At 35.3% G+C, this 72089-nt stretch overlaps 5 protein-coding genes and 1 pseudogene across 6 annotated transcripts; 3 read left to right on the top strand and 3 right to left on the bottom strand.

Annotated features, from left to right (window-relative positions):
• Positions 1–22318: 22318 nt before the first annotated feature.
• On the bottom strand, positions 22319–23015 carry LOC143621081 (germin-like protein 9-3). Its single transcript, XM_077092607.1, has one exon. The coding sequence runs from the start codon at positions 23008–23010 to the stop codon at positions 22384–22386; it is 627 nt and encodes a 208-aa protein (XP_076948722.1). The 5' UTR covers positions 23011–23015; the 3' UTR covers positions 22319–22383.
• A 4679-nt stretch (positions 23016–27694) lies between these two features.
• Positions 27695–28984, top strand: LOC143621080 (protein HEADING DATE 3B-like). The gene has a single exon (XM_077092606.1). The coding sequence runs from the start codon at positions 28268–28270 to the stop codon at positions 28967–28969; it is 702 nt and encodes a 233-aa protein (XP_076948721.1). The 5' UTR covers positions 27695–28267; the 3' UTR covers positions 28970–28984.
• A 368-nt stretch (positions 28985–29352) lies between these two features.
• LOC143621079 (putative 2-oxoglutarate-dependent dioxygenase AOP1) lies at positions 29353–31442 on the bottom strand. The gene is made up of 3 exons (XM_077092605.1): positions 31025–31442; positions 30225–30546; positions 29353–29746 (listed from the first exon to the last, which is right to left on the bottom strand). Exons 1-3 carry the CDS (start codon positions 31375–31377, stop codon positions 29501–29503), a joined length of 921 nt encoding a protein of 306 aa, XP_076948720.1. The 5' UTR covers positions 31378–31442; the 3' UTR covers positions 29353–29500.
• A 7450-nt stretch (positions 31443–38892) lies between these two features.
• Positions 38893–44689, top strand: LOC143621167 (elongation factor G-1, mitochondrial-like; annotated as a pseudogene). The gene is made up of 16 exons (XR_013151466.1): positions 38893–39283; positions 41210–41431; positions 41522–41643; positions 41728–41878; positions 41980–42051; positions 42240–42335; positions 42428–42516; positions 42608–42674; positions 42749–42802; positions 42873–43043; positions 43139–43530; positions 43610–43730; positions 43903–44003; positions 44099–44159; positions 44287–44340; positions 44409–44689. The product of XR_013151466.1 is annotated as an elongation factor G-1, mitochondrial-like (transcript).
• Positions 44690–51450: 6761 nt separating this feature from the next.
• On the top strand, positions 51451–54522 carry LOC143621078 (uncharacterized). The gene is made up of 7 exons (XM_077092604.1): positions 51451–51549; positions 52675–52723; positions 52811–53054; positions 53612–53764; positions 53863–53968; positions 54034–54148; positions 54315–54522. Exons 2-7 carry the CDS (start codon positions 52676–52678, stop codon positions 54351–54353), a joined length of 705 nt encoding a protein of 234 aa, XP_076948719.1. The 5' UTR covers positions 51451–51549; position 52675; the 3' UTR covers positions 54354–54522.
• Positions 54523–55774: 1252 nt separating this feature from the next.
• LOC143621077 (squamosa promoter-binding protein 1-like) lies at positions 55775–56866 on the bottom strand. Its single transcript, XM_077092603.1, has 2 exons — positions 56521–56866; positions 55775–56299 (listed from the first exon to the last, which is right to left on the bottom strand). Exons 1-2 carry the CDS (start codon positions 56841–56843, stop codon positions 56107–56109), a joined length of 516 nt encoding a protein of 171 aa, XP_076948718.1. The 5' UTR covers positions 56844–56866; the 3' UTR covers positions 55775–56106.
• Positions 56867–72089: the final 15223 nt, after the last annotated feature.

Here is a 72089-nt window from a genome sequence, read left to right as displayed (position 1 = left end):
GAATAATTAGGGCACGCCGCCAAGGAGACGAAAAACACATATACGGAAAAGACCGACACATTAATTAAGAGAATATTGTGTGTGTGACGGCTGTCCTAGGATTCCTCCTAAACCCTAATCGATTATCCTTTTGTATGATTAACGTTATATAAATGGAAATCTTTTGAGTGAATCCTCCGTGTGTCCTCGTATTTTGAATATTCATTGCAACCGTATGTTTGTTATTGATTCCGCCTCTAACAAACGGTCATCTTTCTAAACTTAGTAACCCGTCATTAACTCTCTTGTCGACACGATTAATATTGTGTAAGTCATGACATGATTGATTAAGATCCGATCCGAAAACGGACCAGACAAGTGGTATCAGAGCTTGTTGCTGCTATTTTTAGAAAGATTGTTGATGATTAAGTTTTGAAGAAGAATGACTTAAGCAGAGCACTGTTCGATTGATTTGTGACGTCAGAGGCTCTGTTCTTCATTTTTCTTCCAGATCTACAAGTTTTAGGTGTTTCCTTTCCCTTATTTCACTTAAAGCTTTGATTTTTATTGTTAAATCTTGTTCTATTCATATCAGACACCTCAGATCTAAGAATTTATTCTCAGATCTGATTATTTTACTCTTTTTTTGATAAAATCTTAACTTCTGTTTTAAGAAAATGTCTGGATATGAGGAACAAGAGGTGTCTACTAATAAGATACCTAGATTGTATGGTCAGGAGAACTTTACCAAGTGGAAGGTGCTTTTTGAGGCAGATGTTTGTTATAATGATGTGGATATGTGGAATTCTATCAAGAATGGTCCACAAGCTGCTGTTGAAGAAGGTGCTAATGCAAATGCTATTGCTGCTGTCAGAGAGAGAATGAGAAAGGTTGATGACAGAGCATTGGCTATGCTCAAACTTGGTCTGTCTTGGGAAATCCTCACAAAGGTTGCACATCATCAAAGTGCTAAGGCAATGTATGATGCAATCCTTGAGTTGTATGAAGGGAATACTGAATTGAAGAACATTAATAAGCAAAGACTGAAGCAACAGTTAGAAAGATTCAAGTATAGAGATGGTGAAAGGTTGAAGTCAATACTAGAACGTTTTCTGAGTATTGTGAATGAGTTGAGAACAACTGACTATGTAATGACTGACTTTGATTTAAATACAAAGTTGCTCAACTCAATGCCAAAAGAATGTTATACTGCTTGCAAATTCATCCTTTAAAAGCAAAATTTCAATGAATTGAAATTGGATGATGCAGTATGTTTTCTTCAAGCTGCTGAACTTGAAATGATTGAGAATGAAATGATCAAGGAAGATAAACCAAGTTTCAATGTGTCAAATGCTTTAATTGCTCCAATGGGGAATCTTACAACAAAGAATCAACAACAAATTCCCATCATTGAAGAACCAAGTGATCACAACAATGAGACTGCTAGGTCATTCATTGGAGGTGGTTCAAGCAGTCAAGGTGGTCAACAGAGGTTTAATGTTCAATTAATTGATGATGATTCAGCTTCTGTGGGAAATGAAAATGCTTAAAGTGCTGGTGCAGGGCATGTTCAAGGGAGTGAGGCACAAGCCCTAATGTCTATGTTCATTGAGTCCTACAATGCATTTGTGGCCAAAAACATGATTCACACAAGTGTAGTGCAGGATGATTTGGAACAAATAGATGCTGATGACCTTGAAGACATGGATCTCAAATGGCAAGCTGCAATATTGGCATTAAGAAGCAAGAGACTGTACAACAGAACTGGTAGGTCACTAGTTTCTGGTCCAAATGAGAGAATAGGATTTGATAAGTCCAAGGCTATCTGCTACAACTGTCAACAGCCTGGACACTTTGCAAGAGAGTGCAATTTGCCAAGGAACTTTCAAGTCAATCAATTCCAACAGCCTAGAAACCAACAACAATACCAGCAGAATGTGAATAGAAACAATAACCAGCGAACTTCAACAATAACCAAGGATTCAATCCCAACAACAACAACTTCCATCCAAACAACAACTTCAATTCCAATTTTAATAACCACTATCAGCCTCAGATGAACAACCAGCAGGGAATGAATCAGAATCAAGTATATCAAATGAACAACAATCAGAATCAAGCTGTTCAAATCCCTGCAACTCACAACATTCCAGCAAACCAAAATCAACCAAGAAATCAAGGCAATGTGGCAGTAACTACTCAGCATGAGGGAAGCTTTGACTGGAGTAATCATGAGGAAGATATAGCAGATGATATCAGAAGAGCTAATGTGGCATTCATGGCCATAGACTCTGCATCTTCATCTAAGGTACATTCTGATCCTAATGCTGATTTACCTAAACTTGTAAATGAATTAAAAGAAAAGATTGGTAAAATGGAAAGTGAGTGTTTTAAGAAGCAAAGCATTATCAATGCTTATGAGGCAAGTGAGATTGTTAGTGAGGAAAGAATGAAAAGTTTGGAAGAGGATTGTATGAATAGCTATAGAGCTCAGACAAGATTTACAACAGAAATTAGTGGGTTGAAGAAGATGGTGATTGATGAAAAGGTGCTGAATACAAAGCTGCAAACTGAAAATGAATTCCTAAAGAACTTAGTTTCAACTGGAAACATTTGTGGAATTCTGAATAAAGTAAAAGAAGATGAAAAGTACAAGGCTGTTCCACCACCATTCAACAACAACTTTATGCCTAAAGTTGACAAAGAAAAGAGAAGTGCTTATCTACAGCAATTCAAAGAGGTGTTTCAAGACAAAGAAGATGTTGCAGATTTGTACAAAAATGTTGAGGTAAGTGAAAATGGTGAATTTGTTATGAAGAAAGAAATGAAAGAGGAAAAATCAATTGGAGTTCAAGTCTCTAAAGATGACTTTGATTCAGATGAATTAGATCAAGATGATCTGAGTGATTTGAGTGATCAAATTACTGAAAAAGAAATTCAAGCTGCTGAAAAAGGAAGAAAATATAGAAAACCTGAATCTGTTGATCAACTTCCAAAGTATCCTCCAGTTACACATAAAATGAAAAGAATGAATGAACAAATGAAAAGAGAACATGTTTATTTTGACATTAGTGAAAAGAAGAATGTGAGTTACAATGTTGTCAGACCTCCAAGCAAAAAGTTTTTGGAGAAGTTAGAAAAGAACAAGAAAAAGAAGGTAAATAAGGAAGAAATGGATATATAATATATTGCTCCTATTTATCCTATCTTTTCAAGTGTTGAAGACTTTGATGTAGGAGAGGTAGAAACTGTTAAGGAATATGAAAGAAGGAAGTCAAGATATAGAGAGAATGAAGATGATCAACCACTGAACTTGAAAAAGGTTGTCTTTGTTAAAGGGAATGTGGAAAAAAGTGACATCAGAATGGCTGAGTTTGTACCATTCTCCATTGATTTTGACAATCTGAAAAACAAAAAGACAATTGGTGTAAGAGAGCCCAAACCAAGTGAAAGATTCAGGAAACCACAAGAACATGAGATGTTCAAAAGAAAGGTGTGGTGTAGAAAGTGTGATGAATATGGACACCATACTGATTCATGTAATGAGAGAATCAAGTTTCAGCCATTTCCTGTCCCAAATGGAACAAAGTTTGGTCAAGACTTTGTTTTGTACAAAGAGAAGTATGCAATGTACTTGGGAAAGGGAAATGTGAATAGAATATAGAAAAGAGTTGAAGTGAAGGCTGAGACAAAGAAAAAGATGCATATGACTGAAAATGTGAGAAGAAGTAAATCACCTCAGAAGCAAAAGCAGGTGATAAGTGAAATCCAGTCATTGAAATTTACCAAAAGTACTCATTCAGTTAAATCTGATGAGTCACAGGAATCATCAGGCAGTGAGAAATCAAAAAGAAAAACTGTTTATCAAAGAAAGAAACAAGCTGTACTCACTGGTGATGAAAAGTTCTTGTTAAAACATGGATATGAACCACAAGGTTTCACATGGAAACCTAGAATAGAAGCTAAATTTGAAGCTGTGACTGATGTAAGAGACTTCTCAGAATCTAAGGACTATGTGTTACAAGAGAAGAGAACTGCCTCAGTTGAGCTTGACATTTCAGCTTCACTTGTCAAGACACCAAGAGAGTGTGGTTATGAAACTGACCATTCAGATAACTTGGAGATCACTCTTGAAGATCCTGAACCTACTACACTCACTTCCCAGGCTGCCACTGAAATTGACACTGATAAGTTGCAAGTTGAAGAAGCTTGCATCTCATCACTGAACTAATCAACTTTCTCTTTGTGCAGGAACAGACCACTCCATTGAATGATATATGGTATATGGATAGTGGTTGTTCTAGGCACATGACTTGTGACAAGAGGTCACTTGTGAATTATGTAGAGAAGTATGAGGGTCCAGTTGCCTTTGGGAGTGATGAAAATGGAGGAAAGATTGTGGGTAAAGGGATATTGACAAATGGGAAGGTGTCTTTTGACAATGTCTTTCATGTTGAGGGACTACAATACAATTTGTTGAGTATATCTCAAATGTGTGATAAGGGTTACAAAGTCAGTTTTGATGATTCTCATTGTTTCATCTTAAAACCTGAGTTTGTGATCCCACCTGACAAGATTATGATGATGGCACCAAGAAATGGCAACTTGTATGAGTTGAATATGAAAGACGCTATTTCAAGAGGTGGTGCATGTTTTGTGTCCAAAGCCACTGAAAATGAATCTAAATTGTGGCATAGGAAGTTGTGTCATGTGAACTTAAAGAATATGAATAGACTGGTCAAGGGTGAACATGTGATTGGTTTACCTACAAGAGAATTTAAGTCAGATGATCATTGTGACTCATGTCAGAAGGGAAAACAACACAAGTCTACTCATAAGACAAAGCTCATCAACTCAATTGATCAACCACTTGAGTTACTTCACATGGATCTTTTTGGTCCTGTGAGTGTACCAAGTATTGGAAAGAAAAGATACTGTTTGGTGATCATTGATGACTATTCAAGATATACTTGGGTTTATTTCCTAAGTACCAAAGATGAGACTGCTGAGTTGATTAAAGGTTGTGTCACAATGATTGAAAACAAGCTGAATAAGAAAGTGAAGATGCTGAGAAGTGACAATGGTACTGAGTTCAAGAATGGAGTTATGGAAGAATTTTGTGCTATGAAAGGAATACTTCAACAATTTTCAGCTCCAAGAACTCCTGAACAAAATGGTGTTGCAGAAAGGAGAAACAGAACACTAATAGAAGCTGCAAGAACCATGTTGGCTGATGCTAACTTACCTGTCACATTCTGGGCTGAAGCAATCAACACTGCTTGTTATGTTCAGAACAGAGTGCTTGTGAACAAAAGGCATGATAAACTCCATATGAGATTTTCAACAATAGAAAGCCTTACATCAAGTTCTTCAAGCCCTTTGGCTGCAAATGTTTCTTATTGAACACTAGAGACTATTTGAACAAGTTTCAAACTAAGTCACTAGACTGTTTCTTTGTTGGATATTCTACTCACTCAAAGGCTTACAAAGTTTATGTGAAAGATCACATGAGTGTGATAGAGTCATCTGACATTATTTTTAATGAGAATCAATTCAACACAGTCAGTGGTGCAACATGGCTGTTTGATCATGAAAAGTTAATCAAGTCATTCAAGATTTATTCTGAAGACTTTGATGAAACATTCTACAAGACCAGTGTACTTGAAGAAAATAAGAAGAAAGAACTGGACTTGGAAGAATTATGGAAGAAAGTTTCTAGAACAGAAAAAGAATACACTTTTGTGAATAGCTCCTCAAAGAATGACATTGAACAAGATCAGGAAATGACAAGTCAAGATAGTACTGATGTACAAAATGATCATGTTCATAATGGGAGTGACACAGGCAACAAAACAAATGATGAAGAAGCTGCAACAACAGCAAGATTTCAAGACTTGTTTCAAAGTTTGAATCTGGGAAACAATGATGCATCCACTTCAAGACAACATAATGATGAAGCACCAGAGCTTCATAATGCAGAAGCTGATTTGATCATTGAAGAACTTGAAATCAATGAAACAAATCTTGACACAAATTTGTCTACAAATATGATAATACAAACTCCTACTGTTGAAAAGAATCATCCTGCTGAAAATATCATTGGTGACCTGCATGAAAGAGTAACAAGAAGTCATTCTGAGATAGCTAACATCTGTCTGTACTCTTGCTTTCTATCCCAATTAGAACCAAAGAATATTGCTCAAGCTTTAAAAGACAATAGTTGGGTAGAGGCAATGCAAGAGGAATTGGCCCAGTTTAGAGATTTACATGTATGGGATCTTGTAGACAAGCCACATGACAGATATGCAATTGGAACCAAATGGGTGTTCAGAAACAAAAGGGATGAAAGGGGTTTGGTGATTAAGAACAAAGCTAGACTTGTAGCACTGGATGTCTTCAAAAGGAAGGGATAGACTTTGAGGAAGTGTTTGCACCAGTTGCAAGACTGGAAGCCATAAGGATTTTTCTTGCATATGCTGCAGCAAAGAACATTAAAGTATTCCAGCTTGATGTCAAATCTGCATTCCTTAATGGAAAGATTGATGAAGAAGTGTATGTGTCTCAACCACCAGGTTTTAAGGATCCTATGTATCCAAACAGGGTGTATAAGTTAAACAAAGCCCTTTATGGTTTACATCAGGCTCCTAGAGCTTGGTATGATGAGTTATCAACTCATTTACTTGAAAATGGCTTCACAAGGGGAGCCATTGACAAGACACTCTTCTACAAAAGACAAGGGTCAGATTTGCTGCTTGTACAAGTCTATGTTGATGATATCATCTTTGGATCTACAAATGAAAATATGTGTTTGGAGTTTGAAGAGGTGATGAAGTCCAAGTACAGCATGAGTTCCATGGGTGAAATGAATTTCTTTCTGGGACTACAAGTTCAACAAAAGGATGAAGGAATCTTCATTCACCAAGCTAAGTATGTGCAGGACATTCTGAATAAGTTCAACTGTCATGATTACAAGGCTGCCTCAACTCCAATGGACACCAAAGAAAAGATGATAGCTGATGAAAAGGGGGAGTCAGTTGATGAACATGAATACAGAGCCAAGATTGGATCACTGATGTATCTAACTGCAACAAGCCCAGATATCATGTTTGCTGTGTGTGTATGTGCTAGGTTCCAGTCAAATACAAAAGTCTCCCACATGAATGCTGTGAAAAGAATATTCAGATATTTGAAGGGAAGACCAGACTTAGGGATTTGGTATCCAAAGAACAAATCCTTTGATCTGATTGCTTATACAGACAGTGGTTATGATGGATGTAATATGAGTAGAAAGTCAACATCAGGAGGATGCCAGTTTTTGGGTGAAAGGCTAGTGTCATGGCAATGCAAGAAACAGACAACAGTGTCAATCTCCACTGCAGAAGCTGAATATGTTGCTGCATCTGCCTGCTGTGCACAAGTTCTCTGGATTCAGAATCAGATGCTGGACTATGGTTTGAACTTTCTAAACACCCCTATTCTGATTGATAATACTGCTGCATATTTTACTGTTAAGAATCTAGTGCAACATTCTAAGACTAAGCATATTGAAATCAGACATCACTTCATTAGAGATTGTAGTGAAAAAGGTTTGATTGAAATGCAAAGAGTTGATACAAGTTATAATCTGGCTGACCTATTCACCAAACCACTTGATAGAACCAGGTTCAACTTTCTTTTGAAAGCCCTGGGGATGATCAACTCTGATTAGATCTGATTAAGGATGTGTGCTTAGTTGTGTACCTCTATGTGCTACTTGAATATTTTAGAAGAGGTTACACAAGTGGAATATGTTGCTGAATATGTTGCTGAATATGTTGCTAAATATGTTACTAAGTATGTTCTATGCTATGTGACTTAACTGTTTCTATATGTATCTCTCTGTGATAACTGATTATTTTCTTAGAGATTACACATATTGAATATGTTTCAACTGTATGTTGTTTAATATGTTTTGATTATGTCACTATTTTGATGTTAACTGATAGGTGGTTAAGTAACTATTTGTGCAATTTGGTTAAATTTGATGATAATACTTAACTATCTTGTTAACTGATCTGATGTTATGATAGGTAATTTGATCTGTTTAGGTGAGATTAATTGCTTATATAATGTCATGAGTAATCACATGTTTATGATTACTTGAATATGATCTTAATCTGATCTTCTGAAGTTGTTAAGGTAGAATAGACATTGAATGAGCTTACAGTCTGTTTTTCTTAATGATGATAGAATGATTAAGATTTGAGTATGTGATGCAACTGTTTATGTCAAAATGTGTTTTATGTCAAAATTATGTGATTCAATGAAATTTATAATGAATTTTTCATAAATACTATATTTTGGTCAAAACATGAGCAAGTTGATTAATGGTGATGAGATATGATAAGATTATTCAGTTCAAGCTTTTAAGAAGCTTAAAAGAAGGATTTTTAAAGGGAAACATCTCAAACAGTTGTTTTTGCTGAAAATTATGTCATTTGCACAGTTGGAAGGACATGAACTTGTGTATGTTTGGTCCTTGAATCTCTTAGACTCAAAGGATAGCCATTGACCTGAAAACTGAATGCATTTGGGGCAATTATGACTTGTTTCTTATTCCTTCACTTAAAACTATGTCAATAACTCTGACTTTGAAAGGACATATATTCTCATGTATGTTTGGTCCTGTTGACCACTTTTGGTCAATACAGGATAGCCATTAACCTGACAATGAAGAGGTATTGGGGTGATTGAATATTAAACTGTACTTATGGGAAATGATAGTACATTGACTACTTAGCTGATCATATGGAATTAATAGGCTAAAAAGGCCTTAGTATAGTCATTAACATGTATGGTTGCTTTCCCATGATGATGTAAAATCTAAGGTGATATAAACATAATGAATATGCTAATCTTTATGTGGAGATGCATAGTTGTTTTGCATGTCTCAAGATAGATCTCTCTGAATTATATGGCAGAAAAGTGATTACCCAGTCATACACAAGCCTGTTGTTATTTGGTCAACCAAAATGAAACATTTTTTTATATATGACAAAGAACATGCTTTAAGAAAATTTGAGAAAATATCAAAAACAAGGGGAAGAATGAATAAATCAACCAAAAGTTGATAAATGTTTTAAATATTTTATCAAACAAGAGGGTTACAACAAGAACTACAAAGATGTTGGCAAAATCTGTCTCATCTTGAATGAAAGGCATGTTGCTAACTGTAAGTCCAACGTTCAACCTCTAGATGTTTGAATATCAAAAGTACAAAAAATACAATAAGTTCTGTCATACAAAAACTATTTTTGACCAAATACAGGAGGTTGGAGTCAAATTGGGGTGATCTGGGGAAAGCCAAATAAGCTTTGAGAAGAGATATGATGCATCATAGCACAGTGTTGACCATTATTGCATTATGCTCAAATTGAATCTTAATCATATCACCAAAGAGATGAAAATCATGCTAAGTTTATACCTGCTGTTAACCTATCTAAGTTGTCATAATAATGCTGAGAGTGAAGTATTGAGATAGCTACTTAGTCAATATGATCCCATTCCTGAGATCTTTTCAGTTTATCAAAGATATTGTTTTGAAGTGAAGTATAACTGAAATTTGATCTCTTAATGCACCATTTGCTCTTAAACTATGTTCTGAAATGATACATAACTTAGAAATGTCTTTGAAAAGTGGTTTAAGTCAAAAAGCGTTGCATTTTGCCTAAAATAGGCTGAATATGTAAGTTCGAGTAAGGTTTGATGATTTCTAATCCTCTCGAGCACAAACTGTTTGAATATGTATTTTCGGGTAAGGTTATTGAATTATAAAATTTCCGAGTACAAAACAGTTGATTATGTCTGAATATGTAAGTTCGAGTAAGGTTTGATGATTTCTAACCTTCTCGAGCACAAACTGTTTGAATATGTATTTTCGGGTAAGGATATTGAAATATACCATTTCCGAGTACAGAACAGTTGATTATGTGTGAATATGTTGTTTCGGGAAAGGTTTGACAACTTTCAACCTTTCCGAGTAAGCTTAGTCATTTTTGACTAACATTATGAATTTCGGGCATGCTTTGAAGTGTTTACACTGTTGCACTCACTTTCCGAGCAAGCTTGAAGTATTGAGATGATTATGTGTTGAAATAGCTAACTGTTAACAAGAAATTCTTGTTTCGAGTAAGCTATGCATATTTTATGTTAGCTTCGAATAAGCTATGCATGTAATATGCTGATTGTGTTTTCCAGCAAACTTTGTGCACTTAAGTGAGTGTACCGAGTAAGCTTTGAGTAAATATATGTTGTTAGGAAAGACTTGTTAATCTTTCCGGGCATGCTTAGATGTTACTGTTTAAGTTTGTCACTTTTCGGGTATGGTTTGATATAACAAGTTCCTTCGAACAAGGGCATACCTGATGATTGAATGTGTTTATCCTAGCAAGCTTAGTGCTAACTTAGGATTTTCGAGCAAGCTCTATGAAATTTTAGACTATAGCACACTTAAATGCTTATTTGTTTAATTTCATTCCGAGCATGCTCTGTGATATATGTGTTTATGATTTCTTTGAAATTACAAGTGTTTTCGGGCAAACTTTGATTTCCGAGCACACTTTATATTTCGGGTACACTTGTGTTCCTTTAATATACTTGGTAATTTTCAAAACCCAACTTTCCGAGTACACTGTCTGCAAGAATTTGGTTTCGAGCACACTTTGTATAATATGAAAGTTATTTGAGTATACTTGGCACAAGTTTGTTGTCCGAGCACACTTTACATTTGAAAGAGTACTCTAGCACAATCTTCATACAAGCATACTTGAATGAATGCATTGATTGAATATGTGAGTAAGTATGATGAAATTATTTAGACTCATACTTGAATGAATACGTTGTTTGAATATGTTAGTGATTATGATTTTTAGGGTTCATGCTAGATAAGTTTTAATTTGAATTTGAGAAATTTTTGGAGGATCTTAATTGATTCTTAGTAAGAATGTTTATTTGATAACTATATTTGATTATTTGTCTTGCGATTTATTTCTCAAGAAATCAAGTATTTCGGGTAAGCTTTCTTCATTATATCTTAACTTTAAATTAATTTACTTGATCGAGCAAGGTTTAAATAGAGAAGTATTCGGGCAAACTTTATATTCAAAATGAAAATCTTTTCGAGTAAAGTTTGACCGAGTAAGGTTGTTAGTGGAAGAAGATCGAGTAGACTTTGGTTAAAGTAAATTTTCGAGTAAGGTCTTATGATTTTAAATGGGATTAAATGTTTTTAATATACCAAGTGGATAACGTTACTGGTTGACAGCTAGTAATTCACAAGAAGACAAAAAGCATTTAAAACCCACTTTCAAAATGTATAAAAAAGGGACTTAGGCAAATTTCTTTTACATTATTTCCCTCTATCTCTCTCATTCCACTGCAACTCTCTCTTACTAAGAAAAATAACCGACTTATCGAATTCAAGATTAATCAAAACCCTAATTTTTATCAGCCACTAATTTCCAACTCGGTAAGCATAAAATTTTATGTTTTCCGATCACGATTAGATTGGTATTGTGACTTAATTATGTATTCGAGTACTAACACTCTGTTTATGTGTTTAGGTTATTAATTTGTCGAAGAACAGGTTCTTGAAGATTTCTATCTTTCTTTTTCATTTTTATAACTTGAAATTGTCTAAAGTTTTAAACTTTATGTCTAATTTCACTTTGAATATGTTTGTTTATGTTTTACAGATATGGCAGATAATGAGCCAAAGTATGTGTTTGAGCCAAAACACAACATGTGTGCACTACTACAAGTAACACCAGAGAATGAACTGATGGCTCGGATGATCGTATGGATGGCACGGTCAAACATTAGCTTTGCACTCACTGAATGCCCGATTATCTACAGAAATCACTCTTTGGATTTCTGGAGATCAGCAGAGCTTATTGAAGACGGTAATGAAAGACGAATCGAGGCGACCGTGGCCAGACAGAAAATACAGATCACTGAAAGATTGATCAGAAGATGTTTAAGACTAAATGACGATGATCACAATCACATCAGCTTCGATACAAAGCATCTGTTGAAGATTTCAGAGAAACTATGGGGTATCAAGGAAATGTCCACGAGGGACAGTTTCAGAAGGGAATGAGACTTTGGTCAACGAAATCGTCTGAAGTCGCGAAACAGAAAGGCTTAGGTGCACGAGGGGTTCTTTTCCTCATCTTTAGTATGAATCGAAAGGAGAACTTCAAGAAATTAAGAAGATGAAAGAAGAGAACTAACCTGGTTATGAATCGCCGGAAGAGGATTATGGTATAGAAGAAGGAAAATGCTTTAATTATAACCTAGAGGGGCGGTTGTAGAGTCTCCTCAATTCCCGCGCACGTCATTTCACATATCAGAGATATCATTATTTTTGAAATTTAAAATTTTTACAGCTGTCATGCAGTAAAAATTGGGGGCAATTGTTGGGTGTGGATTTTTATCCTCGGAATTGAGCTTAACTTAAGGATATTGACTCAAGCGGTTATTCAGAGGAAGGTACGTTGACTAATTCAATTGTCCTATATTATCTAACTTTTTTGCATATAAGAGCACGTGTTAAATATGTTTATGAGAACGTGGATTGCAACGGAATATAACTTGAACTTCGTCAACCGACAAACGTGGAAGCTAACGGCTTGTTGAAGAAATAGTCTAGGGTTTCCGGATTTTTCGGGATAACAGTTGTAATCTCTTATTATATATTGAGCTGATAGTATCATAGGTCACACACACTCTTTCACTACTTAGCTACTAGCAATCACTGTAACACTTAGCTTTCGAAATTCAATCAGCTCCAACCCTTATAACCACTTGTTTTCGATATTAATAAACTTGACGGTGATAGTTTTCACCGTTCGGGGGTTTTTTGTGCCGGCGGTTATAATAATCAAGCGTTAATTCGACCAAAAGTTACGTTCATAATCCTTAACCGAAGCAAATTCGACTAAGGATTAAGTTATAAACTCTTGACCAAAACGAAGACTATTATAATCAAGGGTTTTTTCCCTCGTGATCATATCTTTGTGTCCGATCTTTTTACCATTTAGCACCTAGCCTCACGCACTAATTTGATCAAAAATTAGTTGTTAATTTTTTGACCGAAACACCTACGTACGTGTATACAGTTAAATAAATGCTAGATTTTGGGGTAGGTCAAACCGGAGTAAAAGAAAAGATGGAGACATAGGACTAATGAGATCTTTAACAATAGAAGGTTCGCTGAAGTGAAGACACGGTGGAAATGATTATAGATGACTACGGTTTTTGGATTAAACATAGATCGAAATAGTATTCTATGTGTATAGTTGTGCCTTTTGTTTTTATTTGTTTTTCCTTGTAAGTTTGTTGTAATTCTAGGCGTGTTCCTCTGGCCATAGGCTTGGTCGTGGGTTGTTTGGTAACATCTGCATCAGCAAGTGCTGAGCCAATAGGAGGTTTTAATGGTTAAGAGACTCTAAGCTAATAAGTACTGAGTCAGTGCTGATGCAGTATTGATTGGTGGTGAAGGAGGTGGTGTGTGGGTGGCAGACTGAGGGTGTAAACTCATGTGAAGGTGCAAAGAAGTAAAATTTTCATCCAGTATCATTTGAAGCAAGTTTGTTGATCGACTTAACGGTGTTCTTTTGCTTAACCAAACACTTAAAAACCTTGGCTGATTCAGAGCTAGTCTATAAGGCCCCGTTACCGGTGCCCTACTTTGGACGTTGGATTTACTCATAAACACAGTTCATAATATCAGAGTTAATAAAAACATTCGCGGAACATTAAAACATTGAAACCATCATATTACAAAACCATACTTTGTTTTCTTAACGTGCATTCAAATTATTTAAAACATAAAACATTGTCTTTTAATCATCATAACATAACACTTCATTGAGATGTCAGTGCCTTCAATTCCATGCCATGTGCTTCCCCTCAAGAAAGTTGCCTCATTCTTCTCACCTGCGTGCATACTAAAAGTCAGCTACGCTGAGTGAGTTCTAGTTAATCATACAACATACAATCGGACCTCCAGGAGTAATATTCTTCACAGCAGTGGCTACAGCTTGAACAATAGCTGCTTGGATTGCGGGATCCAGTTGAACCCCTTCATTGTTGATCGGACCTCCTCCAGCTGCGCTTCCCTCATCTCTGGTGTTGGAAGCTATCTCAACCGAAGGTCATTGGATACGACGAGGCCTGCCACGACGTCCAGCGCGACCTCCAGCTCCCACATTTCCTTCTGTTCCAGCCATCGTATTCTAAAAGGAAAACACAAACGTCATCACTAAAGGAACTATTTAGTACAAGGATAGTAAGGCTAACAGGTAATAACAGTGGCCAGCTGCGATTAGCTGATCACGTTACTTTCCGTGTCCTATACTCTTCCTCTTATGAGTTTATTTGTGTTGGTTCTACTCTAAACAGTTAACCTATCGAACAATCAATTAATCCTATCCCTAACATTCACATATTCTTTCTTTTGCAATTAGGCTAACATTTACATACATATTTAGTCATACACTTTACCGTTACTGAGCTTGCTTGAGTGACACATGGCATTCTCGAACTGGCATCTTCTTTCTTTTCTTATTTAAATCTCATTCTCTGTTCGAGTCTAAGCATGTAGGATGCTTAAATCTCTCGAACTTTGCTCTGATACCAACTTGTAAGGCCCCGTTACCGGTGCCCTACTTTGGACGTTGGATTTACTCATAAACACAGTTCATAATATCAGAGTTAATGAAAACATTCGCGGAACATTAAAACATTGAAACCATCATATTACAAAACCATACTTTGTTGTCTTAACGTGCATTCAAATTATTTAAAACATAAAACATTGTCTTTTAATCATCATAACATAACACTTCATTGAGATGTCAGTGCCTTCAATTCCATGCCATGTGCTTCCCCTTAAGAAATTTGCCTCATTCTACTCACCTGCGTGCATACTAAAAGTCAGCTACGCTGAATGAGTTTTAGTTAATCATACAACATACAATCTGTTCACATACTTGCACACGTGCCCGAAGGGGTGTACATTATTCATACTTACTTTTCATATATAACTATCCATCCTATTTAAAGAGCCTTCCGCCCTATAACCTCACAGATATTATAAGGGTCTGGTCCCTAACATCACAGATATTATAAGGGTCTGGTCCCTAACATCACAGATATTATAAGGGTCTGGTCCCTAACATCACAGATATTATTAGGGTCTGGTCCCTACCATCACAGATATTATTAGGGTCTGGTCCCTTTGTTTCATGCTACTGTACCATACCTGCTCTTACGTAATTTCCTTGACAATACGTACAATCTCCGAAGAGCGTTCACGAATCATCAACATAACATACATACATTATGCATACATCATATATACATACATACATCATACCTTACATCATACGTTGCAATCATATCTTTAACTACCACCTAACGGTACATGCAATATCCGAAGATCGTTCACGCACCGTCAAGCAATCATCATACATAAATCATACAAGCATACACTTACCACTTAAGGTAAGTGTATTAACTATCACATCGAGTATGCACACAGCCCCGAAAACATAACAAGAAAGTGGGGCTAGAAACTCACCTCAAGGCGGTTGCGTTCACCGTTTACGGTTATCCCCTTCTTTAGCTGTGCGCGACTAACTGTATAATAATTATACGTATCAATAACTATAACTACACATATCGTCTTTCTAGTTTAATTATTACCCTCAACGAACGGGGTCCGGGGGCAGCGCCCCTGGCAGCGGGGTTCTAGGGGCGGCAGCCCCTAGCGGGGTCCAAGGGGCAGAGCCCCTGGCTGGGGTTAAGCTGCCAGGTCAGCTTGGAAAAATTTTATTTCTATTAACTGTCTTATCACATTTTCCATTAGCATTTTGAATCATTAATTAATTTGCCACTTAAAAGTCCAAGGGCTTCTTTGTAATTAAATCTTTCTTTTCTAAGTCCACGGACCATTATGTCATTCAGTTAAACTTCTAATTCGTTACTGGTTCATAGCGAATTGGATTATCCTAGCGAACTGGTCATGGTAACGAACTGGACCCTCTAACGAACCAGTCCATATAGCGAACCAGTCCAGGTAACGAACTGGACCTTCTGATTCGTTATCTCCTTTAACGAATTGGGGCTAATTCGTTATCTTTTAGCTATAGCAAATCAAGGGTGATTCGCTATCTTTTCCCTTAACGAATTGAAGCTAATTCGTTACATTCCCACAGACGAATCAGCTTAGCGAATTACTTTTAATTCGCTAGCTACCCTTAACGAACTAGGGTTAGGTCAGGGAATGTCAGAATATTCCCTGACATTCCTGTTACCTCGTATTTACTTTTCCGGCGCCGTCTTTCCGCCGCCGTCGCCGGAAAGCCGCCGGAAAATCGCGGATTCGCCGGAAAACCGTGTTTTAACTCGTTTTTCACCGTTTTTCGTCCCGTTCGATCCAGATCTGAGCTAGGGTGATCCCTAAGCTCGTCTTAGGTTCGGTTTATACCCGATTCCATCCGGATCTCGTGACTTAAACGGTTTAACGGTGTCGGCTCGTAGTTTCGCGATTATGTCTAACGAGTTTAGGTAAATAAAACATCATATTAGAATTACCTCGGGTCGGAATCCTTTTCCTTCTTGGTTTCGGCTTAGAGAAAGGAAGAACTAAAGAGAGATCTTAAGTGTGTGTTTTGGTGGTGTATGGAATATGTGAGAATGAGGATTAAATGGAGATTAAGGGTTTATATATTTATGGATCATGGGCTTAAGCCCATGGTCTTTCCTTCTTTCCTTCATAACCCAAGTCCATAACCCATATCCATTTAACCAACATAAGCCCAACTCATATTCTATTTATCTAAACCGATAACGACCCACTATAAAATAGATAAAAATTATTTTATTATTATAATCAAAAGTAGGATGTTACATAGCTCATAATGAAATCACTAAGACACTACAATATAGTTCCTAACTAATTAATTTATATATAGTTTTACCTAAGGTTTAAAATTCGTCTGCATACCATATGTGTGACAAATATAGCAAATATAGTATATATAACTTAATTGAAAATTTCCTCTTTGAATCATGAAAATTATGTTAAATTTCCTCTCCTTGATTTGATCTCTTTTAGTTGATCTTTTGCTAAGCTAAATATTTTAATGTTTTACTTTACATATTATTGAAGCATTTAACAGCAAAAATGTAACATAAATTACCACCACTAATTAATATAGTGATGTATACATGATCCACGTTGTTTGATTTGATAGTGGAAATAAAGGAGACATATCAAAATCCCGTTGCTTTGGGGCAAATCTTCGACCACTTTTGTGTGTGTATATATACATAGAGAGAGAGTGCTAATTAATTAACCATGTTTAAAAACATTTTAGAAAACAAAACAAAAAACAAATCAGAGACGACGCGTGTCCGAGTGACGAGGTACACACGTCGATCATCTAAAATTCTGGGCAATGGTAACACACAGTTTTATAAGCTTACGCACCATTAAAAAAAAATCAAACGTATCGTTATACACACACATTTTAACACACTTTAAAAAAGTTATAAAAAATACGGTAATATTAGACTCGTATTTAAGTTTCACTCATGTGAAGTCAACGATGGTTATTATCACCTTTTTGCCCCTCCTAGTCATAACTTGTACTCATGTGAACTCCGCGTGCCACCCGTTGGTCCTAGCCCTTGATCACTAATGATCAATGGTTCACATTCATTTTTACACTTTTTAGATTGTTAAAGCTCTATGGCAACACCTGATTATAGCTATGGGTTATGTTAATAAACGTTAAAGGTTCGAGAAACGTCAAAACAACCAAAAATGTGTCACCTGACACATGAAATGGGGATATATGCGTCCAATAGATCTAAAGTTCTTAATACATGATCAAACTAATTTGTTCATTTGTAAAAGCTGTATTGTTTACTTTTACATGTGTAGGTTATATATAAACGTAAACGAACAATCAACCAATGTGTAAAACAATAACCATATGATTTTAGAATGTTTATAATTGATTTATCGGAAATTATTAATTCATTTTTTCAATTTTAGAAAATAAAAGGTATAATTGTGTAGTAGTGGTTATACTTAATAACTATACAATCGTTAATATGTCATTGCTATTATCCAAGAGAGTGTGGACGACGAAAAATTAGTTTGCTTTTTGATATTGTGGAGTAAGCTTTTGTGTGCCTGTGGGTCACTTTGTAGTTAGACAGTGTCATTTCTATCTACTATTACTTTTGTTGATTAAGTCTTTTATATTTATTAGAGTAAACTGTTAAAATCGTCCGTCAGGTTTGGTTACGTTTATCACTTTCATCCAAAAATGACAGTATTGCCACTGAGTTAAAGTTAAAAATAGACGAAGTTAATGATTTGAATGAAATCGACAAGACTTGTAAAACCCTAATGTTTGAAATGAAAAAAATTGTAGCCATGAACTATGTGTTAATGTCCTTCTCCAGAAAAAAAAAAATCGTTTGACGCTCAAAAACCAAGTGTAGAGTGGCTAGATGTTGACCAACGCCCGATGATGTTTTTGGGGTCCATTTGTTTTGCGTTTCGCCACCGTTCTTCATAGTATATTTCTCTGTTTTGACCTCGTATCTGGTACATTCAGATCGATCTAATCAAAAGTAGGTCGTTAATTACATGATAATGATAAAATGTAATGTAGTTAAACATACTTAGCATCATCAAAACACATACAATTCGACTCGACATGCTTGAAGAAAGAAGGATAGTAATTTTGAGCATATTTAAATTTTAAGTGTTTATATATATATTTGATTTGTTATATGAAATATGTTGGAAAATAATGGGTAAAAAGTTTTAGCATCAATGCTAGTTGGATGGAGAGCAACTACAAAGTGGCATTTGACATGTTATTATTACATATGTCAAATCAAAACGCAATTTGTAATATGCAAAAATGGTGATTCATAGTTTAAAATCCTAATATATCCTAAATAATTCAAAAGAACCTATATAAATATTCATTGCATTAATCCAAAACAAAGTCTTGATATATGATTGTATACTGGTACCAAAATATTCACATAATACTGAAATATATAGCTTAACTAGACATATGATATTGAAGTTTGATACTGAACTGAACATTATATATAAATCTAATACTAAACTTAACATACTAATGTTATGGAAAGTTACTATTTGTGACATCTGTCTTTTAAGCAACCTGCAAAATTTAAAAGGTTTATAGTTATAACGAAACAAATATTAAAGTTGAGATGATTTAAATCACTAATAAGTGAAGTAACGTGACATAAATAAAGGAGATGATCAGGTGAGTCAGTACCCCGTTAGCGATCCGGATGCTGAAATAATTAAGAAACATTTTGCTTTATATTATTAAAGTGTTCACTAGTCATTCGAAGAGGGATTTATCTGTAATCAAACAACAAATAATGTCAAAGCCAATTATGAGTGTGGACCTTATGCTTACGTACACCATGCCCACAATTAAATATCGCCAAAAATTGAAAAAATAAAAATAAGTATCAATATAGAGATATTTATTCCAGGAGAATGGACATGTTTCCAACTCATCGATCGCTTTAACAACGGTAACTTTCATTATTAAAAGATTAATAAAATAATTACATCAATCTTTCAAACGTAAAATGAGAATCTATATTTTATCCATAAGAAACCCGATGACTTTATATCCTCCATAATTACCGTGATGACTTTCTTTTCAAATATAGTTGTGTTTTTGCCTTTCAAATACAAGTAGTCATGATGATACCGTATACTCGTATAGAGTTTTTTTCTTCTTATTTTCTAACAGAGCAGTTCAGTGCATTAAGAGAAGGTTCCTAACCGAGAACACATATATAGGAGGCGTTTTACACCAAGAACTAATAAAGGTCCGTACCCAATTGGCAACTTGGCAAGATGTGAGTAGATGGTCCATTGTTTCTAATTCTTGAGACTCGTTGTATAGTACACAATCACTCGAGTGTCTATATATTGGGCATGTTGCATTAAACAATGCCCTCTTCGTCGAACTTAATGGTAGTCAGCACAATTTAACCGTTCTTAATTGTTGGCTAATTGTTGGTAATTTCTAACGGGTTCACTTTAATTGCATTCATGCTAATGAAAATTTCAAAAGTATTTAGCTTTATTACTTTCTATGTTCAATTATTCTACTTAAATTTAGGTCTTTGTGGTTCATCACATGAGGTGGCCCTAAAGGTCCACTCAAACACCTGTTTTATGCCAAAATGCCTATGAGGATATACCCATCGATTACACGAAGATCCAACCAATCCGCTTGAAACATATCTGAAAGCGAGAATGAACAAACGAGGCGTGGGTCAAGTGAAAGAGACTCATAAGTAATACTTTTTGGTATAACGTATACTCAAACGCTAAGGCTTCGCGTCAACAACATATATATGTCATGAGTAAGACCTTGTCACAACAACATATACATATAATTATAGTTACTGGTGAAGATATTTGTTTTTATTTATAGATTCAGAAATTAGTTAGTAGAATCATGGAAACAAAATCAATAAATATACAAGTTTTTTTAAAACTGAATTAGAAACCTAAAAGTTGGAAAGCAAGAAACAAAATATGGTGTTTAACGGAAAGCCAGTTCAATTAGAAGCGTGCTCAAGCAAATAAAAGTTATGGGCATTCTGAGGGTGTTTTTTGTTTTTCTTATCATGGGTGATGTAATTCGGTGGTGTGGCTAGCATCTTGCTATATTCATGTTTACACGTGATAAATAAAATTAAAAAAAAAACTTAAAAGTTGATTTCTTTTTATGAACGGCAAAAGTTAATCCTATTGATATAAACAAAATAAGTCGAGATAGCACCATTTTTAGAAAAAAAATAAAAATTCTTGGGATTATCAATATTAAATAGAAAGGTATTACCAAAATTATGATTTGGGTTAATACAAACTGTTAAGAATATTAAGTACCATAATATCAAAGTAGTCAATTTATGTGGTTAATTATCATTATCTTTTAGTGATCACTGTCATGTGATGGGTAATGCTAAAAGACATGCACAATTTGAAAAGTTGGTGTAAAATTCAACAAGGTCATATGGTAATATTGTAGCATTTGAAAGTGAAGTTACATTAAAATAAGTTGTTAATCATGTTGTGTTCATAGTGTAGTCTCTATTTACATCACGTTGCGCACGTGTAACCGTTGTAACTCAATAAACGTGTTCGTTTATTGCTTTTTGTTTGTGTTCGATTGGTTCGTGTGTGTGGTGCTAGATCCTAACACTTAAATGATATATAAGAAAGTCTAGCTCTGTGGGTGGTGCTCAATACAACAAGAGGGACCTAAATTAGTAGGTATTAGTGTATTACCATCAAGCTAAGGAATCAACTAATTCAAAGTGTTATATCTATAGAAGTCCTCCATTTGTAGGTGTTATGGTATATCAAGCATGCTTACTTAAAGTAAAGTTGGTCTAAACTTAAAATCTAAAACTAATTATACATATAATCGTGTGTATAAATATAAATGGTTGGTATATTACTAACTTTAATGCATGTTTAATGTGACGAATAATTTTATGCTGAATGAAGTACCCTATAGGACAGTGCCAATTTTGTGATCCAAAATGCCCTCCAAATGAAGCAATTTACTTCTATCGATACCCAAATAACAAATCATTGAAATCGAGTATCTGGTGATCTATATTATCCAACTTTAACCAAAAAAGGTGGCACAAATCCATCAGGCCCCGCACCAGGCCAAAAAATCAGGTTAAGGTTAGCCTGAACACAAGCTACCAATTCCTCACAATTATGTAACTCCAATTTATGTTGAGTTGTGCGAGAATTACACTTCCATCTTCAAATCCATCGGACCATCTATAAACATTATTTTCATTTCTATAACAATCCTTGACCGCTGCATCTTTTTTTGTCTATCCAGAACAATGTTTTATCTCCCATTAGGCGTGATGCACTTTTAGTTACCTTTCAAAAATAAAAAATAAAAGTGAAAAAAAAACCCCATAATAGATAGCATAAGAAAATGTGTGTGTTTATCAAACACATGGAAATTAGAAAGATGCTCACAAATTAATATCAGGAAAAACAAAAAGAAAACTCATTGGCTTGAATGTTACTCATATACTAGTTGATAAACTACTTGGGCCAATAACAACTGATGGGCTTCTGTTGGGCCGAAAACATTGGGCTGAAATTAACTCATTTTGTTATTATTAATTGGTTATCAAAATATTAACTTTGTGGTACAAACCACCAATTTTATTCTACATCATTCAAGTCACACCATCAAGACCACAAACACATACAAATGGGATATGATCAAACACCTAATGCTTGAGTCCTAGCTCGATTTTCTGAACAGTTGGAACGTCGGTTTTAAACGACATTGCTAGCACATTTTCATCAATACCGGTGATGAAAACCGACTTTGGCACCGAAAGCAAGCCTGCATTCGCACTTCCAAAAGCTGAAAGCGCAATCGCAGATTCATTGTGGTTCCTATTATACTGAAAATGAACAAGTCCTTTTGGGAACACAAACATGTCACCCTCTTGAAGTGTTTGGTTATACAATACGTTTGCGGTATCAACAAATCCAACTTCAAGTGTACCCAATATCACCAGCAATAGTTCAGCCGCACGAGGGTGAGTATGCGGTGGGTTCACACCGGCTGGTGGGAACTGGAGGACCGCATACGACACACTTTGACCGTATAGTGCTGGAAACTGGGACATGGAAGCTTTGAGGACCGTGAAATTTTTAGGGTCTTCGTTGTAGAATCCACTGAGTCCGTCATAGGTGAAAAAACTAGCATCCAAAGTCGAGTTGATCGGCCTGATGAAGTCGTACAAGACGTCAGGGTCATTAGCTTGTGTTGTTGATGAAATGGCTAGAATTAAGAGTAGTGGTAGAAGTAACATAGGAGTTGTAGAGGAACTTATAGTTATAGCCATTTTGTATTATTAATTTGTTTTAGTACTTGTTGGTGTTTGAGTAATGAGTTTATATATAGATATTATCATATTAGACAACTACAATGACTTTGTAATTTATGTTTAAGTTGTAATTAATATGATATTGTCAAAGAACAAGAAAAAGCGGATATACTAAACTTATGATTTGTTTAACCGGTGAAAACAATATATGTGACAGCATGCATACACGTTTGAGATTTCGATGATTAGTTGATTAGAACATATACCTTCCAAAAATGGTTTTAAAGAAACTAACGACATAAAAACAACCTTAGATGCCGCCCGTGGCTGAGGTGGACCATCGTAAAGGAAGGACTTCCTTGGAGGTGTTTGTTCACTAAGCCACGGAGGTGCCACTATTGCATGGGTCTGACTAACATGGATAATGTTAAACTAGTCTAACAGCAACTTAGATTGAAGACTCCTAATATAATGTTGGAAAATATTTAATATAATAATAATTAGTTTATTATTATAGATAAGGTAGTCTTATCTTTAATCCTAGCTGTATTTGGTTTCAAATTATGTATTTGAAATATGTTCAATGTGGTAGTTATTAGGGTATGTTTGGTTGGAGGTAATGGAATGAAGGGGGAATGGAATGGGAGAAGGAATGGAATGAACAAGGGAATGAAATGGATCATTACCATTCATTTGTCTTGTTTGGTTAACCTATGGGAATGAAATGAATCATTAGTTAATGTTATTTGGTATCCAAAAAAAATTATAGAAATGAAATATATATATAATAAAAACACTTTTTTCTCAGAGTAAGTTATTTTACAAAAAAAAATGGTGGTGGCGACGGTGGTGGTAGTGGCGGTCAGGCGTCAAGGGCGGTGGTTATGGTGGTGGTGGTGGTAGTGGGAGGGGTGGCGGTGGTCAAGCGATGGTAGCATTGGTAGTGATGGCGATGGTAGGGTGGTGGCGACGGTGGTTGAGGTCAGGAGGTGGTGGCGGTGGTCAAGCGATGGTAGCATTGGTAGTGATGGCGATGGTAGGGTGGTGGCGATGGTGGTTGAGGTTAGGTGGTGGTGGCGGTAATAGTCAGGCGGCGACGGTGACAATGGTTGCGGTGGTTACGGTGGAAATGGTAGTGGTGGTTACGGTGACAATGGTGGCGGTGGTAGCGCTAATGGTAAGGTGGTGGTGGCGACGACGGTGGTGGTGACGACGGTGGTGGTGGCGTCAGAGGTGGTGGTGGAGGTGGTGGTGGATACGGCGAAGGTGGCGGCAGGTGGTGGTGGCTATGGTAGTGGTGGTGGTTGATGTTGTTAAGAAAGTATGGTGAATGAGGAATGGAATGAAAAAAGAAGAAGGGGGGTGGAAAGGAATGGTTTTGATGGAATGAGATTCCATGTGTAATGGATGATTCTATTCCATTAAGCAACCAAACACTATATTTTTCATTCCCAAGCAATGAATCATTTTATTCCCTCTATGATTACTGCATACCAAACGCTATCTTATTAAGTTTTTCTCGTTAGTTATTTCCTTAATAAAAGTTTGTGTTCTTGATTCACTTGCCTAAAGATTAACAGATAGTTCATACTGACTGTTTAACCATTGACAGTTGTAACTTAATTTTTGTTGTTTGTATGTAGAGCAATCTCACTCATATGATCATTATAGATTTCCATCCAATTTCGCTAATAATGCATGTTTATATTCCTTGTTTTGGTCACATTTTCACTCATAATTATCATGTGAGCGAAACTGAGTGGAAAATTAAGTGTGAATATACGATGCCTATATATATGAGTGCAATTGTTCTTGATCAACAAATTAAAGATAACGTTCAAAGTATCATTGGTTACATTGTTCATATAGACTTATCAGATGAGTTATGTTAATTTGAATTATATCGCAAATACCATAAAAAACCAATATAATTTATTTATTTTTTTCATAAAAAAGTCTATTAACGATATTTTGTACGTAAAAACCAAAATACTTTATATTTTCTTTTTCCGTAAAAGCCCTTAACAATATTTTGCAAATATAAATCAACACATGTTTTTTTTCTATTATAAGTCACTAAACATATGCTAAATTTGAGAAAAGAATAATATCACTTAATTGTGATTGGTAGATATCATATAAACATTATTTTTTAAATTACATTCTATTAGTGACAAAGTATCATTTGCTCGTAACTTTCTAGCAATTACCATTTTATATGTTTTCTTATTATATGTTGATTACGTCATTTATGATCAAGTATTAAATTTTAATATTCTTTTTTTGAAAGATTATTTGTTATTGTCAACTTATTGGATCAAAATGAAAAGAAATACATATTATTTGTTATACTAACTTGCTAAGGTATGCCGTTGCAAATTTAACGACCGATTTGCAACTGAAATCACATCTGATCGCAAAGCGGAGCAAAGTTTGCGACGTTTAAATTTGGTAGCAAAAATTTTTTTTTTTTTGAAAAATAAGTATACTAAAACTAAATAATAAAACTCGGTCGCAAAGCAGTTGCAAAAAAAAAACTAGAAATTTAATAAATGGAATTTGAACTTTGTTGCAAGCCAGTCGCAAAATTTACAGATAAATAACATAATGATTGTTTATGCTTTAATAAAATCATGTGTCCTCTAGAGGCCTGAAAAAAGTAGTATGCTGACTTACTAATTCTTTGATAACGTAAGATAATATAAATAATCTTCTAAGTAACTCTATTAGAAATTATAAATGCAATTTAAGTTAAATATTTTAAGGTCTGATTTCATGTTAATGTGATCATCACCAACAGTAGAACTCATCTCTTAGCTGAATAATTTAATTAAAACTCTTCCCATGCCAATTATCATTTTCGCAACCGGGACCAGTCTCGTGTCATTATCATTTATCTTAATAATTCGAATACCAATATGTACAAAACAAACATCCAAATCCTCAAGATTTGTTACTAGATTACAAAACTAACAAACACTTTAAACATCCTTCAACAGGAAAACCGATTCATCACACCCCACAAAATGATTTAATGTGGCAGTATTCGAACTCGAAGCTTGAGTCGTTGTCATAGAAGTCAAGATATCCAAATTGATCAAATGATTAATATTTTCTTACATGTTCATCATAAACTAGCTCTTCTGGTACTTTTATGATCATTTTGGGATATGTCAATAATCCTATTAATATTATACATAAATTAAACGCGATATGAGTACATATTTATCGATATAAATATTAGAGAACATATTATTATGCTTTGTTTGTTACTATATTATAGCTTTGTTTGAGAAATGTTATTTGATTAGCTCTTTGTGTTCCTTGTTTTTCGATAATTGTACGAATGTATGGTACCACTTGTGCCTCTAGAGAGAGAGTAGATCGAGAAGACTTAGTCGCACTTAATCTCTATATATAACCACAAATCACCTCAAAACATGTAAATTGTTTGAATTCAATCTCTATGATCGTGATGTGATCTCTCCCCACCTATTTCTCCATTTTTAACTCTCTACGGATCATAATTATGGTTTCTTCATCAATCTATGCCGTGTTCTTTGCTATATAAGTATATATCACCGAATATTTCACTGAGGTGTCGGATTTTGGTTCTTCGATTCAACCAAGATATTAAGAATTCATATTACTAGTTTGATCGATTAATGTGAAATACTCGAGATAGTGATATTAGTGGGAAACATGAAAGATGATCAAGGGAAGAAAATGGATCCTTTGTTCCCTAGGCTTCATATTAGTGATGCGGATAAAGGAGGTCCAAGAACACCTCCAAGGAATAAAATGGCTATTTCTCAACAGTTTAATGTACCTAATTCGCAAAGGTGTATTTCTGGATCTGTATCACCGGTGTTACCGCTTACTACCAACAATGGAAGTCGTTTGGTTCCTTCAACATCTTCTTATCATGTGAGTTTAGCTTTTATTTTACATTACCAATATAAGTTGTGTTATTACTAAAAATTTAAATAAATAGTTACTATAAGAGTGGGATCAAGCATGATTGTGTTTAATCAATGTTGTATAGGATGCAAACTATAAAAGAAGTACGATCTCGACTTTTGGGCGGTCGTGTGGATCAACAAGATTGGCTACAAGGCTTGATTCGTATCACTCGAGTGGTATTAATTTGAATATCTCGTTAACAACAGTTAAACAGACAATAGAAACGACTAACTGTCAAACATTATGCAACACGGGACATCCAAAGCCTCAAGACTTCAGAACTACAAGGAACAATAATACTATAGTCAAGAAGCTAGAATTTGATGATGATTACATGGTTCCAAATTTTACATTTGAGAATGGTCAATGTAATACAAAGAGAGGGAGTTTCCCAAATTTAAGCACGAATGTTTATCAAAAACAGCTGAAACTAACCGATAAAGAAACAACGACCCATGATATAAGTACTACAACGTATAAAGAAATTACTAGAGAACCCATGACATGTCGGTTTTCAGAAGTGTTAAATGAAGACGTTTCTCCTTCGATAAAGAGAAGTGTCTTGATAGACGAACAAATGTTATGTGATCCCGGTATTAGGTTGCCACTTAAGAGAAAAAATTTTCAGGACAACATGGTTTACAAAGATGGTACAAAAAAGATATGGACCTTGTTGGGAGATAATAAGAAAATTGATAGAAATACTCATAAAGCTCTTACTCTTACTCCTAATAACAAATATGAAGAAGATCATGATTCTTTACATTTAGGAGACGCCGAGAAGATTAGTGATGGAGTAGAGACGGATTTTCTTTCAGAATTTAATATAAACCCCGGGGAAGTTTCACAAATTATCGGTCGAGAACAATATTGCATGGCAAGAAGAACAATTATTCAGTAAGTATCTATAATTTGTTATGGTGTGAGGATTTCATTAGTTAGAATGTGATTAATGGATAAACGAATATGATTTTACTACATCATATTATACAAATAATTATTTGAACCCAGAACCAGTTTTAGTAAAACTGATTCTGAGGTCATAGTGTGTAAGCAAATTTACAAAGTGTTCATGATTTGTTTCATTTGCTATGATATTTCAGGCAACAAAGAGTTTTCCAGTCACAACTCTTCGAGTTACATCGACTAATCAAGGTATGTCACGTGGCATTTACGTGAATACAATGCTATAATTGAATCGTTTCTTATAATATGAGGTTTAAACTGACAGGTACAGAAAATACTAGCAGAATCACCCGATCTTTTGATTGAAGACGGCTTTTACAAACTAAAGAAGTCGCCATCTGAAGACATGTTTCCACATCTTAATCATCCAAAAGGAAACAATGATATTGAGAAAATATACAACCCAAATTTAATAGACCTCCCACCACCACCGCCCCCACCACCACCACCAACCAATAATGGCAAACAACCACCATGGTGCTTCCTTCCACAACCTCCCCTAGGAAACCAATGGTTGGTGCCAGTAAGGTCACCGTCAGAGGGGCTTGTTTATAAGCCCCTTGCTGGACCTTCTCCACCACCTGTTGGTCTCATGCCGCCAGTATACGGCATGAGTCTGACGCCCTCTAATGCTGACTTCCTCACCTGCGGTTATAACATTCTGACATCTTACCAACAAGGAATAAGTGTATTTCCAAGCACTTCACTATTAACATCGTATGGATTTCCGGCCATAACAAAACAAATATGTTCTCCAATGCTTGACGATAGTTTAAATTATAACAAAATTAATAAAACCGCATGTAATATGGACAGTGATTTGCAGGGAAGTAGTGGAAGCACATCTAACGAAAGGAAAAAAGATGAGCTTCCTCTTTTTCCAACAACACCTATGGTTCAAAATTCGGATAATCAATGTCCAGAAGAAAAAGGATCTGATGAACGGATAAAAGTGATCAAAGTTGTACCGCATAATCCCAAATTGGCATCCGAATCAGCTGCTCGTATATTCCAGTTCATACAAGAGGAAAGGAAATATAATGAATAGGGATGTAATTATAAATTTATAAATTATTAGTGTTTTTTTTTTGTTAATAAGAGTCTCTTTGAATTAATAATGCATGAAATTAATATAAGGTAGATTTTATTTTTAATTATCATAGTAACGCTATATATGTTGTGTTTTCTTGACTAAGGTTCCAAATTCGTTGAACTATATAGTGTGATTTATGATGGTGTGTGTATAATATAATCTAAGACAATAAATTAATCTTTTTAATAACTTTCTTCAAAGAAATCATCAATTCAACATAGATATAATAAGAATTCAAGGTCTGACTCTATCTCAATGTGGTCATCACTAACACTAGAACTCAATTTCTGAGTTGAATGATTCAATTAAAGATCTTCCCATGTCAATTATCATATTCACAAAACATTGATAATGTACCGGGACCGGTCTAATGTCATTATCATTTATCTTAATAATTTAAACATCAATTTTGTACAAACAAACATCCAAATCCACAAGATTTATTACTAGATTACATAGCTACCAAGCAATAGGAAAACCGATTTATCACACCCCACAAAATGATTTAATGTGGCAGTATTCTTGCTCAAACTGTGAGTCTTTGTCATAGAAGTCAAGATATCCATAATGATCAAATGATTTATATTTTCTTAAATGTTCATCATCAACTAGCTCGTCTGGTACTGTTATGATCCCCTTGTGGTATGTAAATAACCCTATTGAATATCTATACTCGTGCCCTTCCATGACTACTCGATGATAAGGAGAGTGAATTCGGTCGTTACTCCATGCCTGTTTACATAAATTTAACGCGGTATAAGTACATTTTTATCAATATTTTTATCATAGATAATATACTATTAGATATTATTTATTACCATATAATATTTGATAAATATTAATTTATTAGGTTTTCATTTGTAATTATCCTGATATACTCGTAAGGCGTATATGTTATTGATCAAGTATATATATATAGAAGTTTAATATATGATAGTTCCAAAGAAAACATAATCAAATAATATATTCTTAGTTTTCATCGACTAAGGGGCTGTTTGGTTCATTCAGATCTGAATGAGTTATATCTGAATGAGACTCTCTGTTCCAATTAGCAACAACAATAAGTCTGAATAATTCAGACATAATTTTAACCAATCAAATGTTTTTCTGTTTGGAACTAAACAGTCTGAAATTTTAATGAATCAGATGTAAACAAACAGCCTCTAATTCTTTGATCACATAGGGCTGGACATATAGTATTAATTCTTACCTTGAATGCATCACCTGCCATGACCAAAAAAGAGTAAGGAGGGTATTCAACAGGAATCCATTTGTTGTCCTTAGTTTTAACCTCTAATCCTTTAACTTGATTTTGGCTGAGTATAGATATGAAGGACTTGTCTGTGTGAGATATGGAACCAATTTTAGTCTCCTTAACGGTTGGCGGTCGGTATTTCATTACTCTAAGAAGATATGCCACAGATTCATTGTAGGATTCATGATACTTCTGGACTCCATAGCTTTCAAACACTATCTTCCTCACTGTTTCTTCGATTTCGGAAACTAGTTTTGCATAGGATTGAATAATGTTACTGTTGAGAGAACCAAAACAAAGGATTAGTATCTACTAAAATGGAGAATTAATTTTAACTTCATTCATTAAAATCAAATTTATTGTGTTTTTTTTTTCTTTTCTTTTTTTTTTAAACATGAAAATAACTAAAACCCTAAAACAATTGAGAAAACTTTTGAGATTATTTTAATGTACTAAAAACTAATGAACTTTGACATGGAATCTATATATATTGTATATGACGGCAACATGTCGTCGCAATAGGTAACAAATGGTCCAAAAGTTCTGAAAAAAATACATAGAGAATTAGAGACAACATGCCGTCGCTACATGGATAAGCTATGTCGAAGACATGCTGTCATTGCTATATATAGGGTCAATGTATCATAAAAATTGTAAAAATAATTAAAAAATTTCTTGTAATTAGATTTTTTTAATATATTAAACATTTCAACACTAAAGTAATATATATAATAAGTGACATATAACTAAATTACCAAAAGTTGTCATTCCCAGAGGGCCACATGGCATTTGTGAAGCTATTAACTCCATGAACACTTGTAGCATTCTCAATTCCAAGGCTTTCTAAGAGTGGAAGAAAAGGGATTTGGCCTACATATCCATGGTATGCTTTAGTTGAAGTGTTTTTTACTTTTGTTTCGGTTGGAAGGTCAAACAGGTTTTTTAAGGAATCAAATATTTCCTTATTGACTTCTTCAGTTATCCCATCACAAACAACCAAAAAGCAACCATACTCTTCAAGTGCATGCCTCACTTCATTGCTTGTTGTGTTTTGCTTCATATCTACCATGTTAATCACAGGAATCTTAGGTTGTATAAATATGCCCATAATTTGTGTGTGTTAGAGAGAAAGAATCTAAGGGAAGATTTGTTTTAGGTAATGTTTGTGAATTTGTGATACAAGAAGAGAAGAGTTAAGGGTATATATATATAACAAAAAAAGACGTGGTTGACAAAGGAGGTTTTGTTATTTTTATTATTATAAGTTATAACTTTGATAATGTTTTGTTTTTTTTTTGTTTAAATTTATTTTATTATTATTAATTGTTTTCAAAATTTGTTGATTATTGAATAATACAATGTTTCTTGTTGTGTCACACTCTTGCTGATCTAATGACTATAGCTACATTTCAACCACCACTAGCTACACAATTGTAATATGTAAATTTATTGCAAACTTGTAACCCTAAAAAACTCTACTTCATATTAAAACTTTTGCATTGATGTATGAGGATGTGCAAACTATTATTTTTGTTCGTCTTTCGCGAGTTTGATCTATCATTCAAGTTGATCCGAATCTCCGGTGTTTGTCCAACCATTTGATTTCCGAGTTATTCGGTTTGAGTTTATATATAGATTTAGTGTTAACTTTTTTGAGCGGCAACTTTCATTAACGAAATGAAAAAAATACTAGTGAAGAGCTAGGGTCTACGAACAAACAAAACATTAGAAATTAAAATTACATCAATCTTGCTAAATTAATGACTTAAAAGACGGCCTATTTTTTATCCAAAGAAAGGACAAATACTTGATGTTCTTCGTTCTTTTAGTAACCACTACAACCTTATTATATATAAAAATAATAATAACCTCGTTTCTCGAATTCCAAATGCTCCGGACCCGTCATACATTGATACCTTGAAACACTTTCTTCTGTGAGTTGCAAACATAAGCCGAGTTGTGTAAAGTGAGAATATCTTGAACCAAAAAAGCGAAAATGAGGAAAATTTTGCACCGAGAGCTAATAGCATACCACACTTGATTTACATACAACACTTTCCGAATCCAAGGGAGTGTACTATCAAGTATCAACTAAGATTAATATATTGTATGGTTGGTGGAAGATAATGGTATAGATAACGTGAAGCCACAAAACATAACAAAACATAAGTTTAGATACGGGATAACTAATGTAACTTTTTTTCTAAACTTTTAGTTTGGTTTTATTATTAGTTGATAACTTTTTTCTAGACTTATAATTCAGTTTTATTATTAGTTGATAATCATCAGACGTTGATAATCAAGTCCCATCAGTATCATATAACAAAACTCTTTCTTGGTATGCAAAAAAAAAGGTTTTGGCATAACACGTACCTATAAATTTTTCTTTCTAGATCCGCCACTGACTCTGTGATAATTAATAATTTTGGTCATTTGTCTACATAATATGCTTTATTATTTATTGTCATCGATTTAAAAAAATCCAAAAGTTATTGTTGACTTCGATAAATCATTATATTTTGTGTATGCCACGTTTTTGGCTGCTGACCCTTCCCTTGTAACTAGTTAACAGTCACGGGTCATGTAGAAATTTTTGAAGCTACGAAAACGAAGTGCATTTGACTTAAGTTGTTATTTAAAATATTTATAATTTTATATGAATAATTTTGATGGATTCAAAAGTGACTTTTCGGATTTTTGATTAAACATGTAATGAAAAGGTCAAATCTTTGTGAATCACGAAATTGTACAAAAATCATAAAATTATGTTGTATTTATAAGTATATAAATACGTTCAAATTAACAACAAATATTTTTTTTTGTCTTGAATTTTTATATAAAAGATACTTTTCTATCAACTTTCGTCTAAGCACGTCAAATATGTCAAATAATATTTTTTATTGTAACCAAAAGTTTATAAAAATAAAATTTTCATGTATTTATAAGCATACAAAGTTTGTATTGTAATTTTGGGCTATTGGATTTAATTAATTAGTTTTAACTTTGACTTATTAGTGGCGATTAATTCAACTTAAAAAACATTTACAAATAGTCCTAACTATAACTGTAATATTTTTCTCCAACGATATCCCAGAATAATTAAAAGTTAGTCACTTCAGCTTTTTTTTAATGACGTTGAATGCTTATATGGCAAAAATGTGTCTCTTACTAAAAATTAAGAGGGATTTATAATAAATCTGGCCTACATTTCTAATGAACATTCAATTGAAGCTCTAAAAAATTAACGGAGTTAACTTTTAGTTAACCTGATCTATATTTCTAATGAACACCCAATTTACAATAACAACCACACGTTTTTGCCACATATGGAGTCCATGTCATAAAAAAAACTAACACAGTTAACTTTCAATTATTGTAGGATCACTGAAGAAAAATACATTCAAAGTTAGTAATAGTCGTAAACATTTCACGTGTTGAGATTAATTCCGGCTAATAGGTTAAAGCTGGATTATTAAAATTATTGATACACCGTAAAATAACTAAAATTATATTATATGACAATGGCTTTTGAAAAAAAATGAGTTGAAACTTGAAAGGCATGTGTTATTGAGGAGTCCACAAAGCCAAAAGAAAATCTATATGAGGGTTCTAGCCAATATTGGACGATACAGTATCTAATTTAGGTATATATCGTTGTCACTTTTTAAGTAAAATACAAAATTACCTTAAATGCATCACCTACAAATAACATCACCAAAAAAGATAAAGGATGGTATTTCATAGGAATCATTTGTTGCATGCCCTTTATTTCAAGTTTTAATCTCTAATCATTTCACTCGATTTTGGCCGAGTATAGTATGAATTAGGACTTGCCTGTGTGAGATACGGAACCCATATATATTACTATATTAGTCTCTTTAAGGCAGAGCCAATCCATAGAGTGTGCCAGGTGGATGTCTGGACAATACCCTACGGGCTCAGAAGAAAATAAAGAAAAAAAATTAAAACGATTTAACTGATTGGTAGTAGTTTTCGTGATAAAATTTTAAGTTAAACGTGAGTTTTTGTTAAAACACTCATGCGGTGTTTTTTTACTTTTGTTTTCATGGGAAGATCAAACATATGATTTTTAAGGAATCAAATATTTCCTTTATTGACTTCTTCGGTCCTCCCATCACAACACAAGTAACCATTTACTCTTCAAGTGCGTGCCTCACTTCATTGCTTGCTTCATGTCTACTATGTTAATATAGATGCCCACAAGCTGAGACCAAGCTTGACTAAGAGCGTGTTTTGGGATTGAATTTAAAAACAACTTATTTACTAATTGTTTTTTTTTAAATCCAATAAGTTATTTAGATCTCAAACCCAAACATGGCCTAAGCTCAAGCTTGGCTCGTTTAACTTACATAAAGCTCGAGTTCGGCTTGTTTTGAGTTTTATTTTCAAAGCTCGAGCTCGGCTATTGACTAGGTTTTCAAGCTCGAGCTTGGGCCGTTCACTGTTTATAAATTATTTTTATATATTTATAATTATACACACACACACACATTTCAGTTATAATTTTATACATAATAAAATATATATTATTTAGTTATTTTTCTCATAACTTTATATATATAATAAAAGTTATATAAGTAAGGGTTTGGATCAAATACAAATAAATTTTATTGTGAAAGTGTACAAATAACTAGAGTAATTATTATTACACTATAATTTTTGAACTAAAATTATTATTATTACATTATGTTATTTTATATTATATAATTACTCTAGTTCAAAACTTTAGTTACTCAAGTTATTTATATGTTTAGTATGCTACTTTTTTTGTACCGTACATCACCCCTATAAGTAATAAAACTCGTTTAGGCTCATGAGCCGGCTCGAGTTCAATAAGTGAAGCTCGGGATTGAAGTTGTTTAAGCTCGGCTCAATCTAGTTTTTACACAAGCCTTGAATAACTCGCGAGCGGCTTAGCTCATTTGTACCTATACGTGTTAATCACATGAATATTTGGTTGTGTAACAAAACCTATAATTTGAGAGAATCTAATGTTAATCATGGGAAGACTTGTTTTCAGGTGATGTTTGTTTATTTCCTGAAGTCGTTGCAAAATAAGATCGAGAAGGATGCATATAAAAACAAAGACGTGGTTGACGAGGGAGGTTGTATTATTCTACCTTCGATAATGTTATATATTTCAATTTATTCTATTATATAAAATAACAAAATTTCAAAGTGTTTTGATGATTGATACATTGTTTCTTGTCGTGCCACTCTCTTGCTGACCTTATGATACCTACATTTCAACCACCACTCCTAGAGGGGAAAAAATATGTGAGCTTCAATCGTAACGAAGGAACATGAACAATTTTATTTTTTTAAAGAACGAACACTTATAAGAATTTTCGTTTCGTTAGCTATTCTTGAACAACCGTTCGTTTGTTTGATAAAAACTTAATTAATTCATGAAAATGAACAAGGCGTTGTTCAGTTGGGATCGGTTTGTTTACAGCCCTATCGAAGTACCGAGCAGTGATGCCATATGTAGTTAATCGGAGATGATACGGCTACTCAAACCGACTATGGATGAAGTGTTTGCCCGAGACCTTTCTACACGTAGCTAATTTTTTATTTAATTTTTTAATAATTAATAATTTTAATTTACATCTTAGTTTTTGTTAATTACTATTATGTTTATTTAACTAAAATTTAAAATATAATAGTAAATATATAAGCAAATAAACAAAATATGAAAATAGCATTTTTAAAACTTAATAAAAATAATGGTAACTTTTTTTATTAATTGCAAAAAAATATGAAAATTAAATAACAAAAATTGTCATTAAGATTATTAGGTTATCGTTGGGTAATTTATCTGTGATTCCTGTCGGTAATCAAATTACTCATGATAATAATTTTGACGGGGTATATCCACTCACACGGATTCTTGTTAGTAAACCAGTTCATCGTCAATTGTCTTAGATGGAACTATCATGTATTCATTAGTCTTGCGCAACAACTGGCTGGAAGTAGACTCACGTTCCTCTGTATCTCCTGCAAGCAACAGTAATAGTTGAATAAGATTAAATTGAATAAGATTTTACGTCAAATGTAAATTGTAAATGTATATGTGATCTTACTTGCAAGCGAAATAGTTCTTACTAAAAAGAAATTAAATAAAACACCTTGGTAATTTAATTTTTTTACTGGTGTCTCTATACAATAACACTAGTTAATTAGTTATGAAAATTTAATAGCTAAAGAAGGTTCTTTGTTATTCGACTATCTAATACGACTTATTATTTATAGCTATTTAATAGTGTCTTTTAGGTTTGATTTATATTTTTATTTTTCTCAAAGGTTGTTGACTTCTATAATCATAATATTTTTTGTATAATAGTATTTGTATGCCACGTTTTTGCTGACTTCCATTTTAACTAACTTAACGACCATATATAATAGATTCAATAGAAGCAACAATTACGGAAGTGCATTTGACTTTGAGTTTTAGATATTTATTTCTAAACATTTATTATAATTTTCTCTCATAAATTTTGATGGATTCATAACTCATAAGTGATTTTTCATTTTTCAAATTTTTGATTAAATATATAATAAGAAGGTCAAATCTTTGTATAACTTAACTATATGAGATACCTTTGAGACGATAAATATTTTTTTAAGAAATTTATGTTAGAACTAGTTTTTATCCTCCCGTATTACGGGAGTTGTTTAATATTGTTTGTTCTAATATTTATTTATTTTTTTTAATTTATATTTTTTTATTGTATGAAAGTTAATAATATATTTATGGTTTGATGATAATTTGTTTTACAAATAAATGAGATGTTATAACCCGATTTAAAAGCTATATGGTATTGATGAGACCCAAGACCCGTTTATCTTTTTTTTATTAAGAAATTGGTTTTTTAATTATAAATAATATTTATGAAAGTTAATAATATACTTATGGTTTTATGAGACCCAAGGCCCGTTTATTTCTTTTACTGTCAAATTGGTTTTTTAATTTAAATATATATATATATATATATATATATATATATATCTTTTTTAAAATAAATAAGATACTATTTTTTATTATATCCTATTTTATAGGATTTTTACATAAATAATTTGGTGAGAATAATTTTTAATTTAATGAGATGTTATAACCCATTTAAAGAATATATGGGTTTAGTAAGACTCATACCCATGAATTCGGGTCAAATGCATGAGAAGTCACCATTTAAAAATCAAGCAAATCTGGTGACTCTAAAAAAGGGGGAATCGACCACATCGCGACACGTAGGATTTTTATGTGTTCGTTTATATATATTATAGATAGTAACCAAGTTATCATCAAATTTCTAAACCTTCGGTTGATGGACTCACCTAAAAGGCAAGACAAATCATGAAGACACAAACTTTGGTTTGGATAAAGTTCGGTTAATTCTTCAATATACTTTTATGTATTTTTTTCCTTTGTGTTGGTTAAAATTTGTACGATTCTCGTGTAAAAGATGGATATAGAGATATAAAATTTGAAAATAGTAGAGGAATAAAAGATGAAAATAGAGATATAAATATAGAAACAAATGCATAAGAGATATAAATAGTCAAATAGAGCTATAATATTTGAAAAAGCATAAACATACAAGGTTCAATTTGGTTCGGCTAAAGTCGGTTAATGAAGTCATATTAACCGTAACCAAAACCGAATGTCTAGCTAATCATATTCACTAGTTTATAACCATCGGTTTTATTCAGTTATGATTAATTTGGTTAACCGTTCGATTTTTAGTTATGGTTTTGTTTTTTATCACCGTACCAAACCACGTAGTATTGGGCTTGGGCCTAACATCCAACATGAAACAAAAGTCACAAACATAGACCATAGAGGCATAGACTAGTTACAAAAAAAAAAAACAAAAAAAAAACACATAAAAAATAAAAATTGTTAATTGATTTCATAGGATTACAGTTATGTTGATAATATTTTAGCAAGTGAGTACTGTTAACTCATTATTGATGACACCTAACTAGGGAGTAAATGAGCCGAACTCAGCCCGAGATGCATAAACCGGTTTAAATCCAAAACCAATTTGGATTAAAACTGGTTTAGTTTAGTTAAAAAAAGTCAAAACCGGTCAATGTCGATTCGCGTTGAAATCGGTTTCTTGACCATGTTACGATCTGTTTCGGCTCGAGTTTTGACCGGTTTCGGTTCAGTTAACCGGTTTTGACAAAGAAAATTACCAATCGGTTCCAAACCGGTTTCTACATAATCGGTTTCGAACCGATTTGATTTTCGGGTTTGGGATGAGCGTTCCCGGTTACCAAATCGGTACCAAGTTTTTAGTTTACGTACTGGTTTTTCTCAAATTTTGCACGAAATACCGATACTGAACCAAACATTTCGATATCGGTACCTGTCGGGATCAAGATTTTCGGAATCGATACCGGTAGCATCCTGAGCTCATCCCAATTTCGAGTCGGTTCAGTTAACCGGTTTCATTTCATAATATTTTATCATCTTAAAAAGATATTTTTATAACCCGTCATTTCATTTCATAATAATAATAATATTATTATTAAACCCAGCCGCCTTCTTCCGTCATCATCTTCTTCAATAATAATAATAAACCAGTTAGGGTTTATCAATCAATCAAAACCCTAACACCATGTCTCGATCTCGATCCTCCACAACACGTCTCCTCTACACTCTCCGTTCATCACTCAATCCATCACCGGCCACCGCACTCCTGCAGCTGCACCGCCGTTACGCCGCGGCGCCAAACGTGAGAGTGAAGGATGATAAGGATCCGTGGTGGAAGGAATCGATGGATAGAGTACGGAACATCGGGATATCGGCGCATATTGATTCCGGGAAGACGACGTTGACGGAGAGAGTGTTGTATTACACCGGAAGGATTCATGAGGTTAGAGGAAAAGATGGCGTTGGTGCGAAGATGGATTCGATGGAGCTGGAACGGGAGAAAGGGATTACGATACAGTCCGCCGCAACTTATTGCACCTGGAAGGATTATCAGGTGATTATTATTTCATTTCCACATTGTGTTAGTTTTATAGATCATTAATATTAGTTGTTTTGTAATTGGATTAGCTTAGCTCACACTTACCGGTCGATTTAGGATCTAGTTCGATATTTCGTTGGATAAATTGATTGGGCCGATAATTACATAGAAATTCATTTGATTGATTTAAGTTCATACAATTCGCTGTAGCTTCATTGATGTTACCTACCAAATGAAAGGCCTGTTCGGACCGATGATTACGTTGAAACCGATTATGTAATATCGGTTTTTGGTTTATTCGGTTAGTTTGTTTTTGGTTTGGTTAGTAATCAAAATTGAATTTGGGCTATAATTTTTTGCTTAGAAATACATGAAATGGATGCATAAATAAATGAAATGAAGGTATATAGAATTAAAATGAATTAATTGTTTTGGCCGAAACCGACTCGAATAGAATAGAATTTTTGAATTGGAATGTGAGAAAGGGATAATGATCCCGTACGCGGCTACTTATTGCACCCGGAAGGATTATCAGTGATTGTTATTTCATTTTCGCATTGTTAGTTGTTTTGAAGATTATTTTTAGTTGTTTTGTAAATGGATAATAAGCTCACCCTAACCGGTCAATTTAGGATTCCATTAATTGGGCCGACTCGTTGCATAGAAATTGATTTGATTGATTGATTGATGTTTAAGTTCATACAATTCGCTGTAGCTTCATTGATGTTACCTACCAAATGAAAGGCCTGCTCGGGCCGATGAGTACTTTGAAACCGATTATGTAGAAACTGGTTTGAAACCGTATGTTTGGAATTGGTTTGTTTCTTCACCAAAACCGGCTCCAGACCAGTTAACCTAGCCGAAACTGATTGTAACCTGGTCAAGAAACCGGTTTCAACTGGAACCGAAACCGGTCATAAACCGGTTGTGATTTTTGTTGACCAAGCCGAATCGGTTTTAAGTTTTAAACCAGTTTGTGCACCTCTATGTTGAACTATTCATGTGGCTGATAGCCTTCACAGCCCAGGCACAGCGACACAATTATAAGAGGAATCATCGCCAAAAGTTTGGGAAGTATTTAAAATAAAAGTTATTATTAATTTTGGCTGAATTTGAACCGAATATAATCAACACGAATTCAAATTTCAAACTTGAACTAATTTAAATTTTTAACGGGGGTGTAATTTGAATTCGAATCAACTCGAACTGAACCGAATCTCAATTTTGAACTCGAATTGAATCCGATTTTTAGCTTCAAACTTTCAAAGTTCGATTTTTTTTAACTCAAGTAAATCGAATTCGATTTGTTGAACACTTTACTTAAGAGGTAAAATGTTTGGTCTTTCAAAGTTTAATGGTATGCTTCATGTTTAAAAAAACTTGTCCAAACTGGCAAACCACCAAAACTGAACCATTTTGGTCAGTGCATTCGACACCAAAACCACCAAAACTGAACCACAGGTTGTAAATAGCAACAATTTTGGTCACTTCCTAACAGTTAAAAGAGTAATTTTGTATAGTCACCAACTTAAGCCCACTCTCTTTCTTATTTTCTCATCATTTGTAGAGTTACAATATAGATTTGGTAAGGTTTATAAATAATGGAAGAAAAATCAAAGAATTAGATGTTCTGGCTGTTGATATTTTCATGAAATTTAAATGTTCTGCATCTGGTACTTTATTATTAGAATAGCAGTTTTGTTGAAGTGTTTCATGGGCTGGAGTAGGTAGTTGAGATGCTGGGGATTTAGATGATGTGAGCATACGAGCAGTAAAAGTCTGATTTTGCTTTTAGAAGGCATACTTTTGTTAATTGATAAATTTTAGTTAATTTCTGATCTATGTTTTGTTTTTATGCTTTGTAGCTTCGATCACTATCATTTATTCTCTTTGCTTAACTTAACTTTGGTTTAATTTAAACAAAAACTTATATTATTACAGATTAATATAATTGACACTCCTGGTCACGTTGACTTCACAATTGAAGTCGAGAGAGCATTGCTTGTTCTAGATGGAGCAATCCTCGTTCTCTGCAGTGTTGGTGGTGTGCAAAGTCAGTCAATTACTGTTGATAGACAAATGAGACGATATGAGGTTCCTAGGGTTGCGTTTGTTAACAAACTTGATCGAATGGGAGCAGATCCATGGAGGGTTCTTAATCAGGTATAGTCTTTCATTATCATGACATCATCATAACATCATCATAACATCATCAATCAACCAATGTTAATGTTTATTTTCATGTTAATTAAGGCAAGGAAAAAGCTTAGACATCACAGTGCGGCAGTGCAAATTCCAATTGGATTGGAAGAGGATTTTCAGGGTCTTATAGATCTTGTGCAACTAAAGGCATATTTTTTTCAGGGTTCTAGCGGGTTTGTTTTCTAATCTGATAACAAACTATTAACTATATATCATCTGTAACAGAAAATTTTAATATTGTTTTCTATTTTTGACAGTGAAAAAGTTGTGACAGAAGAAATTCCATCTGATATGCAAGCAATGGTTACAGAAAAGAGGCGCGAGTTAATTGAAGCGGTTTCTGATGTTGATGATGAACTTGCTGAATTGTTTCTCAGTGATGAACCTATATCATCTGCTGATCTTGCGGTATGCTGGATTAAATATGAAGTTCACTTTTTTTTGGAACAAAAAGGTTTTACACTGATTAATATAAATGTTGTAATTATATGTGGTTTATTGTTGAACAGGCTGCTATTCGCCGGGCGACTATAGCAAGGAAATTTTTACCAGTATTTATGGGTAGTGCGTTTAAGAACAAGGTAACCATACTTTCTTTGTATATTGGCTTTTGATTATATTAATATCTTTCTACAAAAGAAAATTAATATTTTCACCATGTAAAGTAATTAAAGTAGCCTAGCATGACTGATTTAGCTAAAGTAAATTTTAAGTGTTTTTTTGACATAAGTATGAATCCGATTGTTTTCTTTTAATTTTCTTTAATTAGGGAGTACAACCGCTTCTTGATGGTGTTCTTCATTATCTCCCGTGTCCACTTGAAGTTGACAATTTTGCCCTTGACCAGTCAAAGAAAGAAGAGAAGGTATTCACTATTCAGTAATACGAAAGAATTTTTATATATTTAAATAGCCTTAATATGTGACTGACTTTTTTTCATTAATTGGAGTATTGCAGGTTAAGTTATCGGGAACGCCAGCTGGACACATGGTTGCATTAGCTTTTAAACTTGAAGAACGCCAATTTGGCCAGCTGACTTATTTGAGGTAAACATTCATTAAACACCACCTGTTAAAGTTTTATATCCGTTTATCACTCAAACCACTAATGTAGTAATGTCATTTCATTTTTATGAAGAATCTATGAAGGTGTACTCAAGAAAGGTGATTTTATAACAAACATCAACTCAGGGAAGAAAATTAAAGTTAGTATCACTGTTTTAGATCTTAAATTTAGTTTGCATGGTTGATTTATCGTTCAACGTAAAATATGTCACAGGTATCTAAACTAGGCCGGATGCACTCAGATTCCAGGAGGTATAGATTATTTAAAGTCAGTTCTTTCTCAATTATAGTTATGATTATTTTTATATATATATTTATCGTCTCTTCATTAATATCAGGACATCCAAGAAGCTCACGCGGGTCAAATTGTAGCAGTATTCGGTTTGGATTGTGCATCGGGAGATACTTTTACAGACGGGTCTGTTAAATACACCATGACTTCCATGAATGTCCCAGAACCCGTGGCTTCATTAGCAGTTTCACCTGTTTCAAAAGATTCTGGAAAACAAGTATGTATATCTGAATTCCAACTTTTTATCAAATTAACACTTGAGTGTGCTTAATTTTATATTTTTTGAAATTTGACATCCCTTATTTACATCAGTTCTTAAAAGCTTTAAAACGGTTTCAACGAGAGGATCCTACATTCCGTGTTGGATTGGACCCCGAGAGTGGTCAGACAATCATATCTGGAATGGGAGAGTTACATTTGGAAGTTTATGTGGAGCGCATTAAGCGGGAATATAAGGTTGATGCAACAGTTGGAAAACCGCGTGTCAACTTCAGAGAGACAATAACACAACGTGCAGAATTCGATTATCTACATAAGAAACAAAGTGGAGGTCAAGGTCAATACGGAAGGGTGTGCGGGTATATGGAACCACTTCCAGAAGGATCAGAGACCAAATTTGAATTCGACAATTTGATGATAGGACAGGCTATACCCTCCAATTTTATCCCGCATATTGAGAAAGGTTTCAAGGAAGCTGCTAATTCGTAAGCATCTGCTAATTCATTATACTGTTTCGTTAACTATATTGTATTCAAGACTGACTGATCATGTTTGCATGTGCAGGGGTTCTTTGATTGGATTCCCTGTTGAAAACATTCGCGTTGTTCTGACAGATGGTGCATCCCATGCTGTGGATTCTAGTGAACTTGCTTTCAGATTAGCTTCAATATATGCCTTTAGACAGGTATTTATTTTTTTTTTCCAATTTTCACGCCTATTTGTCAGTTAATATGGTTTTTTGGAAAATAATTTTTTCCCAAAATTGACCATTTTTACAAAGTGTTCTGTTTTATATGATTCTTCCAAATGTAAATTTAATCAAATGGAAAAATTAATTTTGTTAATTGATGAAACAGTGTTATGCAAAATGCAAACCTGTAATATTGGAACCTGTGATGTTGGTCGAACTGAAAGTGCCGACAGAGTTTCAGGGCACCGTTGCTGGGGACTTAAACAGGTAAAACAGCCTATACCTTTTTTATATTTTGGTATTTTTGTCATTTATGCACAAGTTTCTTCAACTAATATACAAATTTTTATATAATTTAACAGGAGAAAAGGTATTATCGTTGGAAACAACCAGGAAGGAGACGATTCTGTAATTAACGCTCTTGTAAGTAAACCATGCCTCGTTGTAACTTGCAACCTCATATTTCTTATTATACAAAACTATAGCTAATGAATTATGTTGGTTATCGTATAACATTCCGGATTTTTATTTTTTTATTTTTGACTTTTAGGTCCCACTTAACAATATATTTGGATACTCGACCGCTCTTCGATCCATGACATAGGTTAGTTATAAAAATTAATTGAAGCTTGATTTTTGAAGTTAATAATATTATTTATTATTATTTAACAGGGGAAGGGTGAATTCACAATGGAATACAAAGAACACTCACCTGTTTCTAATGATGTGCAAACACAATTGATCAATGCTCATAAACCCAAGAACGCCGAATAATTAATTAATCGTTGCAACAATTTTTTTTCTAGGAGATATTTGATTACTTATGTTGAGTGAGAATTGCTTGTTATTTGTTGAGACCGAAATGTGGTCAGTGATTTTGTATAAGCAAATAAATTCCTCATAGAACACATTCGATTCAGTGAGCTATTATACACACGGGTATTTATTATGGATTGACAGTGTAAAACTTTTATCTCGTTGTACGTTATAACTACTTGTTGTATTTACTTGAGTGACGGTAAATCTTGAATTACTGACATTGACACTTGTGCACGCTCGACACACAACGGCATTATTCGTATTTAAACTTGTCATTAACACACCGTTTTCGGCCAAGATGTTCCTTACAAGATAAAAGGACTTTGCAAACTAGCATTCATAGATCAACTAAAAAATGTGTAGCAAACATAAGTAGACGTAACTTGTGTTTGGATAAAACACATCGTTCAAAATCCCGAATAAATGTAATTCCTTTAACCGCTCGTAACTAGAATTTACCGCAATCTCCAATAAATAAAACTTTTTCTACACATGGAATGCATTAAGAAATACCTGAAAATTATTAAACTATTCAAATTTAGTTATTATATACGAAAAGCGAACATATACACACACCTCAAGAAAAGTAGATCCTGCGAAGTTCGCTATGGGCAGCCTTGCGCCTACAGACCGGACACTTGGCTTGAACATCAATTGCAGATCTTATGCAACCTTTACAAAACATGTGACCGCACTTGGTGGCCATCTGTTCAACTAGCGGCCTCATGCAAATCGGACACTCCAAGGTAGTCGGTGCCTGCAGTAAGAAAAATAAACCAATGAACATATGTATATGCGTGCCTATATTATGTTAGTAAAATGCATAACATCATAGAGTTGTGGTATAAATATTACCATGGAACTCCCAGTTTCTTCCGAATGCACATTGATGTCGACCCGTGGCTCTGGTGACTCAACTCTCCTTCTTACATTGCGCTGCAGGTGATTATCGTCGAGTTGCACTGCCGTTTTACAAATCACAAAACATAAGAAATTAAAATAAATTATTAAAACTGAAAATGTAGCAAGTCAGAACAAGTGTTTACGTGATTCCGAATCAATCCCTTGAGTTGTTCGAGAATCGCTAGCCTGACAAAAGACAGATACTTGTTATTTTGTTAATATATAATATAAATACTTGATACAGAGATATAATAAATAAAGGGTAAATCTTTACTAAACGGACCGCTGCAATATATGATATAAGAACAAGATCATCATCATCGATATAATACATCCCAGTTAAAACTAACAAGATTCTGAAAGATATCATATGTATCCCAGTAACCGTTGTCTTCGAGTTCATCAAAACTATCCAATCCCACCACTTCAGTTGGCCCATACCTTTGTGACTGCTCAACCCGAGCCATAGAATTAGTTGAAACTCTTTCTAGCTCATCGTTACTAACAACATCGTCGTTGAGATCCACATTTATTTGCCTTTGCTCGCGCTCCCCTTTAACAAGTAATCACAAGATCATAATAGTTTATGACATTGGTTCATGTACATTTTAATATTAACATGAGAACCTAAGAACCAATACCAATTTAAAAAAAAAAATGAGAACGTAAGAAACAATACTAACTACAATAACAATCTACATGAAACAATTAAATAACAAAGAAAAAAACCTAAAAATTACAACAACAGAATCTAAATCAAAAGAAAAAAAATCTAATAATAACAATAAAATATAAATCAACAAATACTTTAACGTCTCATAATCGAAAATTAGCAAACACGAACAAAAAATAACAGCAAACACCTATAAAAATAAACCTAATAATAACAACAAACTGGTTCTCACTGTTTTCATGTTAAGAATAAAATGTATTTGATCTTGTTTATATATATATATATATATATTCAAGATAAGTATACAGTATATTCATACGGGATACTTGGACCACCTTGTGCATGGTTCTGAATAACCGACGCGCCGAATGTCTGGTGGCGGTACAATATTGAGATCAAAATGCCAGCACTCTCCTTTTAACAAGTAATCAGTAAGATCATTATAGTACATTGCATATACAAAGAACGGAAAGAGAGAACAATATCGATCAAGTGTGTGTGTGTTTACCTGACTCGGTTACAACAAAGTGTGTCCAAGGTCTTCTAAAGCTGCTAGCCTGCCATAGTATAATTGATAAAAATTTAAGGCATCGTGTTTTGGTATATATCTGTATGTAGTGATAAATTGATAACATTATGATACAGAACCTCATCAGTGTGCCCCAGTGTTGTCATGCCTCTGCTTATAACCACCAAGAAACAAGTCATCAGAATTAACAAACTTAATAATAATAATAATAATAATAATAATAATAATAATAATAATAATAATAATAATAATAATAATAATAATAATAATCAAGTTACAACATATGTATAGATTATTGGCAAATAGGATTTTAATAATCTTAACTAAATATCATTGGCTGATAATAATCTCAACTGAGTTTATTCCCACTAGTGGTCCGATTTTTAATAATCCCAACGGCGTTAAGTTTTTTTTCCGAATTTCAAAAGGATGTTTTAGGGCTTTTGATCGGATGGATACGAGTCAACTGATGTAATCTCGAAACGGTGATCCAAACGGAAATTCAGCCGTTTGGATCACCGTTTCGATATGGTTTTTACATAAGTTGACTCGTATCCTTCCGATCAAAAGCCCTAAAACATCATTTTGAAATTTGGAAAAAACTTAACGTCACAAGGGACCAAAATCAGAATAAACTCTGTTGGAATTATTATTTAGTTGGGACTATCGGAATTCACTATGCCTAGATTATTATTGTGCTATAAATATTTAGGAATCTTAGAACTTGATTTATATCTAGCACAAATATCAACAAACAACTTCAAAAGTCAAAACCATGACATGCACAAACACATACAAACCACAACACAAATACGTTACAACGTCAAAAGTCAAAACCTTATTTTTTTTAATATGAACCGACCTTTTAGTTATTTGATGATGATGATCGACAGAAGTTTGGGTAATTGTGTTTTGTGAAAAAAATAAAAATTAAAAAATGGGAGTGGAGAAAAATATATCAGAGGATATACATATATATTATTAGAAGATTTGTATTTGATTTATCTTTATCTTGTTTACCTTGGAACAGGTTTGCGATCCAAAAGGGGATAGCGGCGCAATTTGTTGCTCGCTTACCCATTATCCAGATGTAGTTTGGTTGGTGTTAAATGTTAATAAAAATAAACCTTTTTATTAAGTTTGTATAATGATTGATGGTGAAGGGTTTTAACAAAAATCACATTCAAGTTAACAACTATTTTTCAAACACAATTTTTTTTTGTTTTCTTTCTTTTTATCTATTTTTTATTTTGCAAAAATAAATGGAGATTTTGGAAATACATATATGTTTCTTTCGGGTACCGACGGATTTAGTTCGGTATTGAGTATTGGATATCAAACATTTTAGATTTCGGTATCGATAATTTTAGTACCGATACAATATTGATACCGTATATAATCACCATTCCTGAGTATATTATAATTATAACTATAGATTGTGACAATCGTCAATTTCAGGTTAACTCCGTTAACTCAACTCCGTCAATTCAAACTTAAGATCATTGAATCTATAACGCACACTTCATTACATTTAAACTAGGGTTTAAATGACGCTTAACACTTACTACAGGTGTAGTCTTTCGGGAATTGCACCGAAACGCAAACGAGTTGACGCAAACGATTGATGAATAAACGAAAAACGTCAAAACAGTAATTATGTGATAATTATGTGTTAGACTTATGTGTTATGTGATAACATGGTTATAAACGTTAACTCAAGATGTAAACAAGTTAGTTAAGCTAGATAAGTAATACTTAGAAGTGGAGGGGCTAAAGTGTAACATAGTATTCTATAAATACTATGTTATAATAAACCCTAACTCTTATTTTTTTCTCCCAAAACCGATCAGCCACCCCCTCCATCCCTCTTGGCTGCTGTCACCTTCACACACACATAACACCAAGAAATCAAGCCTTTGATTGAAGAACTAGGTGCTAGGAAGGTATAATTGATTATCCTATACATCCTTGTTACTTGATTTTGATGTTTGTTGGGTTAATAACAAACCCTAAGCTGCCGATTTCTTGTATGGTGTGTGTTAACATGATTGTTGTTGAATTAATGATGATTGATAACTAGTATTGATGTTGTTACATGTTGATTGTTGTGTCTATGATTTGAGTTCAAACAAAAACCCTAATCATGTATGTAATGGTAATTGATGTGCATGGATGGTGTTTATGGAGTCTAGAGTGTTATATGAATGCATGATAGTTCATAGATTGTTATTATGTTGAGTTTGGATGCAAACAGCTTCTGGACAGAATGTGTATTTGATGTTTAAGTGACTGTAACGAAGTGTAAACATGAAAATTGGTTGAGATTATTAATACTACAGTAAACTAGGTTGAGTCTAGTTTCTACAGAATATAAACTTGTAATTTTTGGACAAGTAGAAGTTTACTTTTATGATTTTACAAAAACGTTGTGCAAAGCTGAGCTGTTAGACCTGCTGTTAGGTTGTGTTGTAAATCCTATATCTCATGAACTACGAGACCAATTGGGTTGGTTCCACTTCTGGAAGTTGACTTATTGAGTTAGGAACCTAACCCAAGTGGTCTTGCATTTATTGGATCTTTCGTTTAACGGGAATTGCAAATAACATTCTGTTGCGCATGAATTTGACTGTTATGAGTTTGCTGTAATGATTTGATGATTTTGAGAAAACTATGTGGAATAAAAAGATAATTAAATATGTTCTGGAAACCTAAGACATATGTGCTTGTGTGATGATTTTTGGTAAATTAATTGAGATGCTATGATTGGTGAAATAGTACAATCTTTCTAGTAGGATTTCTGTCTCGGTGAAACTAGCTGCTGAGTTGTGTAAAAATGCATGAAACATGATACTGGCTAGTTAATTGTTATTTGTTGACCAAAATACCCTTGCGGGGAATAATTGCTAATTGATTGCCATGATTTGACCAAATTGCCCTCATGGGGAATAATGGCTAGTTAATTGTTATCTGTCGACCAAAATGCCCTTACGGGGAATAATTGATAGTGATGTACTTTATGAATACATGACACGTATATGATTGCTTACACATGTAATGTGTCACAAATACACGGGTTAAAGTCACACACAATTCACAAACGAAACACGAAACATGTTATGTGCTTAGGTATTATGTGCCGGGTCTAGAGACTCGATAATATTCCGACACTTAGAAAAATCTCTTTGTTGTTTTAGAACGCTAGAGAGAGTTTTTCTGTGACGCGCATCTTGGTGATTTAATTTGGGAAATTCTTCGCAAACAGTGATTTTCACTTTCCACTCTTTAAACTGTTTTCAAACGCTTTTCACTTGGGAGAGATAACATACTCCACAACGCATTTAAGATTTTGTTATAAATTATATATCACTTGTAAAGGCTAAGTGGCAACGAAACAATTGAGTCCTACACATCAAACCGGTTAATATTTGGAATAGCGAGTCACTGTTGAGTAGTACTACTGGGTTTGACAAACCCCACCCAACGCTAAACTCGACTGGAAGTCGAGCGGGTGTAATTTTGGCTAACACGTACCATGGTCTGGATGACCTGGTGACAAGGCACTTAATAAACGAGTCAGCTTCGGTGTCGAACACTTAGTAATACTTGTTGTATAGACTAGCTACCTATCGATATATAATTGACATAACACTATCTGTAACGCAAAACGCTTGTAACGCAAAACGCTGTGTGACGCTGTAACGCTGTAACTCTGTAACGCAAAACGCTGAACGCAAACGCTAAACGATTTATTTTTATATAACTTGTGAACTCACCAACCTTGTGTTGACACTTTTAGTATGTTATTCTCAGTTAGCCGAGGCGGGCGCTCGATTTAGGAACATGCGTTGCTTGATAAACTTTTAACTATGCAAACTTACTTTTAACTGTTATCATTGGTTTTAAATCGTCCTGCGTGACGTCACATTGTTCTCTATGGTTTTACGCTTCCGCACTTATTTTCATTTAAACGTTTTTATGGTTTGATTATAACTGATGATTCTGATCCTGTTAGTTCACACCCTCTGACGGTAAAACTCCGTTAGTGGATTTTGAGGGTGTGACATAGATAATAACTAAAGTATGGTGTGACAACAATTTTTTATTGTATTATTATTATTATTATTATTATTATTATTATTATTATTATTGCATTTGTTGATTATTTTAATGCTTTTTTTTCTTCAAATTCATAAACTTTTTACTTTTGTTTTTTTATATAGTTCAGGTGACGTAACGAGAATAACCGAAACCGATAGAATTCGTGTTGATTCACCGTCGCAACGCTCGTATTTTACCGACCGAATAAACATCATTTTAAAATATGTTACTTGTTTTGGCATCATAAGCTATACGAGGTCTTTTTTTTTGTGTTGTTTTAATTCCTGTAATGTAACAAACATAACGAAAACTGATCGAAACCGTGTTAACAGATGGATTTTTTCAATTTACTGTCGTTAACTCGGTATAGTAATGAACTTAACCCATATAAACCGAACCGACCCGTGTTGGTAGGTACAAAACTACTTCGGCTTAAATTCCTGCTTATTTTCTTTCTCTTCCAAGGCTTTACCGACCAAATATACATCATTTAAAAAAATGTATCATAAACTATACAAACATTTTTTTTTCTTTTTAATTTCGATACCATAACCAAAACGGACCAAATTCACATTACCAGATAAATCCATTTACTTTAATACCGGTATCATAACAAACTTAACTCATACAAACCGAACTCTAACTCTCGGATACAAAAACTCGTTTGTGTAAACTTCCCGTTTATTTATCTTCTCTCTTCTATCTCCGGCGACATTAAGCCACCGGATAATATTCCGGCAGGTGATATTATTATTATTATTATTATTATTATTAAACGAAGCTCATTGAAGGTCTTTATTCTCTCTTTACATCTCTTTAATGTTTCTTATATCTTCTTCATTTCAGTTCACATTTTTAACGGTTAATTTTAGGGTTTAGTGTTTAGTTTATCAATTAGATCTTAATTCCGTTAATTCTGTGTGTGATTTTGGTAGATTTTAATATTAATTTGATTTAATTTCATTGTTCTGAGACTTTGCCCTAATTTCATCATTTTTCACTTGTTACTTTATTTTAAATAATAATAATAATAGTACTAATACTAATAATAATTATTAGAATCTGCTTTAATAACATTTTAGATTAGCAAAACTAATTAATTATAGTTAGGGCTGTAAATGAATTGAGCTGAACCGTACAAGGCGTTGTTCGGGTTCATGATCGTTCGGTAAGCTTTTATCGGACACACGGACGGTTCACGAACATGTAAGCGAACGGAATTTCTGGTTTGTGTTCGTTCGTTACGGAAATGAACTTGTTCTTGAACGGCTGAATGAATTTTTTTGTTCGTGTTTGTTCATTAGGGAAATGAACTTGTTCGTGAACGGTTCACCGTTCACGAATAACTATCCGAATGAAATTTCTTTTTCGTATTTCTTCATTAACGGAAATGAACTTGTTCTTGAACGGTTCACGAACAAACAAACATAAATGTACTTAAACAATGCTTTATTTGATTTTGCTGATCGAGAATGATTAGTGTCAACGGTTCAGTCCAGCTATTAAGTTTGTGTAGGTGTTTTTGTAACGTTCATACTCATATACATATATCTTTTATAGTATATAAATTTGTTTAGATTTATATGATAAGACTAGAAAAGTCATTCATAATATATAAAAACCTTTGATGTTCAAAAACATAAACAAAACAAATAAACATTAACGGATATAACCGGGCGTTAACAAATACCTTATCGAAGGCTCACAAACACAATTGAACGAACCTGACCTTTTTTCATGCTCGTTCTTTTAGCTAATCGAACAAAGTTACTTGTTAATGTTTCTTCATTTATTAAACGATTGAACATAAACGAACTTCCCGCCAAACAGTTCGTCGAACATTCGGTTTGTTTACAGTCCTAAGTCCTAATTACAGTTTCTTTAAGTTTAAATATTTTAAATTTGTTTACTTTCAGGATGGAAACCACAGAACCAGGTTTTTTGCAATACGGCATTTCCGACGAGGTCACCTGTTCTTAAAACCTTTCATAATCATCACATGCTCATTAATTTCATTAATGCTGAATATATACTAAACATTTATAATTCCAGGAAGGTGACAAACTCGTTGCAGAAGTTATTCGTTATGTTCTTTTTAAAACGCACCAGAACTCCGGATGTCCAATCAAGAGAGAAGAGTTGACACAGCTAGTCACGAAAAACTATCCCAACCGATCGCTTCCGGCTATTGTTCTTAACAAAGCTACTACAAAGCTGTCAACGATATTTGGATACGATATGAAAGAGCTGCAACGGGCCCGTCCCTCCTCAAACAATCAGGCCCGTGCTTCACAAAGTGAGCAACTTTTATCAAACAAGCCTAGCCGAGCTCGACTGGGCTTGAATTCGGCTTGTTTCTAGCTCATTTTTTTAAAGCTCGAGCTTGGATCGTGAGTCATTTTATCAAGCTCGGGCTCGGTTCGTTTATTATTTATTAATGAATTTGTATACATTTTTATTTTAGAAAAAACTTATACGAGCCAAAGCTAGGCTCAATCTCGGCTGTGTAGTTTGAAATTAATACATTGAAGTCCAAAAGAGGTAAAACTTAAAAATACACAAGGCTCGCTCGACGAGCCTAAACGAGCTTTACATACAAGGCTTGAGCTCGGCCTTGATAACTAAACGAGCCTCCCGTACAAGGATCGAGCCTGGGCTCGATAACTAAACGGGCATTATTTGAGGCTCAAGCTCGAATAAGCTCGGCTCGTTTTGAGCTTTTTATCGAGATCCGATATCGAGTAGCTCGCGAGCAGCTCGGCTTGGTTGCACTCTTATTATCAATCCAAGTTATAGTTTATTTAAAACCGCATATACTCTGTTAAAGATAATTAAATAGTTTCTGTTTTTCAGGTTCTGCAGATTCGAAATCTTACATAATAACAAGTCAGTTAGATCCTGCAGTTTATAGGAAACACATTGAAGATACCAGAAAATCACATTTGACTGGACTAACATTTGCTGTTATTGGCATCATTAATCTTGCTGGTGGCAAAGTTACTGAAGGTACTATAACTGGTTTCATGTAAACCGTGATTTATGTTTCTTATGATACAAGAAAACGTTTAATTGATGTTATTTTTTGGTGGTTATGAAATATGTAGAAAGTCTTTGGCATCATTTGGGGCGGTTGGGTTTGGCTCAGGATGACGAGAGAAATGCTGACTTTGGGAGCACGAAGCAGGCCCTAGAAGCACTCGTTCAACAAAGGTATTAATAATTGTTAATTTTGTAAAGTAATGCGCTTTCTTATTTCATAAGTTTATTTGTTATAGGTATTTGCAGAAGGATAAAAGTAATGGACCTGAAGGCTTAACTTTGTATTATGAGCTTGCGGAGCGAGGTTTGCAGGCAGCAGCTAGTAATAGCTTTAAAGAATGCGTAACACAGGTATAAATATTTTCGAACATTAGTGCTTTGATTGGTTATAATCATATATTATTTTCATCAAGATCATTATATTGTTTTTTGTGTGTGTTACTGTATTAAGACCTTATTGTCTTTTAATTTCTGAATGATTTGTGATGTTTTACATAATATTATTTTGTGATGGCAGATGGTGATGAGCGAGGCAACTACAATAGAACTCGACTAGCTGCGTATTGCTCTTAATTCGGTGGATTTAGGTCTGTCTACTCTTGAAAATATATTCAACTTGTAACTCTTTGGGTAGATTCTGCCAAGGTGCTTGTTTTGTGGATTTTCGGTTTTAAGCAATGGGAAATGTAATTTAGTGATCTCCTTAATATTGTTAATGACTCGAGCAGGCAACATTATGGTGCATTCCCTACGAGTATTTTTAGTTTAAATATTACAAGTAGACGCAGGGTGTAAACAAGTCGACTCACTCGTTAAAACTTTGACTTGTTTACATGTCTATGTGACAGCAGTTAGACCACGTGTAGTGGGTTGGCGCCCCACCACATAAGAATTTTCTTGCTTGGCCACACATATCGATGCACTTTACACTCACACTCTGCCTCTTAACGCCCTTAGTGCCCCATCAAGAATGGTGTTTGGCGCCCATGTTTTGATGATGTGGTCTTGTGCGTTAGCCCTCTAGATATTGTCTTACTAATTAAACTTTATTTTTAGGTATGGACAAAGCCTGCCTAAGTGTCTGTAAGTAAAGCTCGGGCTCATTTATTAAACAGACTTATTTTAGACTTAAGATTGGGTCCGGGTTCATTTAAGGTAGTACATAATGTTCATATCTTAGTTTATAGTACTCGGCGATACATGTGTACAAAAAACCAGTTTGGGATTGTCAACCCGGTTTATAAACCGACCGCTATGCAAAAAAAAACGGTTTTGAGTTTTGAGCGTGCCTTGACCAGCCCGAACTGGTTTGGTTTGGGATATATCCGTTTCGTAGAGGTGGTGTGCACAGCCAACCCGGTTAACCGGTTCCTAACAGGTTTCAACCCGAAATCCTAACCGGTTAGTAACCGGTCGGTCCCCTACTAACCGGTTTATACTCATTTCTAACCGCCTGTTAGAAACCAGTTTATATTATTGATCTCTGAAACCGGTTAACCGAACCATTTATTTGTTTTTTTCTTTTATTATTATTTTATAAAACCAGTTTTTTTACCGGTTAACTGGTTTGGTTATTCCCAAAATCAGTTATACCAGGAAGGGGTTTCTTGTCTCAAAACCGGTTATTACCAGACCCGATTAACCAGTCTAACCAGTTGTTTGACCGTTAACCGATTTTGAAAATAATTGGTTTTCAACTGACCTGTTTGTGCACAACTAGTCCACTAGTGATGAGTGATGACTGATGTTAACTAAAGTTTTAGGCCAAGGACCAATATTAATATGCTTTTCACAAACACTCCTTTTTAATTTAACTCCATAAAGTACAATTATCTTGTCATGATTGATTATATATAGTGACATAAACATTACTCACTTTCCCATAATACATTATTATCACTTTCATCAACCATATACTTACATCAAGTACAAGTTTGATTTAAAGAGACAAACAGAAACATTATTTTATCATACAAAAACATCAAACATTCTAAACTTTTAATTTCTACACAACATTGGCTCCCCCCAATGAGGACCAACAATAATCAGTCCACTCTTCTGAATCCTCAGACTTCTCCTTCATAGACAAAGGCCCAAATTCCAAAGCCGAACCTTGCTTTACGTTCGTTTTCGTCATATGACCAAATCGGTCCCACATATGTGTGTCTGGTAATGCATTATTATTACCAGCATTATCGGACACTGGTAGACAATAATCATTTTGATTAAAAATTTGTCTGGAAGGATAAGTTGCTCGGTTTGCCGCAATTAATTCATACAGCGCCGTGCTGCATCTTGACGACAAGTCACTAGAAGAATTCGAAGGTTCGGGTTTTGGAGATGACAGAAGAGAGAGAGCACATCCTAGCTTCGAATTTGACGGTTGTAACGCCCCTAGTCGTTGCTGAGTCGAAACGGCTCCCTTTCGTCTTCTTATTATGTCCTTTTAACCGCCTTCTACAACTCCTCTTAGCTTCATCAAACTCCGTCACATCATGAAACCTATGACCATAATATTTAAACTTATGTGGACAAAATAATAACTAACAAACAAACTTTAAAATAAATAACAAATTAAATAATAATAACTATAACAAATAATAAACCCGGCTAACAAACTCCATCACTTCACAGAATAATAACTAACAAACAAATTTATAAAAATATTTAACAAAAAAGTTAAATAATAATAATAACTATAACAGATAATAAACTCGGCTAACCTGCTACACTGCTGACAAAATCTTTGTTCAATCCCCAACACCAAAACATTGGGAGCCTTAGAATGAACTTCACACACCTTATGCTTCCTATAATACTCTTTCACACTACCAAGCGCCACATGGCACCCATCGACTTGGCATCTAGCCACCTGTGAATACGAATACAACGGTTTGCCTCTTTTACCCGTAATTAATGATTCGGGGACATTGGTGTCTTCTGTATACTGTCTTTTCCCGAGCTTTAAACACATGACATCCCACGCATGATTTGTGGTGTCAACACCAGCTATATGACCGCCCCCAATTTTCCACTCGGTTTCCATGTGTGTAGGAATGTATAGTTTGAATATTAGGGTTAAGTGATATGAGTATATAAAAGGAAAGAAAGATTAGAATGGGTGGCTGGGGTGTAAGTGGTGCATAAAGGAAAAGCTGGAAGATACGCATAGATTGACAGTTTGTGTTTGTTAAAGATATAGCAATTATTGTTTGTAGATATTAATTTCTTCATTGTATTTATGTTATGTTTGAAAATAATGATACCAATGTGACAATGTCTATGCTTTGTCATGAAGTGATTACAAGTTGGCTGATTGGAAGTTAGAATTTAAGATTTGTTATATATAAGAAATTTTAAATAAGGGACGTGTGTTTTAACTGTATCAAGTTGTGTTTGTAAAAGTGTTGTTTCAACTAAGGTTGAAAGTTCAGGTCTCATGATGGACAAAAAAAAACAGATTTAAGAGTTGGATTGGATCTCAATATTCACCTTTAGCATTAAAGCGAGAAATAATAGCATGTCATTTGGAAGTCCAACATAATATGTTATCGCACAATAACTCTATGTGGATCTACGAGTATCTCAAAAGACCTCGTTCATCGTCAGAATAAGCCTAGACAATATGTGGATGATACGTCTAGTTATATATAACCTCGTCATCCAAGTAGAAAGGTGTTGGGTATACACTTCTTCGTGGAGCATCAATATGTTAAGAGCGGCCATTTTTTCCCTCTCTAATAAATGAGGTTATGTGAAAGAGCTCATGCCTAGTACGTTTCATGGATCACAAGAGTGAACCACGTCACTAGGTGCGGTGTTCCACGTTGTGGCCTAGCAGACTAGCACACGTGGATAATGTCTACACCTCATGACATAATAGAGAAGTGGCTCCGTCTACATTCAAGTTTCATTTATCGCTTTTCATAATATTTTACAACATTTTGATTACGATTAAAAAAAATCATTCCATTATTCATCATAGGGACACACAGTTAGTTATGTCTTGGACTGAGATTGACCTTAACAAAGGTTAAAGTTGTTATTATTATTATTATTATTATTATTATTATTATTATTACTCAAATTATTATTATATATAACATTTTACAACTTTGGTGTCGCAAAGTTTTCATTTGAGGGCCACTTTACGGCATTGAATTGGCGGAATTTTCCTTTTTTGTTTATTTTTTGTTTTAGTTTCAGCCTGTAATTAACGTAACGAAAACTGGCCAAATATAAATACTTTTTTTGTTCTTTTCTTATTGTTTGGTTTTAGTTACGGTACCCTAACGAACGTGAAGAAAACCAACCGAATTCGTCTAGACTCACCGTGTTTTGTATTAGTTCCAGTACCGTAACGAAAACCGACCGAATGCTGATGTGTTTTTAGTTCAGGTACCGTAACGAACATGACGAAAACCGACGAATTCACGTTGACTCACCGCCTCAATGTCCGGGATCGATAACGGTCGGGTTTTACCAATGACCGTGTTTTACCTCGAAACTGGCTGAACTCGTGTCGACTTACCGCATCAACGTCTGGGTTTTACCATCGCTCGATTTATACTGACATGCCCGGCGCAACACTAGTTGTTAATATAGATATTACTAGAGAATCATATATTTTGATTATTTAAACTTTATTTATCTTTCTAAAGTAATATGGGATATTATCCTGACTCAGTTAATTAATATACATGTAAAATCGGTGACCATCCCACGTGAAGATAATGAAACCAGTTTGAATGATAGCGACCGTTCATCAACTGAGTGCTTGGTTTGCATACTTCACATGCATCTTTTCTAATATGACGTCATTCTTTATTATTTATATAAACATTCTATACGTTATTACGTTTACAATTTTACTTTTTAAAAGATTTTGGTATATTCATGTGGAAAATAAATTTTGAATAGGTGAAAAATTAAAAAGCACAATAATATTATATGTACAATTATATTTTCAAACAAAAACATGAATGTAAATGTTGATAATCTTAACTTTTTAAATGTTAAGAAAAAGGAATGACCGGACGATGTGCATCAACAAAATATGTCGTCCCTTCTCTTTTGTTACATTTGACGTGGTTTTAAGCTAAGAAGACGTGTTTCGTGTCATGTTAGAGTGAAAATACTCTCACTTTTGCATTACTTAGGAGCAAGTAGTAGCCACATCCCACATGTTGATAGGCTTTGTATTCTTAAAATATGCATAATGGTCAAAATCAAGAATTTATAACAAAGTTAATGACTATAACTCTATAAGAACATTTTATATATATTCTTGTTAATATCTCTAGAGTAGGGCCTCCATAGGTTTTTTCAACTTGTATTGTTTTGAGTGGTAGGTCTTAGCATTTAAGAAGTTTTATCATTTCAACTTGTCTTTTTTTGGGTGGTTAGGTTTTGATTGATGAATTTTTCATAAAAACAATATAAATAAAAAAATATTCAAAAAATAATTAAAAATATAAATCAAAAACAAAAAAAAAATACAAAAACTAAAGTGTTTCTCCCGTTATTCTCGTTTTAAAAAAACCCCACCGAAAAATCAAACCGAAAAAATCGACAAAAATGAAACAAAAAGCCAAAACCAAACCAAGTCAATCGAAATCGAAAAAATCAATTAAAATGAAACTAAAAAAAATTGAAACTGAATAAAAATGAAACTTAATAAACGGACAAAAACAAAAGAAAAAACCAAAAACGAGTCCGGAATCGACCAAAAAGAAACCAAAACCCAACCCGTCCCGTGTGAAAATCGTGTTGGTTTGAAACCTAAACCGAACCCGTTCCAATCTGAAACTCGTTTCGTGCCGAAACTTGCCTAGTGCGAAAACCCATTCCAATCCGAAACCTGACATATTGTCTTAGGACACCAACCCACATTGACCTATTTCTTTGAATTTGTCGACCAATTTGACCCATTTAGTTAAAATCTCTGACCCAAGCCTGCCCATTTAATTTTAAAAACAACCTATTATGATCCATTTGAAATTGTTTGGGACAAGATTGACACCCCTTAACAAAACAATTCAACGTTTTCTAACGAAATGTTTTAACGTGACAGATTTACATAAACTTTGAGTTGAGTTATATTGTTTGGTTTCTTTTCGTCATTGATACCGAAATTAAAAAATAATAATCTATATGTACCGACAGTTTGATGGATATTGATATTGAAAACTAATGCTATTAATTTTTGTTGTATGTAACTTAATTACTAGGGTGTGCAAATTAATCACTATAACTGTTTACTAGAACTATAACTGACATGATCGAACCGATTTTAACCGATAACCGACATAACCGGCAGTTCGATTTAATGAATTTTTGAAAACGGCCAAATACGGGTTGGTTTTGGTTAAAGATATATTCAAACCCGCCATAACCGAACCGTCTCATTTACAAGATTCTCAACGTTATGGAGTATAATTAAGAGCTATTGTTGATAATTTGGAGAAAATTAAATAAGGTAATAAACTAATAATGCTCTCATTTGTTTACTATATGATTTAGTTTTACTAAAAAATTCATCCATTTATCGTTTGTTTGATTATATATTATTAATAGTATTTATATATTTTGTTGAACTAATCGTGTCATATTTTTTTTGTAATATTTTGTACCAAAGTTTTAGGCTCAATTATATTGTTTTGGTCATGGTTAACCGACTCGCTATAACTTTCAAAACCGATTAACCGAAATCACGGTAACGGATTGGTTATGGTTATGGTTATCTATTAACCGATATATTAGTTATGATCATGGATTTGACCTAAACCACCCCAAATCAACCCATACACACCCCTATTAATTACCATCCAACAGGACCACAAAGAACCCTAATAAACACATGGAGGCATGGAGCCATGTTACTAGGTACGTACTCCATTTTCTTTTGATAATAATTAGATTTGTCTTTTACTATAAAACGATTACAATAAAGTGGCAGGCAAACGGGCAACAAGCTGCGCCGCAACCCCCTTTTGAATAGCAAAGCCAATCCTGCTAAAAACGAAGCTTTGGGACCTAGAAGCTGAAGAGGTTCCGTGTACGACGCGCTGAACCCTACTCAAAAATTTCACAGCTTCTGGAGCCAGACTACCAAATGTATCAAAGGCAAATGGTAGAAAGACATGTTGATTATCTAAACAAGCTTTCTCGTGTTTAACAACTTTGCCCGATTCAGCCTTCAACGCAGCCTGACCCACAACAAACCCACGGTCCCTGAGCCCAACAAGAGGAGACACTCCTGTAAGATCCACATAGGTGTGTTTCCCCCCTGCCCACCCGAACACAAGAATATCAGCTGGTCGTAAAGTAGACCTCCCTTCAAGAGGATCCGTGAGAAAGTTAACAGGGGCCTCCTTTTTAGCAGAAATCCCTGCCCGTTTAAGAACATCACACAGAACATCCCTAACCAGATCATGTCTGTATTTAAAGCCAGGCAATTCTTTGCAATGCACCGCATGGTCACTAAAAGAATCCAAACAGACCTTGCGATAATTTGGGCAAGGTTCATTCGTCGGGAACATAGGGATCATTAACCGGTACTTAAGGATAGCCCGATACTCCAAACCCGACATACGTTGGCTTAATCCTTCAATGGGGATGGCCGTTAGAAAATCCTGAGCTCGAGGAGCCCGAAGGCATTCAAACACCGCCATTTGGCGAGGGGATAGATCAAACTTCACTTCTAAACTCTTGACGATTCCACTAAATAAGGCACTCGCCACAACATGTTGGGCTTTAGGGGGGGCGGTGTCCTTATTAGAGAACCCGCTAAGATCAAAATCTGGAAGTGAAGTACGTAAACGATCCATCGCGCACCCATAATCAGAGTCCAACCCATAAATATCACAACCCCGAAGAATATGGTCTTGCAAACACCACGACTGTGCTCTCGAAGCCACAAAAGCATATGTAGATACATCATCGGCCGAACAGAGACCCAACCCCCCAAAACGGGTCGGAAGTGATGCCAACCTCCATTGGAGATCCTCAAAGAACGGACCTCCACAAACCACGATGTCCTCAATCGCCCTTCGAAGACCATTGTCAAATATAGAAACAGCTTCCCCCACATACATAGGTTGGCACGTTCTCAAACCGAACAAAAGCTTGGCGACTCCCATACATGAGCAAAGCAAAAGAAGCTCGCATTGCGGATCCCGAAGTCTTGGGAGACAGCTCATCAGTTCCACAGCGCTAGATGCCCTTTTCATTTTCTTTTGTTCGTATTAATTACTAAAAGACATAGTTATTAGAATCAACATGTTTTTCTAGTGCATCTGAAAAATATATTCATGTCGGTCAAAACATAATTCCATAAAAAAATGTAGAGGGTTTGCTTAATTAGCAGTTATACTATATATAAAACATGAATTTCCTAATATTTACTTCACACGAAGAAAACTTGTATGTTCGATATTCATTTCACCTAAAGAACGAGTGATAATAGAGTTTGTATGCGTGGATGGGAAGAATTCGTGCTTTTCTTCACGCTTTCTTTAACAGCTCCTAATCTATTCATAATTTCACCTAACCTGCTTACCGCAGGATTTGAGCATTTGATCTCATCTATAGGAGGAAACACCTAGCTATTACACACCCGAATACCATAGAGAACTTCCTATTCGGATGAGTGTTTCAATTAAAAAAGTGTATCATAAGATGATAAATAAAATGAGGTTGAAATACTTTTTATTATTTTGATTTTATATTAATAAAATGAGTTTGTAAATAATATACCGTTACCGATACTATAATAAATCGTATCCTGCTCATTTATATAAAAGTTTCCTAGGAGGAATTTGATATTTTATGCACTATATATAAGGACCCGATAAAGCCTAACCCGTGAAACCAAAACGTTTGTAACGGTTTGACTTGGTTCGGTTTTAAATTCCACACACTATCTAGAAATATATGTCACACTACACAAAATCCACTTACGAAACCAAATTTCCATCTCGATCTCCAAACAAGCCCAACTGTTGGTGAGCCCAATAAGGTCCGATAGGGTGGGCCCGCACAGGCCCAATCTAGGAAATTGATAAAATGGTGCATAAACTGTATATGAATATATTATATATTCACGTCTACATTGTAGAATGTGGAGGCTTAATTTGCAACTTCAATTCATATGTAATGAAACATAATTTCGGGCTTCTTTTAAATGTGTCATTGTAAGACTTGGTTCGATAATATCTTAGCGGGTTCTCTAATAAGGACACCGCCCCCCCTAAAGCCCAACATGTTGTGGCGAGTGCCTTATTTAGTGGAATCGTCAAGAGTTTAGAAGTGAAGTTTGATCTATCTCCTCGCCAAAAGGCGGTGTTTGAATGCCTTCGGGCTCCTCGGGCTCAGGATTTTCTAACGGCCATCCCCATTGAAGGATTAGGCCAACGTATGTCGGGTTTGGAGTATCGGGCTATCCTTAAGTACCGGTTAATGATCCCTATGTTCACGACGGATGAACCTTGCCCAATTTGTCGCAAGGTCTGTTTGGATTCTTTTGGTGACCATGCGGTGCATTGCAAAGAATTGCCTGGCTTTAAATACAGACATGATCTGGTTAGGGATGTTCTGTGTGATGTTCTTAAACGGGCAGGGATTTCTGCTAAAAAGGAGGCCCCTGTTAACTTTCTCACGGATCCTCTTGAAGGGAGGTCTACTTTACGACCAGCTGATATTCTTGTGTTCGGGTGGGCAGGGGGGAAACACGCCTGTGTGGATCTTACAGGAGTGTCTCCTCTTGTTGGGCTCAGGGACCGTGGGTTTGTTGTGGGTCAGGCTGCGTTGAAGGCTAAATCGGGTAAAGTTGTTAAACACGAGAAAACTTGTTTAGATAATCAACATGTCTTTCTACCATTTGCCTTTGATACATTTGGTTTTCTGGCTCTAGAGGCTGTGAAATTTTTGAGTAGGGTTCAGCGCGTCGTACACGGAAGCTCTTCAGCTTCTTGGTCTCAAAGCTTCGTTTTTAGCAGGATTGGCTTTGCTATTCAAAAGGGGGTTGCGGCGCAGCTTGTTGCCCGTTTGCCTGCCACTTTATTGTAATCGTTTTATAGTAAATTATATAAAACTTCATTATGACAAAAAAAAATAAAAAAAAAAATATATATATATATATACACGAAGATTACTGATATAAACCAACCTTAATAGTAAAAACTATAGTAAATGACTAAATGCCATTTTCAGTAGTGACGGACCCAAGATTTCTTTTCATATGGATAATCAGGGGGCTTTACCAAAACTTTTTGTATAACGATAGGGATATAAGATTTTCGGATATAAATAGCACTAAACACAAATATTGTTATGAATGTTATTTGCCCATCATTCTTTGTACATGGGTACATCCCAACATTCCAGTCACTATTTTACAGTAATTTTATAGGTCAGAATTTTAGATTGTCTTATTCTCTAAGTCGTGTATTCGGAAGAATTTTAGGTTTTTAAGGTAACGAACATCACCTAATAGCCCTCTATGTTTTACTTCGATAAAAACATACTAAATTCTTATATTTTGACTTTGAGTACCAAAATGGTAAACTAAATTAATTTGATATAAGTGTTAGGAAAATTCACAAATAAAAATAAAAAAATACTTAAAAAAACCCTATTTTATTTCAACAAATCCTAAATTTAGTCATATACCAACAATAACCTTTTGAAGGCTATCAAGTCAGTACCAGTTACGATTTACCTGGTTCCGTTGTAACGAGATATTATTGCTTGCGTTAGTTTTTTTTATAACCGTTTTCATCCTTAAAAAATATATGATTATATAGGCACATACCTTAATCATGACCCAACGATGCATTCATGCCACTTTTATAAAAGTCATGACAACATGAAACTCACATGTTTAAGTACTTTCTAACGAAACTTGAAACATGTGAAATATTTGGAAACTTAATTATTATTATTATTATTATTATTATTATTATTATTATTATTATTATTATTATTATTACCAACAAAAAAAGAAAAAAATAAGAACCTCACTTTTTGTTCCCATTTACCCTCTAGTCAAACAAATAATTACACACTATAAAACATTAAATTCCATAAAGATCGAACCTTTATTTAACACATGACATCTTTAAGTAGCTTGTACCTTCGAGTACTTGTTCTAGGTGAAGGGGCTCCTGCGGAAGACCATGACTTGCCTCTTTCCGAACCCTCTTCGCGATTTTGTTGCTTGATCTTAGTGTCGATTTTTGAGCTTGATTTTTTTGAAGCACACGGTTTGGTGGTCTGGATCACCTCACTTTGGCACCATTCGCAGATTTCTGGTGGCTCGGATGACTTGCTATAGTAGTTGCTCGTTCTACAATACATGTATTCGAATAATAATAGTTCATGAGTAAATGTGCTACTATAAGTCTATAACTATGTTATTACATTTGTATATATAAAAACTGTACAACTTGTAAGTTGTAAGTACTTGTAACATAATGTATTACTTTTGTAGATCATCTCAAATGATTTGTGTATATTAAAGCTCGTGTACACCTTATTATATATTTATATGAGCATGTATACATCTTTTTCACATATCATACGAGCCATATAACCTTACTATTTATAAAAAATTACTATACGTTTCGGTATAACCTAATTCATATATAAGGGGTCATCATCAAATAACCGTCCACAAAACCCTCAGACGTCCATTCTGACAATAAAAGTCAAACTTTGAAGATTATTGATCATTATTCAAATGGTCGTTCTAACTAAAACTATAGGGATCAAATTTTAAAAAATATTGGTTACAACGGCCGTCTGACACATATCCGTGTTGTCGTTATGAATACTGTGGTCAAAAGAACCGCTCGACACTTCAACCTCTATCATAATAACTATTTAAAAAGATGTGAGATTAGATGTGAGACGAGACGATGTATATGCTAATACATGAATAATATATTGTATAATAGAATAATAGTTGAAATTTCTGGTTGACCAACTAACTCCGATATGCACTCACCAAGAAACGAGTTATAAGAACTTATAAAATACTAAAAACTACTATAATAATATAATACGTGATGTGTAAATTACCAAAAGAAAAAAACATCATGAAGATAAGAACAAAACTGGTAGTTGGAGAACATAAAACATTAAAACCAACGTTAAGTATGTATGAGAGAGATGATATATGTACGAGTGTTGGAAGCGGTGTTGGCAGTTGATACATCGGAAGATCTTGTCAGGGAAACCAACGTCTCCACACATGCAACAAACTCTTTCAACATCCACCATAATTATATATATATTCACAACTCTTAAATCTTAATTTGAGAGAGAAACACACACACACACACACTGTGTGTGTATATATAATTATATATACTAGATATATATGCGTGTATGAAAAGCGTATAGGTGTGGTTGAATTAAATAGGTCGAGGTCGACCACAGGTTCCTTAATTGCAGTCGTTTTCAGTTATATAGAGAGAGGGGATTAATTGTTCTATAATAATGTATATCTATAATCTATATCTATAATATATATAAACGAAAACATAAAAATACATAACTACGTGTCGCGACGTGGTCGTTTTCCCCTTTTTTAGAGTTACTAGATTTGCTTAATTTTAAATATAGGCTTCTCATGCATTTGACCCGAATTCACGGGTATAGATCTCATCAAACCCAGATATTTCTTCAACGGGTTATAACATCTTATTAAACTAAAAACTAATCTCACCAAATATTTGATGTAAAATTCCTATAAAGTAGGGATATACTAAAAATTAATATATGATTTATTTAAAAATTATATATATTATTTATAATTAAAAACCAATTTTATAGTAAAAAAAAAATAAACGAGTCTTGGATCTCATCAAAGTCATATAGCTTTTACTTGTGAAACAATTTATTATCAAACCATAAGTATATTATTAACTTTAATACAATAAAAAAAATAAAAATTCAAAAAATAAATAAATATTAGAAACAAATAATATAAAACAACCCCTGTAATATGGGGATACAAACTAGTATATATATATATATAGTGAAAAGATCCAATACGAAAATGTTTAACGTACAAATACGTACGCGAATCCCGTTTTTCGCGAATCGATCCATGAAATCACATCCAAACATCTCGGAATCGTCAATACATATCTAATCAATCATTGCTTCACCGAAAAAAACAATTTTGGATGGTTAATCGATCAAATTTTCACTTTTTTTCACAAAGACGGTTTTTGAGCGTATAACAAGCGTTTAAGGTTTTGTGAGCGTTTTCTGAGCGTTTTATGTTTTTGCCTTTGTTTTTTGCCTTTGAGCGTCTCGCGTACGTTAATGTACGTTAAGCATTTTCGTAGCGTAACCGCACCCTCTATATATATATAAGCATGGATGGGGACATGTAGAGCTCTCATCAAGAAAGTTAAGGTTAAACAATAGCTAAAAAAAGGTAACTAAGTATATTGCATTGTTTTTGTCCCCTTTGACTTAATAACTTGCAAAAACCAACACCACACACATGGTTTTGGTAATTTCATAATCAAGATAACATAATTTACTAGGGTAACATTTATAAAAATGTGAGATGTGATAAAATCATTCTTGTTTTGAGAAGAGGATAAAGGGATATGCAAGAAATCAAAACAAGTAATTAATTTGTGTGCATTTACTGTTAATTAAACAAAGTTTATCTTTTTAATTGAATTCTAAAATTTTTATAATCGGTTATCTAGAAATTTAGCCTAATCGTAAATTCTATCTTCATGTGAACATTTGGTGGATTGAAGAAACACTAACCGGACCCCGGGCAGATTACGGGTAACCTGGGGGTTAGATAGATGTTTCCCACGAGGGGTTAGACCCAGAGAAGATGGTTCTTCTGATAACCTGCAAAACAGACACCCGTGAGCTTGTCACTGAGAAGGGGGGGGGGTTCCTCCTTGTGACCACCCTCCGGCGTGAGAATCAGACTAGATTGCTCTTTAAATATAAATGTATATTAAGAGATTGCTAGAGCAGATATCAGGTATAATATGATAATACAAGATAAGATGAGATGGTCATACCATTTGTGGTATTTATAGCCGAAGGTAGGTTTCCAAGGAGGTGTGGCCGGCTGCAACAGTGTTCCTGTTCAACCAACAGTAGCCTACGCACGTGCCCTGCTGGTAGTTGGTGGGTAGGCAGCGGCTGATAGTGACCAGGCCTGCTGTATACTATTCCTTTTCCACCAACTGCCGGCTACGCACGTGGTATGACAAGAGTTGGTGAGTAGGCAGCGGCTAATAGTGACATACAGTGCAGGAGCATGCTGCTCGCCATACTGTTGTCAATAAGCTGTCGTATCTTTAGTCAGATCTTTTTCCCATACCTCGTCAGGTACAGTACAGAAGATCTTCCCGTATCGTACGGACTAGCTTATTTGGGCGGGAGTATTCCCCCTCCCGCCCTTGTGCAGGATTGTTCCCGGCTTTGCTCATTCCTTCAGGTGACACTGAATGATCGAGAGCTAAGTGCCTTGTGCGTGTAGCCTTGCTGCGCGGGTGGCCTTCCCTGATGGCTTGTATCCGAGGCTGCGGGGACAGGCGGAGTCCTTCATTGGGAGGCATTTCCTGCGGGAACAGCTTGCGTACTGCGCGTAAGGACGTCACATCTCTGAGCATGGTTGGTCCTGCGGATCCAGTTGGTTTTTGCGCAGACGTCCCTGTTCAAGGTGAGTCTTGCGGGTCCAACTGGACTCTGCTGGGACCTACCTCTTCAAGTCCCCCCAGTCCAATGTTCTTCTCATGCGTGTTTAATAAAGTGAGGTGAACTTTTGGACTTGAGCAAAGGGTTTTGAAAAGGGTTTTTTAAGGTTTTCCATGGGGATTCTTCCCGCGGAAGTCCTTGTCATTTGCAGAAATTCCCGAGTTTCCTGCTTGGTCTTTGGGTATGATGCGGGTAGGTCTGTAACCTCCTCGCAAGTCAGGAGCGTTGAGTCCCACTTGTGTGGATTCTCCATGAGGTTTTGGTAGTTTTGAACATAGTGATCAATTATGTTAAAACCACCAATTCCATCCTGGAGCTTCAAACAACGTAGTTCTCGATGTTCCCGCTATGCGGGGATGTTATTTCCGTTTCCGCAAGCATTGCCCAGAAGATCCTTCTTGGTTTCAATTCCCAGCGGAGCGCTAGGTATGTGAAGGGTTTTGCCTTAACACTGTACATGCGCTCGTCTTACGGTTACTTTACTTCCAAGGTATTCCTGGCTTCAATTCCCTGCGGGTGCTAGGTATGTGAAGGGTTTTGCCTTTACACTGTACCCGCACCCGTCTTATAGTTACTTGGTTGCCGAGGTATACTTGGCTTCAATTCCCTGCGGGTGCTAGGTATGTGAAGGGTTTTGCCTTTACACTGTACCCGCATCCGTCTTACGGTTACTTGTTTGCCAAGGTTTACTTGGCTTCAATTCCCTGCGGGTGCTAGGTATGTGAAGGGTTTTGCCTTAACACTGTACCCGCATCCGTCTTACGGTTACTTGTTGGCCAAGGTAAGGGGTATTTTCCCGCTTACTGTTGAATCTTTTTGAATTTTGAATTTTGAAATTCGAAGAGTTGGTGGAAGGATAAGAACAGTCCAAACCTCTGAAACGTCGTGCGACGGTTTCTTCTGACTGTGTCAGGACGTGCAGGAAGTTATGGTGACGTGACAGTACATGGTCATTCCAGACGCTTTTTTAGACGCGTGGGCGCGATTTTTCGGGCGCGTGGCCGCGAAATTAATGGTATGCAAGCTGTCAACAGCTGTTGCCAGCTTGCTTTTTGCCACGTGTCATAGTTTCATTGCACCTTCGTTTTCTCTCTCTTCCGCATTAATTTCATCGCATTAATTGCGATTAGTATATTAAGGGGGAGAGGGTTCTTTGTAATCCACACTTTCAATCTTCTCTTCATCTTTTAAGCGATTTCCGGCGAATACTTCCCTTTTCAGGCAAGCATTCTCTCGAAATCGCTTTCTTCTTTCATTCACAAGATGTCGTCTCGTGATGTTGAATCCACAGCCGATGACAAGAGTACTGCTGGCGAGTGCCAGTGTGCTCTGCCTGGCGATCTGTACCGGTATGTTGTCAGGAAGTTCATGCTCGAGTCTCTCGAGCCTGAGTTTCCTGAACCCCATCAGACTGTGTACGATGCCCCCAGAGGCAAGATCGGGGTTTATGCAGCATTCTTTGTCTATGGGAATCTTAGGTTCCCATTAACAAAGTTTGTTTACCGTGTCCTTGAGAGGCACGGTGTTCATTTGACCGAGTTGCACCCCATGGCGATCGCCAAGATTCGTCACTTTGAGTGGGTGTGCCGGATTTTGGGCATTGAGCCCTATGTTGACCGCCTGATGACCTTCTACACTTGGAGGTGCATCCAGGGGTGGTACACGTTGATAACCCGGGTTAAGGGTTTGAAGATTTGCGCGACCGAGCGCAGTCTTCGCGCGTGGAAGAGGGAGTTCTTCTTCATCTCCGCTCGCGCCATCCCCCTTGCCATGAAGTTCAAAAATGGGCAAGCTCTTCCCAGCCTTCACGCCTCCAACTACGAGGAGGCGGAATGGTTTTCGAGGATTTCCCGGGTCCAATCTCCGGTTTACCGGTTTGCGGAGTCCGGGATGGTGATGTTGGGGATGAGCCGGGTGTGGAAGGCGGCGGATGCGCAAAAGGTTCCGATCGTCCTCAAATACGGTTCGAACTCTGTTCCTTACGGTATGCTTTGTTTCTTATTGTTGACTCTGAATTTCTTCTAACTTTTTTCCTGTTTATTTCAGAGGGGAACGACCTGCAGTCGCTCCTTAACCCGCGGGAGGCTGACGGTCCCGCACGGATGGGTACTCGCGCTCTAGACGAGAACGAGTTGCCCATCCTAGAACAAACTGCGGATCGGTTCGTGGAGGTCTATCCGCAAGGCCATGAGATCCTGAGCGCCAGGCGGCCAGGTAAGGCGCTCTTCAACCCTCGACCCCTCAATGTTGAAACCTCTGCTGGAATTCCTCTAATCGTATGTTCTGATGAGGAATCCGCAGATGGTCCTCCGTTGGTGCGGAAGAAGAAGGCAGCCGGCGGGAAGGAAAAGGAGAAGGCCTCCACTGCCGATCCAGCGCCTCGGTCTGATTCGGAGACCGAGAGCGAAGAGGTGGCGGGGAATCCCGGTGGTGATAAGACCACTATTCCGGAGGCTGTGACAACTGTCACCGAAGAGCCCAGGATGACGACGGTGACCGGCGTGAAGAGGCCGGCTCCATCGGGTTCATCCCCGCCCGTCCGTACTTTCAGGCTCAAGAAAACCCGTAAGTACAACTTCCTTTAGCTTTTATCTTTATAGTTTAATATCGTTAACACTTATCTTCTTTACGCAGGCGTGGATGTTGACGCATTCCAGGGTGGAGCGCAGAGGAGTACCTCTCCGCCAATGACGGTAGGCTTGGTCAGCCTACCTGAGGCGTCGACCCAGGCGCCTGCGCCTGCTTCCGTTGGTTCAGTTGCTCACTCCTTTGAGCCGACTGTTCCAGCTGAGATGACGTCACCGCCGGCTGTGAGTGCGATTTTTACAGCATCCTTCACCGAGCCGGCGGTTACTATTGCTGCGGATTCCGCGGCGGCGACCGCGGCGACGACCGTGCCCCCGCCATCGGCAACGACGGCCGGTCCATCAGGTACGCATGGGGCTTCTCGCCAATCTTTGCCACCTTCCCATCTGCCTGACCTCTTGGATGGATTTCCTTTGGGTTCAGATGATGGGTTCGGCGGCTATCGGCCTGTTATTGACCCTACAGGTGCGTAGGGTTCCTTTGGCCCTTTTTTATATATATATATTTTTTTTATCATCTTTTCCTAACTGCTTTTTGTTTTTTGCAGTGTCGGATTCCAATGAAGTGTATATTCCACGATGGAACATTCGCCGAGGAACAACCCTTCGCACCCCTGTGGAGTGCGTGGAATGGGCTCGTCACGCTGCTCCTAGTGGTGCGTTGGGGGAAGCCATGGCTAGCTACCAGGAGGGTAGGCTAAGCAATGAGCTTCGGGTTCTCCTGGCCCGGATGCAGCCGCGCGTCGAGCTGCTTTGTCGTGAAAACGACAAGTTAAAAGCAGCTCGCCTTAAAGAAGTAGCTCAGGCGCGGGCTGTCCGGGAGGAGAACCAAAAACTTACCGCAGTGGCTGCGGAGAAGGAGAAGGCCTTCAAGGCCCTCGAGGTTGAAGTTCAGGCTCGACTCGAGGCCCGTTCCAAGGCTGCCCAAGCTGTTAATGAACAGCTTCGGCTGGCTAAGG

The sequence above is a fragment of the Bidens hawaiensis genome, unplaced genomic scaffold (assembly GCF_021521415.1).
Source record: "Bidens hawaiensis isolate Kalapana, Puna unplaced genomic scaffold, B.hawaiensis_p1.1 tig00002772_1, whole genome shotgun sequence".
NCBI lineage: Eukaryota > Viridiplantae > Streptophyta > Magnoliopsida > Asterales > Asteraceae > Bidens > Bidens hawaiensis.
Note: the sequence above shows the minus strand (reverse complement) of the source record. Positions and strands in the feature narration are given on the sequence as shown.

What these genes read in the sequence shown, in the direction of transcription:
- LOC143621078 (XM_077092604.1), top strand. Translation starts at nt 52,676, where the DNA reads ATGGAAACCACAGAACCAGGTTTTTTGCAATACGGCATTTCCGACGAG. An exon ending in TCAGGCCCGTGCTTCACAAA is followed by an intron (nt 53,055 to 53,611) that starts GTGAGCAACTTT and finishes TCTGTTTTTCAG; the next exon opens with GTTCTGCAGATTCGAAATCT. An exon ending in TTAAAGAATGCGTAACACAG is followed by an intron (nt 54,149 to 54,314) that starts GTATAAATATTT and finishes TTGTGATGGCAG; the next exon opens with ATGGTGATGAGCGAGGCAAC.
- LOC143621077 (XM_077092603.1), bottom strand. Translation starts at nt 56,843, where the DNA reads ATGGAAACCGAGTGGAAAATTGGGGGCGGTCATATAGCTGGTGTTGAC. An exon ending in TTTTGTCAGCAGTGTAGCAG is followed by an intron (nt 56,300 to 56,520) that starts GTTAGCCGAGTT and finishes TTATGGTCATAG; the next exon opens with GTTTCATGATGTGACGGAGT.
- LOC143621079 (XM_077092605.1), bottom strand. Translation starts at nt 31,377, where the DNA reads ATGGGCATATTTATACAACCTAAGATTCCTGTGATTAACATGGTAGAT. An exon ending in TCTGGGAATGACAACTTTTG is followed by an intron (nt 30,547 to 31,024) that starts GTAATTTAGTTA and finishes TTCTCTCAACAG; the next exon opens with TAACATTATTCAATCCTATG. An exon ending in TGGCAGGTGATGCATTCAAG is followed by an intron (nt 29,747 to 30,224) that starts GTAAGAATTAAT and finishes TTATGTAAACAG; the next exon opens with GCATGGAGTAACGACCGAAT.
- LOC143621081 (XM_077092607.1), bottom strand. Translation starts at nt 23,010, where the DNA reads ATGGCTATAACTATAAGTTCCTCTACAACTCCTATGTTACTTCTACCA.
- LOC143621080 (XM_077092606.1), top strand. Translation starts at nt 28,268, where the DNA reads ATGTTTCCACATCTTAATCATCCAAAAGGAAACAATGATATTGAGAAA.